The 72,089-nt window shown below is 41.1% G+C and overlaps 2 protein-coding genes and 1 long non-coding RNA gene across 7 annotated transcripts; 1 reads left to right on the top strand and 2 right to left on the bottom strand.

The window, feature by feature from the left end:
- The first annotated feature begins 23,744 nt into the window (after nucleotides 1-23,744).
- LOC131239798 (F-box/LRR-repeat protein 4) lies at nucleotides 23,745-29,932 on the top strand. Of its 2 annotated transcripts, none has more exons than XM_058237669.1 (2): nucleotides 23,745-25,341; nucleotides 29,574-29,932. In XM_058237669.1, the coding sequence occupies exon 1, from the start codon at nucleotides 23,845-23,847 to the stop codon at nucleotides 25,288-25,290; it is 1,446 nt and encodes a 481-aa protein (XP_058093652.1). In that variant the 5' UTR covers nucleotides 23,745-23,844; the 3' UTR covers nucleotides 25,291-25,341; nucleotides 29,574-29,932. The 2 variants fall into 2 exon arrangements, with proteins under 2 accessions (XP_058093652.1, XP_058093653.1); XM_058237670.1 differs by lacking the exon at nucleotides 29,574-29,932 and adding an exon at nucleotides 28,721-28,904.
- LOC131239799 (cellulose synthase-like protein G2) lies at nucleotides 25,976-54,033 on the bottom strand. 4 transcript variants are annotated; one of them, XR_009168392.1, is made up of 3 exons: nucleotides 51,184-51,303; nucleotides 50,985-51,076; nucleotides 25,976-26,400 (listed from the first exon to the last, which is right to left on the bottom strand). XR_009168392.1 is itself a non-coding variant. In XM_058237672.1 (3 exons), the coding sequence occupies exons 1-3, from the start codon at nucleotides 53,911-53,913 to the stop codon at nucleotides 26,294-26,296; spliced, it is 303 nt and encodes a 100-aa protein (XP_058093655.1). In that variant the 5' UTR covers nucleotides 53,914-54,033; the 3' UTR covers nucleotides 25,976-26,293. The 4 variants fall into 4 exon arrangements, 2 of the variants coding, with proteins under 2 accessions (XP_058093655.1, XP_058093654.1); XM_058237672.1 differs by lacking the exon at nucleotides 51,184-51,303 and adding an exon at nucleotides 53,810-54,033; XR_009168391.1 differs by lacking the exon at nucleotides 25,976-26,400 and having other exon boundaries at nucleotides 50,550-51,076.
- LOC131239800 (uncharacterized) lies at nucleotides 52,059-52,994 on the bottom strand. The gene is made up of 2 exons (XR_009168393.1): nucleotides 52,442-52,994; nucleotides 52,059-52,277 (listed from the first exon to the last, which is right to left on the bottom strand). It is a non-coding gene; the product is annotated as an uncharacterized LOC131239800 (long non-coding RNA).
- Nucleotides 54,034-72,089: the final 18,056 nt, after the last annotated feature.

Raw genomic sequence — 72,089 nt, 5'->3', positions numbered from 1 at the left:
ATTGCGAGCTGACTCCAATTGCCACAGTGAAGCACATAATTGGATTAAAGAATCGTGGAGTGCTAAAACATTAATCTTGGCCAGCTTCGCAGAGTTATTAAGAATTGTCAAAGCATCACTAAGGAAGGGCCATTGCTCAGAGTCTTGGAACATACACGCCACAACAGAGAGGGCGTTCTTGACCAGGACGAGCTTATACGGAGGAACCTTCTCTAAGGAAAGTAGGTTCGACACCATTGCTATCAAATTGGAGCCCATAGAACAACTCAAGGACGGAACGACTATGAGAAAACAAGGAAAATAACAATATGAGAAAGGTGAAATAAGAAAATGCTATGGAATGCCACAAATCATAAGCTATACCTATTGCTGGGACTAAGAATGAAGGAGTCAATGAAGTCGAGGCCCTTATATGAGCTAGGATAGATGAGGGACGAGATGCCTTTGCGGCGGCAGGTGCAACGTTAAAAGATGGCTCCCTTAACACAATACTTGAATCAAGTGTTTTCGAAGTCACCGCAATAGAAGGCTTGTAATGAAAATGAATTTCATGAGCAACTATGTCACACCCCAACTCAGAAACCGAGCTCACAGAATTCTCGATCGCCGAATCCGGTGCCGACAACCTCCTTAGTACCCCATTCTCGGCTCCCAGTGCCCATATGTCAAATTTCGATCTTGAGATCCTACAAGGAGGATTTTTCAACGTATATTTATCTCGTAAGAAGCATAACCACAAGTTTACCCAAATCACAAAGGCAACATTATCATCACGTATTCACTAATATAAACAGTTGAATACAGTGCTGAAAGGAAAATACATATATCAAAAATCAAAGCTCCAGAAGCTGCATGCTCCAAGCTCAATGCTGCTGCGACCTAATGCCACTTGCACGCATCTATCATGCATAAGCTTATAGAAAGCTTAGAGGGTGGTGTAAGTGTGTACGCAAGGTAAGTGTTAAGTAAGCAATATCAGAGCAATGTGGAAACATGCTGGTAAGTTCATAAATACCATCAGCCTTATCCAGGCTATGCATTGCAAAAACATAATAAGCTAATATCATATACTGAGGAAGCAATGCAATATGCAAATCCTAACGAGTCCACGAATGCCGTTAGCCGTATTTAAGTCATGCATCAAACCTGCGCATATCGGGCGATCATGTGGGGGGTAACTCCATCTCACAAGGAGTCCCATAAACATCTAAGCCGAATGGCACATGCTTTAATCAATCATCCCTCACAACATGCATACGAATGATGTGGTCCACAGAAAGACGACGGATTTAGTCCAAATATCAAGATAGGCTCTAAACAGTGGATACATCAAACCTGATACTGCATATCATTCTGTATACGGCAAGGGGTGATATAGACTGCTTTGTCGAAGCTCACTGATTTAAAACACATCACGACAGTTAAGGAAGGAATCCAACTTATATCCATCACAACATCGGACGATGCTTCTGATGTGGGACAAAGTTCTGCCTTCACTGTGTGTACAGTAACTTGCCAGCACAGTAACCTGCTAATCACTGGTAGCTCGCCTAGGCCCTTAGGCTCAGCCCACATCAGTGTTGGCCCACGTGTGCCCACCCATGTGTGCAATAGTGACGGAGCATCACAATATCCCCCACTGAGGGCAAAGCTGAATCTAAGTATAATAAGTGAGCTTCCTTACCCTCTCTATCGCACAATAAACTAGACTTCCCTATGGGGCTCAATATATACACAAGGTGGGCTCTAAGGTGTGGGTAATTCTACAAGGCATGGTGTAAGGCACCATCATCAATGGGCGCCCAACGGTTTGGGTAGCCCAATGGGTATCACTAACATTAAGGTGGGCCCAACGATTTGGGATAGCCCAATAAGAGAAGATGGAAATGGGCTTGATAATGGGCTTTAGGGAGGTTTGCAACGTAGACATTTAACCACCACTACACCTAGAGTATGACCCGCCATAGAATCTAACTTACAATGAGGACAGGCCTCATACAATCACAATGGGCCTCATACAATCAAACGGGCCTCATACAATCACAATGGGCCACAAACAATCTCAATGGGCCTCATACAATCACAATGGGCCTTACACAATCATAATGGGTCTTACACAAGGGTCTCATACATCACAATGGGCCTCATCACATGGGCCTTGTATACATCACAATGGGTCACATCCCATGAGCCACATATACATCACAATGAGCCTCTCACATGAGCCTAATATACATCACAATGGGCCGCATCTCATGGGCCCCATATACATCACATTGTGCCTTACACATGGGCTTCATATACATCACATTGGGCCTCACACAAGGGCTTCACATACATCACATTGGTCCTCACTCATGAGCCTCAAATACATCACAATGGGCCTCATATCTCGGCCTCAAATACATCTCAATGGGCCCCACCATCTAGGCCTCAATTACATCACAATGGGCCGACACAGCAAGTGGGCCTGCATATATAATAAGGTGGGCCCTGAGCATATGGTAAGTGGGCCCTGCATCCAGCAAGTGGGTCCTGTGTCCACCAATAAATGAATGGATGGCACGGATATGGGACACATACATCAGGGTGAGTCTCACCATCCACATTGGACGGCGGAGATGCAACACATACATCAATCAGGGCCTCATGGACGGATGGGGTAGATAAAGTACATACATCATGGCGCATCCAGCACCGCCCCACGCTGTACGGTGCAGACAACACATACATCATGCTAGGTCACACACGTGTGGGTACATCACATACATCACCGTCCAGGGCCCACCATCCAAGGTCTTGACGGTGTGGATATCACACGTACAACATGGTGGCCATGGACAGACAGGGTGGATATAACGCATATATCATGTGGGCTTCTCCAGCTGGAGATGGACGGCATAGATAAAACACAAATATCAAGGTGGGCACCATCCCCCACACGTGCAGGGTGGGTCCCACTTCAAATTTACATCTATCTCATTCTTTGTGTAATGCCATAAAATGATCTCTACAAATGGTTGGATGGTATGGATATAACACATACCTCATGATCAGACCCACAAAACTTGCTGACAGCTAGACAGCTGCGTGGGACCCACCGTCCGGATGGATGGTTGAAATATATTACATATATCACAGTGGTACACGACCACGTCCAGACAGCGAGACGATCTGGATTAAACATGCATATCATAGGTGGGGTCCATGACCACGTCCAGACCAGCTGAACGCTGTGCACATAGCACATATATGGTGGGTCCCACCGTCCCAAATAGTGGACGGTGGATGATGAGGTGCATACGTCAAGTGGGTCCACACGACCATGATTTGGACAGGGTGGGTGAAACCCAAACATCAAGTGGGATCCCCACATCTACATGGTTGGATGGAGTGGATACAACACCTCATCAAGGTGGGCCCCACCCCCACATGTGCAACACATGTGGGGTGGGTCCCACGTTAGAAATGGATGGACGGTGTGAGAGTAAAACACATACATCATAGGTAGGCTCCACCGTTCAGACCCCTGGATGGTGGATGGCATGGATTAAAACATATATATCATAGGTGGGTCCACCCATGTGGGACCCACCATGTCACACCCCAAACTCAGAAACTGGACTCACAGGAATTCCAATCACCGAATCCGGTGCTGACAGCCTCCGTAGTACCCCATTTTCGGCTCCTAGCATCCATACGCCTGGTTCCGATCCTGGGATCCTATAAGGAGGATTTTTCAACGTACATTTGTCTCATATGAAGCATAACCACAGGTATACCCCAATCATAAAGGCAATATCATCATCACATATCCACTAATATAAACATTTGAATACAATGCTGAAAGGGAAATACATATATCAAAAATCAAGCTCTAGAAGACGGCTACATGCTCCAAGCTCCACGCTGCTGCAACCTAAAATCACCTACACGCATCTATCGTGCATAAGCTTATAGAAAGCTTAGAGGGTGGTGTAAGTGTGTGCACAAGGTAAGTGCCAAGTATTTAACATAACGCCATAATCATACAATATCGAAAATACTAGTAAGATCATGAATCATACGATATCACAGTAAAGCGGAAATACTGACAAGTCCATGAGTCAAACAATATTAGAGTACGCAATACAGATCAGCTATGTAAATAAGGAGTTATAAAGAGCCAAATATCAGATGCCGAGAATGCAATGCAATATACAATTCCTGATGAGTTCACGAATACTGTCAACGGTAGCCAGACCAAATAAATGCAGAAACACAGTAACCCAAAATGTCATATGCTGTGAATGTAATGCAATATGTGGCGCGAATGGAATGACCATGCTGAAGTGTGAAGTCGGGATGATAGTATGCAATATCGCAGGCTATGGGGTCCATCACAAGGGACTTCTATCCAAACCAGTCCCATATATAAATTTGGATAGTCAGACTCAATGTGGCAAACTCCTAATCTCAGGTTAGTCGTGCGCCCCAACCGAAATCCTGACTATTGCAAAGGTATACGTAACAAATAGTTGCACACCACCAACCCGACTGGATAGTGAATGAATGAATGAGTATGTAACTCCTACTCAATAAGTCTACTTATCAGTACGGTTCCTCTTTAAGATCATCATCGGGGTCTAGTACACTCTACATGCAAATTGCAACCACTGACGCGCGACCATGCAAGTGGAAGAGACCTCATTATCTGCCTAGCCAGTAGTCATCCAATATCTACCCAGCACGTCAATAGCGGACCCATTCACGAGCTGGTCAAACTCAACATAGTTATGCCCCCTACCGTCGGGCGAGTAAGGCCACACCCCCTTCCAACTGACTACGACACAGTGGGAGATGCAGCCTCCTGGTATTCAGCACTCAGGAGCTCATGTATCCACTCGGTCTAGACATTGGGGCGTCTCCTGGCCCAGAGGTTTAAGGATTTTCACCCAGGGCCATCTATGGCAGCCCGATGCTAATAACATATTTTCAGTGTCCCATCTGGTCATCTATGATATGCCTGTGGAGGTTACGGCCCTGATGTTGCTAGGGCGTACAATAATCACATCACACAATGCAATATGCATGAGTCATACAATCCAGTCATGCATCAATCCTGCACATACCGTGCGCTCATATGAAATAACTTTTGCCTATTAGGGAGTCTCATAATAACCTTTCCAATGACATATGCAATGGTCAACCACATCTTATAACAAACATGCAGATGATGCGTATGGGCATGTATCATGATGCTATACTATCACATACTCATAATCTGTATCAAAACCGGCATGCATAATCGATCTCAACAATGTGGACATTTAACCAGCATTGCCCTCAAGGAATGACCCGCATAAAGCTTAACATATAGTGGACCCATGGCCTCACACAAGGACCTAATATATAACACCATAGGTCTTACTTAAGGGTCACATATACACAACAGGTGAGCCCTGCTCATGGGCCTCAAATACATGATATGTGGGCCCTACACATGGGTCTCGAATACATCAAATGCGTCATGCATCATGGGCCTAATACATATCACAATGTCCTTGCCCATAGGCCACGAACACACCACAATGGGCCTTGCCCATGGGCCATGAATACATCACAGTAGGCTTCAACTACGGGTCGCATATACATCATATAGGTCTCGACAATCAGAATCGACACTTGGAATTGGCCTCGATACTCGGCCTCGACAATCGGAGTCAGCCTATACAATCGACCTCGACAATCGAAATAGGCCTTGTCCATCGGAATCGGCCTATACAATCGGCCTCGACAATCGGAATTAATCGATAGTCAGAATCAGCAAATCGGTCACGACAATCAGGATCGGCAATCAGCCATGACAATTGGAATAGATCGATAATCAGAATCGACAAATCGGTCACGTCAATTGGAATCGGCAATCGACCACGACAATCAGGATCGATCGATAATCAGAATTGACAAATCGGCCATGTCAATCGGAATCGACAATCGGTTATGACAATTGGAATTAATCGATAATCAGAATCGGTAAATTGGTCACGTCAATCGAAATTAGCAATCAACCGCGACAATCAGGATCGATCGATAATCAGAATCGACAAATCAATCATGTCAATCAGAATCGGCAATTGGCCACGACAATCGGGATCGATCGATAATCAGAATCGGTAAATCGGTCACGTCAATTTGAATCGGCAATCGACCACGACAATCGGGATCAATCGTTACTCAGAATCAGTAAATCGGTCACGTCAATCAGAATCAGTAATCAGTCACGACAATCGGAATCGATAGATAATCAGAATCTGAAAATCGGTCACATCAATCGGAATCGGCAATCGGTCATGACAATCAAAATCGATCGATAATCAGAATTGATAAATGGTTCACGTCAATCGAAATCGACAATCAGCCGCGACAATCGGGATCGATCGATAATCAGAATCGACAAATCGGTCACGTCAATCGGAATCGGCAATTGGTCATAATAATCGAAATCGATCGATAATCAGAATCGGTAAATCGGTCACGTTAATCAGAATCAGCCTCGGCAATCGGAATCGATAATCGGCACCGATAATCATCATATAAATAAGGCGGGGTCCATAGATGAACAGCCGATCAACCATAATATAAAGATCGACCCTCGGCCGTGGTTATATCAAATCCAATAGCACGAAACCATCTGTCTATGGCAGATGGGGCCCACCTATTTGGGTTAACCCACTAAGAGAATGATGAGAATGGGCCTAACAAGGCCCATGGGAAGGTCACAATGAGGACATCTAACCATCATTGCCCGTCAATGTGGCCATTTAACCAACATTGCTCCCAAGCAGTGGCCCACATAGAGACAAACGACCTCGCACAAAGGCCCAATATACATCACAATGAGCCTCATACAAGGAATACATACACATCACTATGGGTCGCATCACATGAGCCAGAAATACATCTCAATGGGCCGCATCCATGGGCCGAAAATATATCATAGTGGGCCTTAGCACATGAGCCATAAATTCATCACATCAAGCCTTGCCCCATGGGCCTCGAATACATCACAACGGGTCTCGCCCATGGGCCTTGAATACATTACAATGGGCCACGACCCATGGGCTTTAAATACACAATAGGCAGGCCCTACAAATGAGCCTCAAATACGTCACAAGTGGGCCTTAAATATACATCACATTGGGCTTCATGAATGGGCTGCAAATACATCAAGGTGGGCCTCACAGATGGGCCACAAGATACATCAAAGTGGGCCTGATGGATGGGCCATAAAATACATTAAGTGGGCCTCAAGTGGGAGCTTAGATTACATCTAAAATCATTTTAATAGTTGCAAGTGCAACATGTGCATCACTGTACACTATCATTACATGGGGCACATGGCCCACTAATGATGATCAGTACTATCTAAACATTGTCCAGATAAATCAGCAGCATCCAAACATTTCCTATGTAAATTAGCACCATCCAAACATTGTCTATGCAAATCAGCACTGTCCAAACGTTGGAGAGCACCATCCAAACACGTCCAGCACAATCTGGACGGTGTGGATGAAACAAATACTTCATGGTGGTGTCCATGCTGGCAGACACGTGGACGACATATATATAAAACACATACATCAGAGAAGGTCCCACCTAACCACCGTCTAGATGGAAAAATTGAATAAAACACATACCTCATCTGGTGGGCCCCACCTCCACACGTGCAACACATGTGGGGTGGGTCCCACATGGACTGAAAGGATGGATAGTTTGAATGTAACACATGCATCACGTGGGACCCACAGAACCTATTGTCGTCATCACAGCAATGGGTCCCACCGCCTGGACAGTTAGGATGAACACATACTTCAAGGTGGCCTCCTCACACGTGGCAGGTGAGTGCCATAGGTACATCACAGCGGGCCCACATGAATGGACGGCTGAGTGGATGTCACGTACATCACAGTGAAACCCCACCATCCCACCTATGGATGGTGCGGATAAAGACCACGTACATTAAGGTGGGCCCACCCTACCAATGGATGGACGGTGTGGTATATCACATACCTCACGATGTTATACATCAGGTGGGTCCCACGTGGGGTCCATCAATGCATATATATATATATATATATAATATTATATATTATATTATATTAACACTATCAGAAGCTAGATATATATATACATGTATATATGTATATTATATTATATTATATTATAAACATCAACGTCCAGCCTTAGACGTTACTGATGGACGGCCTGGATTTCACATAAAACGTAGTGGCCCACATAACTTTACTGACGTCAATCTAGCCGCGATAAGGCTAGTGGAAGGATGGTCTGGATTAAACTCATAAATCATGTGGGCCCCCACGGTGTAGGTATGAAACACATACATCATGCGGTGGTCAGCATGGATGGAACACACTTCACAGTCAGCAACTTTATGATGCTCGTCTAGCAGATGAACGCGTAGATATAACACATGCTTCATGATCAAGGTGGGGTCCATGTAGGTGGGTGGTCAAATGATTTTCACCGTCCAGTGGGTATGGATGAGACATATACATCATAGATGGAGTCCACCGTCAGATGGACGGTGTTAATAAAACCCATACATCATGGTTGGCCCTACCCAGCACGTCCAGATGGACGGCTGGATGGCATGGATTTACCGATCAGGTGGGCCACATCATCTCAAAAAAAGGAAGAGAGAGAGAGAAAGAGAGAGAGAGAGATCGGTTATGGGAGGGGCCCCACCACTATGGGCCCCTCTTTACATACAGAACATACATCAAGATGGGTCCCACCACAAGTGGTCCCTTGAAACAAAATCAAGTGCTTAAGAACACTCGCCTTTGATCTCCTCTTCCTTCTTCCGCCAATGCATGATAGAGCTCCAAAGGTATGATTTTAACAGTTGGGATCAATTTTAGAGGATGGGATTGGGTGGTAAGGAGTGGGCCACACCTAGATTTGGGAGAGAGGAGCTTAAACGTTGGAGCTCTAATGGAGGATGGGAATTTGCTAGAGAATGAGAGAGAGTGATGTAAGAGAAGTGATGAGAGAGATGGATGGCGAGGTGATGGGAAAGTGGACTTTTTAGGGTTACTTTTGTACTTGGGAATGGGGAAAGTAATGGGTTGAGTGATGGGTGTACTTTTGATAAGCAAGGTGATTGATGTGATAGATTCTCTTGGAGTTTGTAGTGCCCGGCGTTTTTCCTTGAAATGAACGTAGGCCCACATCTCCTGACCCAGGTATCGGATCAGTACGCGAGTCACCATATTGGAATCGTGGCGATGGCATGGTCGCACTGGTACAAGTCTCAGGTCGAGTTGACTCAGATATGCAGGACTCAGTTTAGGATCGCGCGCAAACATTGGTTACAGGTCGTGTGTTGCCAGAATATGACCAGGAGGACTGTATGAGCATACGGAACGATACGGGCTAGGATACGAGTCTTACACACCAGCTTCTGATAAAGCTGATATTTGTGTTTTCACCTTCATCCATCTAGTGTCCTGGGCATGCAGTGGACGTACAGCCTAGATAGAATACATCAAGGTGGCCTCGCATCCCTGGTCTGGATGGACAGCTTGGATTAAAATGCTACAAGTGGGCCCCACCCACACGTGGCCCACCTGGTTTAGATCAAACTGATATCTGTGTTCTCCTTTCAATCGAGCCGGCTGCAGATTGTTACTACTCGTTACCACTGGATCTGCCCCAATCTAGGTTCATGATCTTTCCAAATGGATGATCTAAAGATGGATGGTGAGGATTATACTACATACATTAAGGTGGGGTCCACACAGGTGGCCTGTCAGCTTGAAAATCAATAAATATTTATGTTTTTCCCTTCGTTTGGGCCTTTGTGACTGGCCGGTCACACAAGCCACAATGAGACAAGGTGGGCTCAACGGTGGATAGCAGTGATGTCCCACGGTCCGAGCGGCGTGGATAAAACCCATTCATCAAGTGGGCCACAACATGGGAGGGAGAGAGAGAGAGAGAGAGAGAGAGAGAGAGAGAGAGAGAGAGAAACGTGAGGCGGGGGAGCTCTGCCACTATGAGCTCCCCTAGAACTTACAACATATATATCAAATGGGTGCCACCACATGTGAGCCTCAAATTAAAAAAAATCAAGATCTAGTGCTATGAACACCCACCGTTGGATCTTCTTCTTTAGCTCCTTAGAATCCTCGGCTCCTAAGCTATCTCTTTGATGGTGGATGATGAAGTTTGAAGGGCTAAGATGAGAGATGAGGGGGTAGGAAGTGGGCCACACTTTGCTATTCTCTCCTTAGAGCTTTTCTCTCATGAAAGCTTAGGAAATGGTAGAGAGAATGAGAGAGGAGAGGGTGTTGTAAGAGGGATGGGATGAGGGGAATGGATGTGTGTAAGGAAGGGATGGGCTTGGTTGACTTTGGGAATGGGAGAGAAATGGGTGCCACACTTTGTTGGTAAGAGAGGGATGGGTTGTACTTGACTTGTGATCGCGCAACATTTTCCTCGAAATAAACGCGGGCCCACAACTCCTAGCCTTGGTATCGCATCGGTGTGCAAGACGCAGCGTTGGAACTACAGCGAAGGCATGGTCGTAAGGGTATAAGTCTCAGGTCGAGTCAACTCGGGTTGACAGGGTGCGACTCAGTGTCGCGCGCAAATGTCGACTACAGGTCACGAGGTGCCGGAATTCAATAAGGAGGATCGTGAAAGTCTAAGGAACGGTATGGACTAGGACACGGGCCTTACAAGCTACGGTTAAGGCCTTGGAAGATGCAATTGTGGGTTCGTCTGATCGCCTCCTTAGTAGTTGGCAAAAAGACTGTCATGTCTTGATCCATCTCCACACTGTGCGGGGAAATTAACGCCTCCACTGCTTAAACTGCCGGTGTAGATAATTTTGCTTCACTCGAAGACAAGACCTCTGTGATTCGTGGAAGGATTTGGGGGTCAGGCAATAGAATGCTGATCGGAGGGACAAGGGGCATCTCACGAGGGAGAAGGGAGTAGTTAGAGTTGAAGGACATGAAGATGTTAGCTACAAGTGAATAGTTAAACTCCCCATAATCGAGAGGCCCCTCTTCTATAGGGGTGGGTGCTTAGTCAGTTGGAGTAGACACGTTCTGTGGCATCTCTTGACTAGCTATAATAGCTTCGCTCTAGCGTGACTCCTCGCCAATGTCCACCTCTCCCTCCTCCTCCAAATCATCACCCTCAGAAGAACTACTCTCCCTTGCAGAGCTATTACTGGAAGATGATTCTTCATTCTCACTCTCTTTGAATGAATCCTCTTCAGCAGGTTCTTCAACTATTATTTACTTACCCATGCGAGGGGTATCGTCTTCATTTGTACACATCCTCACTTCTGCCAAAGTAGCAATGATGCCCTGATGGTCCTCCAGCATATGGGGGTATCGGGATTGCGTTTGCAAGTGAGTTATACGAGATGAGAAACTCTGACGTGCCGACCTCATTGAAGGGGATATGATCGAAGGGTGGGGCCTACTTTCAGTATTTGCTACAATCTCCCTAGTAAGGGTATATAGCACAGTCATTGACACTTGTGTAGTTGGATCATCATTCTTCGCTGGTGGCCTCGGGGTCGTAGCCTTGTCATATTGTCCTCCTGGCCTTTTTAATTCTTCTAAGGGAATTTTATATGCGATCCAACCCTCAAAGTGTTGTTGAGTGTCAAATATTGCATATTTTTCCCTATTTATATCTTGGTTTTATGAACATGATACTGTTTAATGTTATATTTTATACATGTTTGTATTGCAAGGTGAATCTGAGAGCTTAGATTGAAAAGAATTTTAAAAGCATGGATTTAATGCTCAAGAATCACCAAGCTAAAGATTAGATCTTAGAAGACCAAGAATGAAGAATTCACATGCCAAAGATCCAAGAAAACTAAGTGAGGAATGAAGAGAATCGAAGTTTTGAAGTGAATTTTTGTGATCCTCAACTAGTCTAAGCTTCGACTAGTCATGGCTCCTGCTCAACTAGCCTAAGCTCTGGCTCGACCAAGCCTGGCTCTAACTCGACTAGTCGAAGAAACTTTGACTCGAACTTTAGTAACATAAACTTTTAAATTCGCTGGATCCTCGACCAATTGAAGACTATCCTTGACTAGTTGAGGGTTACGCAGATTTTACATGGACTGCATAAATTTGAGGCGATTTCCGGACTTTTCCAACTCAGTGCGAAAGTTGGAGTTCCCCAACTATAAATAGGAGTTCCTAAGATGTTCCTAGGCATCTTCTAGGGTTTAAGGAGTGAAACAAAAGGGTGGAGCTGCCATCTGGGAGTTTTTCTTCCTTAGTTGATGTTTTGTTTAAGAGTCTTTAGGTCAATCATGTCTATGGTTGGCTAAACCTCTTAACTAGGGCTAAGAGGTGAAGCTTGTAACGTGATTGAGATGTTTGCTTTGTTTTGATTCATGTTTTATTGAACTCTATTGAATTCTAGTTCTTTATTAAGGAATATTTTTAGTTTTTAATGGTTTGTTGTTATTACAATAGATATGCAATTGCTTTTAATATCTTCTTTTCCTGATTTGAGTTGTGAAATTAGTAAATCCCAATGTTCACCATCGTCCCTTAGGCATGGTAGGGTGATGGAGTCCTTCATAATCTTCACAATTCTCCTATGATTGGTTGTGGGATTGGTATATCCTGTTGTTTGTCATTGTCTCCTAGGCTTGGTTGGGTTATGGAATCACTTCCAATTCTCATAACTCTCATCTGTTAAGACTAGGTTCATGAGAAATTCAGAGATCTGACTGTCTCTTCTTTCTCTAACTAGATAAGTTTGGACTTTGATTCCAGTTGGATCTCTTGAATCATGCAAGGTAGCCTCCCAATTGCTAGAAGTGGATCCTTGGTACCCTAGTTACCACCTTTAAATTAATTGTTTAACCTTATTCACAATTACAATATTTCAGATTTTTATTTTAGATCTTCTACTAGTTATATTTTAGTAACTTTCAGAAACATTGAGTTTAGTCCATGTGGATTCGACCTTGGTCTCACTGAGATTATTACTACATCGCGACCCTACACTTGGGGTTGTGAATAAGTTTTTGGCATCGGTGTCGGGGACTAACAGTTGCGTTTTTCTAAATTTAATTAGTTTTAGAACTAAGTTAGGATTAGTATTAACTTTTTATTTTATTTTTAGGTTATGAATTTTTCTACTTTGTTTTTAGAAACTAACATTATTTTCTATTTTGTAAGATCCTAACATAGAACTCTCCAATCTGGTAACTTCCTTCTAACTTCTCCTCTACTTACTTTCCATATTGCTGTAGGATTTTTTTTATTCTATTTTAGGATTAGATTCAGAATTAGGGTTTCACCGTATATATGCAAGAGTGGAAACGTCAGTATGCTAAGCTAGTTCTAAAAGCTGAGAGATATTGTGAAGGGCTGTCAGATGATTATATTAGGAAATAACCTGTCTCATAATTTTTCTGAAACTATCATCGAGAACCGACTGGAATACAATGCTCCACTGGTTAAGAAGTCCTTACAAGATCATATGCGGGAGAATAATTACACTACATGGATTAAGAGAACAATACGTGATTATTAGGGTAAAAACTATTATCACCCATCAGACAAAAAGAAAACAATGCGTGATTATATTATGAGTGATAATGAGTATTAACAACCATCAAACTCTCTCAACTGTGACCCATATGAATATGATCAATGAAAACACCAATATTGGGAAGATGAACCATCAATACATCATAGTGACAATTCTCTTGAATCCTCTACCTTTGAAATCCAACTAAAAACGATTCAAGAGGATTCACTTTAGAGTTACATAGACTATCTTGCAAGCATTAAAAAAACATTAGAAGCGCTTGAATCACGCCTCAATAAGATAGTGAAAGCTAGTTTATCTCAGCCTCAACCCAATCCAGAAACACAATGCAAGGAAAGTGATCCTAACTCGCTTTTGGAGAGTACTAAAATTGAAAATGAGGAGTTGGATTGTGTTGATGAGTATATGGTTCAATTTTTTGAAGAGGCGATCTCGATGACCATCCAAAGTAAAGATCAAGAGACTTGGATATCTTTTAAATATAATTATGCCAACTCACTCCAATCACATAACACACTTGACTTCAATGAGGAGGAAGAGGCTAGTTTATTCGAGCTTCAACCCAATCTACAAACACTGTGTGAGGAAAGTGATTTCAACTCACTTGTAAATTATACTGAATTAGACAATAATGAGGAGTGGGATGACAATCATGAGTTTACAGCCCAAATTCTCCTGGAATCGATCTCAAATTTGGTTTAGGTCAATGATCAAGAGGTACAGGAAATTGTAGACCATAATGATCTACTCCACTCATCTGACATATCTGATTTAAATGTGGAGGATGATCCCCTTTCAACCGACCCTTCCAACTCTTGTGAGGTATGTTTAGACCATTTCCCTAATTTAAATTATAATATAGTTAGGGAGATGGACAAGTAGCTCGATAGGACTCTAGAATTTGAAACCATCCAGTGGAGGCCACCATCTAAGCTGTCAACCCTTGATGATACAATGCCTTCACTGAGTACTACCAATGAACAGAGTCTTCTCATCAATTCTTCACCTGCTGATCCTCAATATACCTAAGCAGGGCAAGGCAAGATACATCCAGTGATGATTTATTCTTACCAAGATGAAGAGCAAGAGAACATGCTTGCATCCACTTTCAAAGACGATAGAATCCTTGGACAGATCATCACAGACTTCAATATGGAGAACGAGCCCCTCTCAACTGACTCTCTTAACTCTCTGAAAGAATGCTTGGCACACTTTGCGGATTCAAATGATCCCATGATACAAGATCTAGTGAATACCTTACGAGACAATACCTCGATAGTTGATACTGACAAAGGGAATCAATTTTTTAAAATCTCTCCTCTTACAGATCCTGAATGTTTACCATCAGAGGAGGAGCTAATAATTGAACCGAAATCTGAAACTTTAGAATGTGTTGAGACTACACTACCTATTGAAAATTTTTTCTAAATTCCATCTACTTGTAGTCTCTAATTTACCATGTTATGCTAACATTGAAACTTTTTCTATCATAGGTGAATCATATATACTTTGGACACATCGGGAAATTAAAAAGAGACTTTATGCTGAGGTTCATAAATTTTTCTAGACATTCATGCTCCAGGGCTTCCAAGCCTATTGCAAAAAAAGTTTTTGGATGATCTTGTTGAGATATCTACTGAGAAATTTATCAAGATACTGGTTGGAGGAGGAACCTTGCTAATTAAGTAAATGTCTCTTGTTTTCATAGTTTAGGATTAGAATTTATTGCTTTCATAGGATTAGGGTAGTTTGCTTTCGGTTTGTCTAGTCTTTGTGCTAACCCATCTTCACACTGAGATCCTAAGAATAGCATAGATTCTACTTTTCAGGTACTACCTTTCTATCACTTCTCCTTGCTTCTCATTGTCTCATATGCATTGCATGCTCATATTTTTTACATCAAGGACAATGTAGATTTTAGGTTGGGGATGTGGAATAGGTAAACTAATCAGCATTTTCTTAGTTTTGAGCAAAATTTATGGAATTTTTTCAATTTTTCCAGATAAAACTTGATTGAAAATTGAAAATTTGTGTATTTAAGAATGCTTTAAGTATGATGATAAGATAAAAATCAAATTTTGAATTGTTGGAATTTGATTAACTAAGTAGCCTATCATTTACGGTTGTTACACTCAATTGATTAAGAGGAAGTTTGAATATCATGATTAATCCAAATCATGAAGACACATTCAATTTGCTTTCTATGAGTTGTGTTAGAATTTCTGATTGTTAGCATGTAAATCATTGAAAGACGTTGGAAATTGACTCTGGAGAATTTTATCCACCTTAAAAGATTTTTAAAAAAAACAGTTAAAAAACAGGAGATCGATAAAGAGGTCATGAATGATGAAAAAGAATGAAAAGAATGAAGAATGACAATGTCTCTGAAGAGAATGAAAAAAGTCTCTGAAAAGAATGTAAAGTCTGAAAAAGAATGAATAAGAGTGATCCTCGATATAAAATCAAAAACTGGAAAAAGAAGGAAAAGGGGATATGTTCGGAATCAGTACTTGAGTTTTCAACTAATCTTGATATGATGAACATGGCTAACATTATGAAATGATATTATATTTATGAGTTAATATTCATTAAGCACATTAGAAAAACTTAATATATGAACTTATGATCTTAAATAATTGATAAAGAACCTATTTGATTGATTGCTTATGTGATTCGGCTCTAGATTTTCAAAATCTCACTTTCTCATCTTGACTCTACTCATTCATATTTGATTATCCAAAAGATTGTTTTAAAAAGGCTTTGACCATTGAGAATTGAAGATTACTTCATGCATGTTTTGCTCGGGACTAGCAAAATATTGGTTGGGGAGTGTGTTGAGTGTCAAATATTGCATATTTTTCCCTACTTATATCTTGGTTTTATGAACATAATACTGCTTAATGTTATATTTTATACATGTTTGTATTGCAAGGTGAATCTGAGAGGTTAGATTGAAAATAATGTTAAAAGCATGGATTTAATGCTTAGGAATCACCAAGCCAAAGATTGGATCTTAGAAGAGTAAGAATGAAGAATTCACATGCCAAAGATCTAAGAAAACCAAGTGAGGAATGAAGAAAATTGAAGTTTTAAAGTGAATTTTGTGATCCTTGACTAGTCTAAGCTTCGACTAGTCTTGGCTCCTGCTTGACTAGCCTAAGCTCTATCTTGACTAGCCCTGGCCCTGGCTCGACTAGTTGAAGAAACTTTGACTTGAACTCCAGCAATACGAACTTTTAAATTCGCGCGATCCTTGACCAGTCGAAGGTGATCCACGACTAGTCGAAGACTGTCCTTGACTAGTCGACAATTACGTCTGTGAGCTACCTCTTGCTGAATCGTGAGAGTAATGATGGATGTGGGGAGAAAGCCCCCTCAAGGATTACTGGTTCATGACTAAGGGGTGCCCCTTGCAGGATGACTGGTTTGAAGTTGGAGGATGCACCTTCCAATACCACTGATTCCCACGACTGATCGTTGAGAGGAGACGGTGAGGGAAAACATGGAACGTTCCTTCCTTAAAGGATTACTAGCTCAGCTGTTAGGAGAGGGGTCTAGGTACCCTTTGCAAGACCAATGGTGCATTTGAGTGATCCTCCAATATAGTGTGGATAGACCGTAGAGGAGTGAAGAAACAATCGATGCTTTTCTTTTCGATGAAGTTGATGTTGGACAACTTGATGAGCTGGGGTTCGATTAATGTTGTGGTAGGAGATTTTAGAGGATGTTTATGGGAGCTGCTGGAGTAGTCCTAGGAGTTGAGATAGAGATCTTCCGAATGTCGATGAGATCTTGAATTGCATGCTTCAAGGAGAAGCATCTCTCTGTTGAGTGACATCAGCCATGGTGGAATGCGCAGTACTCATTCTCATTGTAGTTTAGTGGCAGAGGATTTGGAAGTGGTCTGGATTATAGGGGAGTGAGGGTTATATATGTATTAATGTTGCCATGATTTGGTTGTACGTTTGCGTGAGTGGAGTGAACCTCCTGAACTCCCTATTCATCTACCGGTTCTAGTGGGTGTACTAAACATTTCCCCTGGGTGGTTGTTGCTGTTGTTGTGGAGCTTGTGGTTATGGGTTTTACTACAATGGAGGTGGTGGTTGATATCTCTATTGTTAATGTTGAGGATGATATTGTTGGCGCCTTTATTAAGATGCATGCTGGGGGACGTAGATTTCCTGCGAAAGCCTTTCACAGGAAGTTCCTGCACTGGGAACTTAGGTGGGGCCCACTGTGATGTTTTTGAGAAATCCTCACTGTTCATCCATTTTGTGAGTTCATTTTAGGACATGTTGTCAAAAATGAACCGTATCCAAAGCTTAAGTGAGCCGTACTAAAGGAAAATGTGGTTAGGTAAATTCCTACCGTTGAAACCTTCCTGGGTTTAACAGTGATGTTTAGATGCCATCCATACCGTTAATAATCTCATTCCTATTGGGATGATCTGAAAACAAAAATATTAGCATGAATCAAAACTTCTATGGCCCTACAAATATTTCAACTATGGATGTTTAATTATCACGTTTTTGGCTCACTTGAGCTTTGTATACGATTCATTTTTGGTAACATGTCCTAAAATGAACTCACAAAACGGATGGATGGGGAGGATTTCTCACAAACATCACAGTGGGCGCCACCTAATTTCCTAGCGCAGGAACTTCCCATGAAAGGCTTTCGCAGGAAATCCGCGTCCCATGCTGGGTGCCTTAAGTTGTGGCAATGATGTAATTTGCTTCTGTCGGGTGATGGGTGGAACCGTTGTTGTTTCCATTCCCATATTCCACGGGCCTTCCTTCGACTTTGTTCCGTTTGACTAGAGCGGCTTAATGAGGCCATGGGGAGATTGTCCCTACGCGTATTCTTGTTTCTACTTGCTCTCCAATGCGGATGAGTTGTGCAAAGTTCTCATAGGGATGTGAGATCAGATATCCAGAGATGCCCAAATTTGTTAAATGGATGATCATGGAGATTTGATCATCATTGTCGATTGGGGTGCACATTTTAATGGTCATCGCTCGCCATCGTCCTACATATGCCGATAACGTTTCGTTGCCTTTTTGTCTTAAGGTTGCCAAGTCCCCTCTTCTGGGAGCCATGTTGAGGTTGTAAATATGTTGACAAATGCTTGCGAGAGCTACCCCTAGGTCTTGATCCAGTGACAATACAAGAAAGTGTACTAGCCTAAGGCATCGCCCTTTAGATATTTTTAAAATAGGCAGATAAGAGCTCCTTCATTCCCTATTACTGTATTCAGTTCTTGACAAAATGTCTTGAGATGTTCCGTAGGACATCTGCTGCTGTCGTATCTCTTGAATTTGGGTACATCAAAGTTCTGAGGTACTTGCGCATCTGAAAAGGGACACAAGTCCCTTAATTTTGTTAAGGGAAAATCGACCCCTTATTGTCTTTGAAGATGATTTTGTATAGTTTTGACTACTTCCGCAACTCCTCTATTTCTACGTAGCTCGTTTGAGGGACCGATGTCTCTCGTGGCCAGGCCCGTTTTGCTTCTTTGGTATAGTGATCGATTTCTTTGATCTTATGGCTCCCGTGAGGGAGAGCTTGTCGAAATGTAACCATGTTTTCGTTTATGAAAAATTAAAATTGAAAAGCACTCCCAGTCAAGGGAGGCTAAGATGATGGGAAGTGACCCGTTGTTGGGTATTCACCACATTCCGCTGGTTGAACTAGGCTTAACACTGAACCCTGTTGTAGGCATTCGCTAGTGCCATCCTTGGGCTTTTGGTCGGGGAAGCTACTTCTTGAAATTGATATGAAATCTTTGTTGCAAGATGTGCTAGAAATTAATTGGATACCCTGTTTACAGGATTGGTTTGAAATTGACCTGAAATCCTTGTTGCGGGATGTGCTGGAAATTGCCTAGAGATTTTGTTTGCAGGATTGACTCAAATCTGATTTGAAATCCCGGTTGCGAATGTGTTGGGAATTGACTAGAGGCCTCGGTTATTACGAAATTGACTGGGAATCCCAGCCGTAGGATTGTTTTGAGATGGACTCTCAGGTGTGGGAGGGTATTCAAAGAAGTGCCCCATGATCGAGTGTTGCGTTGAATGATGTTGGTGGTCCTATGCGAACTCCGATGGCTATGCTTGATTTGAACCGGAGGCTGGAAAGAGCCTGGAGCTAATTATTGTTGTCGTTGAACTGGACTAACTTGGTTGTTGGCCACGGCAGCTTGCACTTGCATGAATTGCCAGAACATGTCTTGCATTGCTTTTACACCTCGTGCCAATTCTTAGATGCAGGCCATTGGCGTGGCTTCTACCTACTGTAGCTGGGTAGGCTGAGGTTCTGCAAGATCAAGAATGTGGAAGGGTTGAACATCTTTCCTGTGGTTATCCATAGCCACTTGTGATTTGGCATGGATTATGCTGTGATAATCGAGATTTTTTTGAGGACACCTCACTCGTAGAGGCACACCTCACTTGTAAAGGCACAATTTTTTTTGTTCTTTTTAGGTTTTTTTTTTTTTTTTTTGGAATGAACGCAGATGCGCGAGAACTGACATTCTTTGAGAATTCATAAGATCTTGTTTTTCAAGTCGGGTCGTGACTAGTGTGACTAGTTCATCCCCGACAGAGTTGCTATTCCGTGGACGCTGGAGGAGGTTTTCCGCGAGATGGGAGATCGGCTCACTTTTCTACAGGTTGCCTCGCTTGAGGGCTTACGTTTGGGTGTGAGAGGGTATTATATTTGACTACAGTTGCCACTAACCAATTACTTCGAATCTACAATTGGTTAGACCTTTTAAAAACACCTAAGATTAAGAGCCGGGAGATCCTTAACCTTGAGATGACTCTTGAGTTTGCGTTCTAAAGATTTCGAGTAAGGGATCGCGGTTACAAAGAGGGAAGGTGTTAGGCGCCCGCTCTGCCCGTACATATGTATGGTCTTTACTTCAGAAGATTTAACAGTTTTTTTTAAGGAATATGATTAGTTCTCGCGTGCAAAAGATGCAATGCAATGCAATGTCAATGATGATGGGTAATCGTTTGAATTTCTAATAGGTATGATCCGATTATATTGGCGAGCCGCATAATATATGTTTGAATTGACTGAGTGTATAGTACAAAGTATGTAGACGTATGATGTATGGGATGCTTAATGCTGATAACAAATGGCGACTAACTAGTTAAGGTTTCTAGTGGGCCAATTTTGATTATATCGGCAAGATATAGAGCATATGCTCACTAGTTAAATACGAGAAAATGATGGAATGAAATGTAATGTTGATTTATATGACAGAATAATGACTAACTGACTAAGATTTCTGGTGGACTAACTCCGATTATATTGATAATCCAAAGATCATACACCTACCAGTTAGATGAAAGAAAACGATGAAATGCAATGTAGTGATGGTGTATATGAGGAGCAAGGGGGTTAAGAAGGAAATAAGTGTTGCACGATGCTAATGCTCTAATTTGATGACACTGATTGAAGCTTGAACCGTTGGATGAATGATAGTATCACAAGGCAGGATCGAGTGACTCAGATTTGAACTTAGGTGGCTCAAGAGGCTTGGAGTATTGCTAGGCTAAGCTAGACCATGGTTGGACTCTCTCACACTCTTTCTCTCCTTAGTGGAGAGATGTGATGTCTTTGAAATGTGAGTGGATCCCTTTTTGGATCTCTTAGACATAGTGGGTGTCTTTGAATCTACTAGATTCTTGAAATGAGAATGGGAGGGGACTATTTCTAGCTTCCAAATCCGGTTTTCGTGTAATTGCTGATAATCCTGGGGCAAAAAGTGGTTGAAGGGCTAGGATTGGAGATTGTCACATGGCACCATCTCATTGGTTGGATGAGGACGTAAATGGATAATTTTAGGCAAGAAAATAAGTATCGGAGGAAATACATCTCAATCGCACATTTAGGGTATGGAAAAGGGACATTCCACATGCTTGAGGGATGCCACTTTAAAGAGGTTGAGTGTCACATGGCCGGCGGCAAGATGGATGCCGCCAGTTGCCATTTAGACTCCCTGCTTCGGCAACCAACCTCCCCTAAATGTGTGGAAGCTCTACTATGAAGGATGCTCTTTTAAGGTTTTGCCTAATACTCTGATTGGGCTTACTCTTGGGCTTTGGTTTGGGCTTGATTTTGGACTTAACTAGATTAGTTAACTAGGTTGTTTAACTAGATAAATTGAGCAGGTGAATTAATTGAGTGAGGTGACTTAAGGCTATATAAGTTTAGGTTTTCATGTTAGGTAAACTGGATTGACTGAAGTACCTAGGTTGAATTGGTCGACTTTGTGGAAATTAGAATTTAGGATATTTATAAATACGTGCCATTGACCATTATGTCAAAATAGACGGAGGACTTGGATGAAACCAATTCTTCACGGTGGGCTCCACGGAGCCCCAAATGGAAATGGATTGCGACTCCCCTGCCATCAGCCACCAATGGCTGATGGTCGATGCTCTAATGGCCTCACCATGATGTATGTGTTTCTTACTGGATAATTTAATGCCATGAGACCAAAAATAGGCATATCCTAATATTAAGTGTACCACGTTAAAGGAAACGTTTGTTGAATGAACGACTATCATTAAAAACATTTTGGGTGCCAAAAAAGTTTTGAATCAAACTGATATAAGTTTTTTCCCTTCATCTAGGTCTGTATGACCTAAACAACAGGTTGGATGTCAAATAAACAGTGCAGCGGGCCTTGTGAAGATTTTAACGGTGGATACCCAATCACTATTGTTTTCCAGTGGTGTGTTCCACCTGAGATTTATATCCCTCTCATTTTGGGGATAAAGCCCTAAAATAATCTGTAAAAATGAATGAACGGCATGGATGAAACACATACATCATGGTGGGCCCACAGTGCACCGACCACCAGCCACTGGGCCAGTGGCAGGGGGAGTAGCCAATCGGTTTCCGTCCCTGTGGGGGTAGTACCCAAGCCGCACCCGGTTAGCTGCAGCTGGTTGTACCGGAGGATATAGCAAGACAGTCCATCTGGCGGTCCAAAAATGTTTGGTCGACGGCACAGACAAAGCATACGAAATATGTAATGCTATCTGTAAAACGAGAAAAATGCTATTCATCATATGCTCGTAAATAGGCAATGCTAGATGGACTGTATATGTTCTGCTTCCGTATAGATACGCCTAGATTTCAGCAGCGACGAACCAAGACTCGTCCGGCGTGCAAAGCACGCGAGGCTTCTTTTATTTATAAATGTATATAAAAACCGAGGTGAGGACACCTCTTGCGTCAGCCAATGTTGGCCGTATCTCTCAAGCTCATGCGTGTGGACACGACGAAGCAACCATCGCAGATTCCAAGCCGAAGGTGAGGAGAGCTTGTTTTGCATCCGTCGCGAGTCAGATTCGCTACCAGTGACGCATAAGTGGATCCGGTATTCTGAGATATTCAGACGTTTTAAACCGTTCATATGCTCAGTTCTACGATAGATAAGGTATCCTCCGTTAATCTTACTTCAAAAATGATTCTGTCATTTTTGTTTTGGGGTTGAATATGATCCGTTGAACTTTCTTTTTAATGTTCAATGGTTCATCTTCACGCAGTGACGGTCAGATTCATCCTATATACACAATTTCTTAGCTTAAGGAGCATGGTACAGCATTCACAAAGTGGACGGTTCGGATCATTGGAGCATCACAGCGTGTGGGCCCCGTTTCGGCGACACATATGGATTTTCCAAAGCCGCGACATGGGCAGAAGAAACTGGCAAATGAGTAGGTTCGGCGGACCCCACCCGATACTATTTTCATTCGTCTGATCTATGGTAATAGTTCAACACCGTTTTAAAAATGGGGGCAACTCATTCCAGGAACACGCTGCAAGCGCTACATGATTGAAGAAGACCATTCAAATTGTGGGCCGCACTGGTGGTAGACCATAGCCCTCACAAAACAATGATAAAAGGAATCTTAACCATCTGATTCCACCCACAATATAGAAATAACCTTCGAAAAAATCTCTAACCATCCATGTAAAATCCAAAAACCTGATGGTCAGGATGCTACCTTCAATAACAACCAGCGCTATCTGAAGGTCTGGATCAACGTACACGTACGCATGCGTAGAGAAGATGATTACAATCATGTAAGAAATAGTGGTGAACGTACACAGGAGTAAGCAGTTGTCATCGGCTCCTTCGCTCATAAATCTGTCCTTCTGTCCAACTGCATCCATTTCTCGTCAGGAAGAGAAGAAGGAGAAGAAGGAAGGTATATGGATAACCTCAATCTCCTACTCTGCGACGAACTCCTCTTGGAAATCCTACGACGACTGCCTTCCTCTTCAAACTCTACCTACTCCATCTCCCTCGTCTGCAAGCGCTGGCTCTCCCTCCATCGCTCTTCCAAGACAATCCTATCCGTCCGTCTCCCACCTAATCACAACAACAATAACAACTCAGTCTCATTTCCTTCTTTCTCTACCCTCCTCTCTCGCTACCCCTCTCTGTCCGCTCTCACCGTCATCCCCGACGCATCCTCGACCGTTGATCACGACCCCGATTCCCTCCTCCTGTCAATTATCTCCAATTGCCGCAACCTACGCCATCTCCGCTTCCTCGCGGGCCCCACCTCGCCATCGGCCCTTTGCTCCCTCGCCGCCTCATGCCGCCATCTCACCTCCCTCAGCATCTCCTCCTCCCCACCTCTCTTCTTCTTTCGCTGGGTCACCTCCTTCCCCTTCCTCAAGGAGCTCTCCGTCGTCGACGACTGCCGCAGTGGCCGACGCACTGGACCTGATGTGTATAATGGCGGTGAGGATGATGAAGATGGAGAATTTACGGAATTGCCACTGGAGAGCCTCTGCTTGTCGGGAATTAGGGCGGGCGATCTTGGGATGGGCTGGCTCTGGCGCAGCTGCACGAGGCTCCGCAGACTGCAGCTTCGCAGCTGCCAGGGCACTGGTGATGGCCCTGCTTTCGCATCGTTCGTCCGGTGCCTGCACGGGCTCCACGAGCTCGACCTCCGGACGTGCCGTAGCATTGCCGACGGTGTCCTGCTCCGCCTTGCGGAGCACTGTGCATCCCTCACATCCCTCCTCCTCTACGATGGTGGCAGCCGTGACGGCCTCCACTGGTTCATCACGCACTGCAGGCCGACCCTCCGACGGGTCGACCTCCGCCTACCCCTCGACCTCGACGACCACCATCTCTCTGCCATTGCAGAGAATTTCCGGGGCCTCTCAAGCCTCCGCCTGCAGAGCTGCTGCCTTGTCACCGGTCACGGCCTCAAGCTGCTGGGTCCTGCCTTGAGTAATGGGCTGGAGGAGCTTGTCCTTATAAATTGCGACGTTGTTGAGAGAGAGCCCGGTCTGCTGACTTCCTTGGGGCAGAACCTGCGGCAGCTCCGGAAATTGGACCTGTCTTACAATGACATGCTGCTTGACAAGGAGCTGGGGTCAATGCTTCCTTCGTGCAAGGATCTGGTAGATGTCAGGCTGAGAGGGTGTGGGGCCCTTACGGGTGCTGCTCTGGTTTCCATGCTCCAGTGCTGCAAGCTTCTGGAGAGTGTTGATATCACTCAGTGCCGTGGAATTGGGGTGGGAGCTGTGGAGATGTTTCTTCTTAAGTCATCGAGATTGAATCGGATTCTTATTGAGGAATGCAAGCTCTCCAATGCTGCGAAGGAATGTGCATTGAGGAAAGTTATCCAATTTGGTTGACCGATGAACAGAATCAACCAACTCAATGGAGCAAAACAAGGAAAAAGCTTTGTATGTATCCTACCATTCTCTCTGTAGATTCCGTGGGCTAATGATCCTGTTCTTATATGTGTAAGTTATCTCAATAATGTATAGTACCTGTGTCCATCGTGGATTTCTTTGGCCGTGAAAGAAAATCCACATCGGCAAATTTCATGATTGTTCTACTCCTATCGATTCTTCACAGAATCCAGCCTCCAAAACCTTGTCTCATCATTTCTAGTTTGCATTGGGACTTTGTTGTTAAGACTAAAAAATGTTGTGTTGACAAGCTGTCTATTCTCTATTTGAAGTTTCATGAGAAAAAAAATAAAAAAAAGCTTTTGGTTGCTGAATCATATTTGGATATCGTCAGTTGATAGATAGTATCCATTAATTACCATATCATGTACAAACAATGCTCTAAGAATATATTAGTAATCATAATAAGGTGTTGAGATGTTGACACTAACACCTGTAAATAAGAAGGATGGAGAGAGAATATAACCAAGGTCAAAATTGAGTTCTCGTTGTTCTTGATGTATACTATATATAACACGAGCAGCTTTTGGACATTTTTCCCCCCTGCAATTAGTCTCTGTACGGTGGAGACCTTTGGATATTCAAAGAGCTTGTGAAGACATTTCAAATGAATGTAGGGGTGTTTTGGAAATTAAAAAATTGTGACTGTTGTCAGTCCGATGGTTCAGATTTCACCAGCTAAATGCCTGCAGTGGCTCAGATTTTATCTGCAAGCAGAAGCAATTGTTTAATGCAAGCGGCCCACTCTTCTCTGTGTAGTCCATTCGATAATTCTACTAGGGAGCCATGCAACAAAGACTGTGTGGGGCCACCACGAGGCACGAGGGCTGTATGAAATCTACTTTGTACATCTAGTACGCCACCTTATGCTAGGACGTTAGCCTGAAAATGAGGTATATCTAAAACTTGAGTGGGCCACCACATTGGAAAAAGTGGTGGCGGGTCATCCATTGTTGAATGTGTAGCATGTAACTGCATCCTTCTGCTTCGTGCTTCTTTCCTTTTTTCTCTCCCCTCCTCTTTCCACATGCGTTGCATATGCCTTACCTCCTAAATAGATAAAGGGTGAGTTCAATTAGAAACATTCCCATTGAGAATGCTTGGGATGCGGATCAGCATCCTGGAATTGCTGATTACCAATGCCAAATCGTAGATCTTAATGCAAAAATGCGGGCCTGCTTAACTTCTCACTGTAGTTTATAAATAAGTGGTCTTATTGAAATAGTTTCACTAGTGAAACTCTGAAAAACATGATTCAAAATATTCGGTTTCAGCTTAATATTTTCTGAAGTTATATAATCTTAGTATTTTTCTAAGTCACACATGCCTCAGCCAGAATCAGGACAAAAATATGTTCTAGTACCAACCCCTTCCTCAGCTGGTCGCAATTTATCGCCATGCACTTAAATATGTCAAACTTCATTACTTGGAGGAGGATGTTTAAAATTGATACTGTAACAACACATTCCGGATTAAAAGTTGTAACTTTTAATCTTTGATTAATGTTTCGAAATTTAATTTTTGTTTATTTTTTTTATGAATTTTCTGATTTTTTATTTCTATGATTTAAACCATTTTAGTGCCTGACTCTTCCCGACTTGCTAAAATTGCATTGGCTTCAGCAATGCTACTTGGATTCATTGCCGGACAATTTGGCCACCAAAACCAATATTTTGAATGTGGTTAGTAGTCCAGCTACACAAGCATGAACATCTAGAGCATTCATGGAATACATAAAAGGGATAAGCTATACTTCAACTATTTCCAAAAATCTTAATAGAACGCTTAAAAGGGGTATACCTCACATATTTCCAAAATATTCTATGTTGGAAGATATGAACCTTCACATGGGTGTTTTTAAGTTGTAAAATTCTCATCTGGATTGGACTCCCACATAAGGAACTGATTAAGCTAATGGCACCATCTCATTACTTTCTGATGCTAATATAAACAATATTGCAGCAGGAACAAATACATATGTGAAACTTGATGCATGGTTCACACAATCAATGATTTCAAAAGTATGGATATTGTGGGTATCGCGCTTTAGTAAAAAGACTAGCAAAAATCTAAAATTGATAAATACTTACTGGAGGGGTTGTGTCACATCAACAAGTCACTTTAATTTATTATTCCCTAGATTGTGGAGCTTTTGTTACTAGTGTAAGATCATGGATGAGGACAAAAATATTGAGAAAGCATGTAGAACGTGCCTGTGTGCTTATTGTAAACTCTTTCATGTTAATTGTCTGATGAAGATGAATTCATGATGTCAAACTGGTGTGCAGCAATTCAGGCTTCTTATGTTGGGAGGACAGCTATACGTTTTATTAGCATGCAATTAGGGGTAGTCTTACTCATTTTATTTTTTCCTTAATGGCAAAAGGAAATTTTCTGAAAGAATCACCCTAAAGAAAAGGATAGATGGAAACCATATATAATGATACTCTACAAGGTTACTTAACACATAGGGCTGCCCGGGAGTCGCATTTGGGTTGGGTCCTAGAGTTGTTCCCAGACCCAAGCTGATTGGGTTTGGGTCTTGCTGGGTCTGGGTCTCCTTTTTGCCTCCAGACCTGGATCCGACTGTGTTTGGGTGCCTGTTAGGTTTTAGACTTTGAGAGGTCCTTTTCAAATATGGGCATTTACATGGTTGGCCCACCTGATTGGCATGCGTGGTGTAAACAGGTTCTCTTGCATGCATGTTATTTAGCAAACCTCATTTTCATTGGGAGAATAATTAATATATATTTAATACATGATATAAGTATTAAAGTTAACTGGATCCAACCCAGACCTAAATCAACTAGACCCATTTTTTATCCCGTGGACCTGAATCTGAGCCGATGTCTAAACAGGTCTGACAAAATTGGAGCTGGACCCATTAAAAGTGGGCCAGTTCCATTGGGTACCCGTTGACAGCCATATTAACATGATTAGCCAAATAATCCTCATCTGACATTGCTGTGGCCTGTGAGGGAAACATCTGACAACCTCTGAATCTCAATAGTCTCCAGTTAATTAAAGTCTCTGCAAAAACTTTAGGTAAATAGTCTAAATACTTTTAGGGAAATAGCCGGTCATCCAAATCTTTCAAATCATACTGTGTGCCAACACATGACCAATGTTTGAAGATGAGACATGTTATCACTCGTGAGACTTATATCCTCCATGCAAAGGAGAAGGATGTTTTGCCATAAGAGCTTTGGTATGTGAACATAATGGATATGCCTAACTATGAATTTCAGCTTTAAGAAGAAAGGAACTAATATGGTTGAACTGGATTTAAGAAGTTTATGTAATTGTTTAGATAGCTTTGTGAGGGCGTCATAATCATCGGGATGATGACAATTTTGATTTTCAAATCCAGGTTGCTGCATACACACCTTCAATCAAGATGCCGTGGAAAATGACATTCCTGAATCTTGATATCAAATTGTTGCACTTTTTAATGACCGCAAAAGAAAGAGTAATTCTGATGGTGGTAGGTTTAATGACTGGCCTGAATGCTTCTCTTAAGTCTAATGCGTGCTATTGGTTAAATCCTTTCACAACTATACATTCTTTATAACAATCAACAAACCCATCATTTTTGCCTTTCCAAAGAATAAAAAAGAAAAAGAAAAAGAAAAAAAGAAGACCATCATCATCATCATCGTCTTCTTCTTCTTTTTGTTTTTTAATAATAGTGTATACTTATTTGCTGCCTACTATGTCCATACTGGGGTGCCATGTTCGTAACAGGAGAAGGAATGAGGTCCCATACTTGATTTTTGAGAAGAGCATCATATTTGTCCTCCAATGCTGCAGACTGGAGGAGATCCTTTTTTTTTTTTTAAAAAAAAAAATAAAATTATTTTTTGAATTATTTATTTATAGTTATTATTATTATTTTTTAAATACCTCATGAGTAGCAGACAACTGGTGGGAAGTAGAATTAGAAGCCTGGTGGGGCACTCTAGGGCAAGTTATCATGCAATGAGTGAAAGAAGGCTGAGGAAGGTGTTAATCAGATGCAATGTCACTTGTAGAGTGCATGAAAACTTTTTGAGGGCCATGAACATAAATGTGGGGGTGGACCTGTTTGCTGAATGGGAGGAGGTATAATCATGATGGACCTTCTGAGGTCATCTGCTTCCTTTCTTGCAATCTGAACAAGAAAAAAGAGTGCTTATCAAAAGAGCACCTGTTTGGGTTGTGAATATTAGTTTTGTGATATTGAGGCACTGTAACACTAATGAATACGTAAAGGTTGGATCTCAGGGAGAACTTGTCAGAGATTGTGTCACTCCAGTCCAGTAAAAGGGCCTAGCCAAAAACTCTCATAAATGGTCGGCCGAATAAAATTTGATATGGGGAATGATGATCAATCACTGGAGTATGGAGCCAACTGATTTGGCAAGCTTTGAAGATATTGATGTGATGTGAGTTATTGCTTTGATCACAATATGGCAAATAGTGAAAGTGTAAGTACATTTTAAATAATGAATTCTTATTTGACACCCTTGAGGACAATGATGTTCCTTCCATGGGCTTCTTGCAGGTTGTTATGGGTCTTGTGTGTTCCGGAGAGTTCTTGTCTAGAGTAATGCATTATATTAGGGGTGGGTGGGAAAAGATTAGTTAAGGTTGCTGTCCTATTTCAATTAGTAAGGATAGTTTTCTCTATTTTCTTAATTTTTTTATCCACAATTAATTAAATGGTAAAAGTCTTATTATGAATAGAAGGGGAATTAGGATTAGGTTGGGCAAGTAGTAGGTGTTGGTCGATTCTTATGACAAATAGGTGCCACTGTCTATTTATGGGGCTATTAGAGGTAAAAACAAGGTAAGTAATGTGGTTTACTAAGAATAGCTGGTTGGTTTTTTTTTTTTTTTTTTTTTTTTTTTTTTTAAACTAGGATGTTTGCCCCTCTACTTTCTTTGTTTCTTCTTCTTCTCCCCCTCCTCCTCCTCCTCGGATTTACTTTATTTTATTTTTATCAAATTGGCTGACGTTTGAGTGGATGTGTTCCTCCTCCTCCTCCTCCTCCTCCCCTCCCCTCCCCTCCTCCTCCTCCTCCTCCTCCTTCTCCTCCTCCTTCTTCTTACTTCTTTCTCCTTCTCCTCCTCTCCTCTCCTCCTCCTCCTTCTTCCTCCTCCTTCTTCTTACTTCTTTCTCTTTCTCCTTCTCCTTCTCCTTCTCCTTCCTCCTCCTCCTCCTCCTCGGATTTACTTTATTTTATTTTTATCAATTTGGCTGACGTTTTAGTGGATGCATAGGTCGAGCAACTAACAACTCGTTCAATGTTTTGATGCTCGGAAAATTGGGTTTCCTTTAATTACCAATGTTTCTATTTAGTCGGTAGCTTAATGAAATCCAAATTATTCAGTGACATTTTTGTGTGTGGATAGCTGCATATTCTTATTGATTAATAGTTTTACAATGTGCCCTTAATAGTAGGGAGAAAAGAGTTGTGTGACTAAGAAGTCATTGAAGTTTATTGACCTCGTATGAAGACCACACAGGTAAGAGAGGAAGGTGATGTTCAGTGGGCAGCTGGTGGTAGAAAGTTTGCCAATTTTAAAAGCCGACCCCTAATTCCTGGGAGTAAGGCCAAGATGATGATGACTGTGATCATTTGTTTCTAAGTTGACGACAACGACAACGATTTGTTTCTAAATTAATTAGACTATCCTCATTAATAGAAAGAAAAGTTGCAAGTGTTTTCTTCTCTCTGTCCAAAGAAAAGAAAAAGAAAAGAAAAGCAAAGAAAAGTGGAACTACGTGACACTTCTGTAGAGTACAGAGGATCAAAGGCACGCACCCATGTAGAGTACTTGAGGGCAAGTTTACCTCAATCATTTATGGCAACTCACTATTAGAAGAGCCAACTTTTGTTTCTCAGGACTTGATCCATGCTCTGCCAGAAATTGCTGTTTCCTTTTATTTATTTTGTTCATACTATGTTTTTCTTTAAATATGTAGTACTGGAGAAGGGGAGGAAGAAATTGGGAGAGAATGAGAGGTATTGATCGATCCTCTCTCATTTTCTTTATTTGTACTAATAGGTGTATGTGCATGTGGGTCTATAACTGGGCCCACAGGTACACACCCCTGGGCCTTGTGTGTTATGGGCCTTAGTCTTAGCCTTTTTGCTGTTTTGTGTTTATTTTTATGCTTTCCTTATTTGTACATATTTGGAAGTTACTACAACAATAAGAGAGAGGGAATTTACAACCATATGAAAGATAAAAGAGGTAAAACTAACAGAAAGGACCTTCCAAAGAAAAAGAAAAAAGAAAGAAAGAAAGGACAAACACTGCATAAGGTGCTTTGCAGGAGCACTGAACTGTGCTGTGACAATTTATGTCATGCACACCATACAGTGCACTGCAGTGCCAATGTAACTACATAGATATGCTTGTTACAGAATTAAATAGTATAATGTTGAATCCAATATCTTCTTCTTCCGGGGTATGATGAGTCCAACACTCTCCAGCAGGATCAGATTCTGACACTTGTTTCCATGTCCATGCAACGTCGCCTGAGATACTATTTTACCATTAGGTTTAAACCTATCTCTAAACTGTCACCTGAGACAAAATGGAAGTTATGCTCAGATGTATCTTGAGCACTGGTGGCTGATCCTTTGTTGGATTGCGCATGGATTTGTGGAGCTAATCTCTTTCCACAATTGATATAGCATGAGCTTATTGTGGTTTAAACTGGAACTTGTTTAGGGAAGTCTTTATGAAAGGAATTATGAAAGGAGTGGCCATACCCTTTGAAAAAGGAGAAAAGAAAAAAAGAAAAGAAAAAGAAAGAGTTGCCATGGTTTTTGTTTTAATCAACACAAATAGAGATAATTTAGCAGCTACTATCTATGTTTGGGTTTTTTTGGTCATGAATTCCTGCAGAAGCAATATTAAGCCTTAACCTAGAAGTGGGGACTCGTGAGATTATAATGTTTTCCCCACAAATGGGACAAGATGTTCTGATATCACAAATTTTCAGGGAAAGCACAGTGCAGTTTTTCCTGATGTGGAGGCTTGGGCTCCAGAGATCCCAAATTTGCAGGATTTCATGCCCAAACAGACCCTTCGAAGGAGAACAAAATAAAAGGTACATCCTACATAGTATCAGTGCAAACATCCCATTTGGACAGCATCCTGAGGTTATTTTCGATATCACTTATAGAGTAGCCTGATTGATAAACGTTGTCGAGGTGTAAGATTCAAGAGTCTATCCTTTTAGAATGCTTCCACCCCTCCATTTCATCAACACATGCCATGTAAGGCATAATATTGCATTAGCCTTTGCATTTCACACCCTTGATCAAAGCATTCATTGGCAATCTACCAAAACAATAAGAAAAAAAGAAGAAGAAAAAGTTCAATCAATCCAGCCCACACCCACACACCATTTCCCTCCTCTCATTCTCTTTAGTTTGATGACTTTGGAAATAGGAAATCAATAGTAAAAGAAGCATAATATGGATGGGCATCTTTGATGAGATTTTGTTACATTTCTTTGGCTTAAATCTTTGCATTTCCCTTCATTTGCTTTCCTAATTCTTTACATGCTCTTTTTCCTTTATTATTTCATGCTCTTTTTTTAGATTGGAGCACCAACCTAGTGGGTTGCGAGGTAAACAATAACCCCTGGGGCTGGGGATGTCTACAACTATCCTAGCTGCAAATGTTGAAGCCTTGTATCATTTGGGGGTCAAATTCATTTGAGATTGATGACTTTACTGGATCTCTTTAGTTCTTGCCTTTCATTTATTTGCATTTATTTCATCACGATGAGACAAGCTGAATTTATTATCAAGGGAGTTAGAAGTGGGTACTCGGTGACTTGAGCTTGAGCCCATTCATGTGTTCTGTAATCCCCATTTCATATCTTTTCTTTAAATCATTTCCCTTTGCATAAGTAATTTAATTTCCTTTAGCAAAGAGAAACATCACTTTTGCTTTATTTAAAGAAAAGTTAATTTCATTATTTTCTCCAAGAGAAAATTGATTTCCTAAGCAAACATTCCATTATTTAAGCAAAAGTTAGTTGCATCTTTTCAGGCTAAAATCCCATTGTAAAAGTAAATTTTATTCCAGCAAAGTTGTCCATTCAAGAAGAAATAATTTTTATTCACATAAAATCATTTTTCTTAAATCAATCAAAGTCACTTGTTTAAGTAAGAATTTCATCAAAATTATTGAAATTAATTCCTTTTTTCTATCAAGTTTATTTCATTCATTCATTAAAAAAAAAACTTATTTCTTTCATCTAAGCAAAATTCGAAACATTATTTCATCCAAGATCATTATCTTTGTTTCAAGCAAAAATGATTTCCTTCTTCAATTATATTCATATGTTCATCTCTCTTAGGGCCTATTTGTTTCACCCATTAATACAATAATGTAAGGAAAATGGTAATGATTACAAATTACAATACTTGTCTCTAAAAGCTCGAACTGATAGAGTATGGAAAATTAATCCCTTTATCTCATAGCCCAGGCCCCACATCCCATGGGTTAGGACCTCGGCTGAAACCCCCCTTGTGGGCCCCACTTCACATGGGTTCCGCTTCACAGGGGCCACCCGCCTCACATGGGCCCCCACTCCGAGTGTGCCCTTGCATCCCACTGGCCACCCCACTCGAGCCCGGTGTGAAAATGGCCCTACATTACTGTCCTCTTTTAGTGTTGTTTTCTTTTATTAGAAAAGTTACTTTTCTTTCATTCGATGCTGCCTTTTCAAAATCATCTCTTTAGGGTCGTCAAATGTCTTTTTCTTTAATTCTAATGCCATACTGTTCTTTGGTTCATCATTTCTTACATCTTTATTTGCCTTCATAGTAAAGCACACACTTTACATATTTTCCCTGCATGCTACCCCATTAAATCATGCTCATATGCATAGCTGGCTGTGTTGTAGTGGCGTGTAACCTACACAATCTGGTATTTGGAGGCAACGGCATAAACACACCTGTTCTGTTGTGGAGTGATCAAACGATGTCTATGACATCAAGTTTATGCAAATTCTGGTCAGATCAGTTGTCTTGACGTTCCATTTATTTTTAGCGGCCTTTTGGACTGACCTGAAAATCACATTCTACAGTCAGTCCATGCATAGATCATTAATAACAATATTACTACTAAGTACATTAAGCAATCTGCCACTGTACTTGTTAAAACCTCCTGTTTGTCATCATTCATGATCAGAGAACTGATCATGTACTCGTTAAACCTTGCTTTTAGTTATGGGTTCTCTAGGGTTTCCTTCTAGAACTGGAGACGCTTTGGTTGACATAGCCTTAGTGACAAGACTCACCACAAGCAACATGCAGATGTGTGTTTCTGAGACTTCAAGCTCTGAATATATGCAACACCAGACTAGAAGCCACTTGAATAGACAGAAGTGCATGGAGCAAGCAGGAAATATGGGGGGGAAAACACACCTGCAGCTTGTTGTTGGGCTCTGAAACAATCCTTGAAAGGAACACAAGCCTATCATGGACCAATGATTATTTAGATGATCCTGTCTGATTGACTGTGTGAAGAAATTTCCTTGAACCTAATGGTAACTGCAGGGCATGATAGATGATGTTTACCATAATGTCACACTGGAGCAATTTGTCTTGCATGGAATGCTGTCCACATGAAAATTTTAGTTGAAGAGCTCCAAGAAAAAATTATCAAGGATGATGGATGGACTGACGCGTGTTGCTACATCACTATATGATCATTTCTTGTGTTTTCCGTGGAATTACAGAAAAGGTGTTGAGAGCTCAGAGGAGTTCCATGGAAAAGTGGTCAGGATGGGGGGACATGATTTCCTAAATAGGTCCCTGTTTTCGGCTTTCCTTAGATCAAAGATCCTTTTATGTATATCTAAAAAGAAAAGTCATTGACCACTTCGCCAACCTGGTCCAATACCTGACCCCGATGTTTGGACCAGCTGAACCAGATAGCCGAAACAGTTTCTTTTCCGAAATGTACTTCTTATCGACCAGCAAGTGCCATTTGGGTTTCAAAACACCGGGCAGAAGTATTTGGGTGAAAAGAAGCTTGGAATGCTTACAAGAGAAATGGTGGATGGTGCACGATGACAGAATTCCATGTCATTTGGTGAATCTGAAAAATGGAATTGCCTAGTAATTGTCTGTCTACATGCATTGAGGGCTACATGATCATATTATGGAATAGAAGTGACGATTAGAAAAATGTAGAACCTTAGCCCATTACTTGTTTTAGTGCTTAAATTCATTTCTTCAATTGGATGGACAGGCCTTGAAGCAAGTGCTTGAGGATATTACTTGACCTGGGATCCTCGATTCTCAGTGTTGAATTGGGCCAGTGGAAATATGTGATGGTGCAATTTTTCTGAGAGATTGAAGAAGCAATTTATGAGCGCATGCTAACGTGCGATGCACATAGTTCGTAGTATCCCCAATATTATTGAAATATCCCTGATATTATCTGTATCTCCAGCTCAACGATACCAATAATACTAGTAGTATCAGAAATTCCATATAGTAGCGATATATCGATGAATATCACCAATATTTGAAACTGTGTAAATTCTAGGTGTTTCTTGTATTGCCAAAATATCGATATCGCTAATGTATCGCCAATATTTTCAATTGTATAAATTTTAGGTGCCGCTCGTATTGCTAGTGTATCAACAATATTTCGATAATATTGCCAATATATTGATATCGTGAAAGTTCTGTTTATATATATATTGATAGATGTTTGGATGGAAAGTCGGATGGTTGGATGGATAGATGAGATGTTGGATGGATAAATGAGATGGATGGGATGGTTGGACTGATTTCTTACAACAACACATGGTTTTAGGCCCAATTAAATGGAAACTTATTATGTATGCATTGTTTTTTGCAATTTTTTGATTTTGAAATATGCAAATATGTGTATTTTAGCATTTCATAGAGTTACGTTGAAAAGTTCCACTGTTTTCCCCATGTTTCCCCAATGTTTCCCTGCATTTCTGGTTATCGACAATATTATTGGTGATATCGTTATTGTACGCGTATCCCCAACCAGTGAAACTTGTAGCGAAACCGATAGTTCAAACACTAGCCATGCATTGGTCAAATCTGTGGGCCAAAATCAGGTTTATTAAGACTCGTCCATTATTTGGCTGGCCACTCATCTGGTTTGCTGCGTGTTTCTAAGAAACATGGAAGATTACCACAAAAATGGACAACAGCCTATAGTGAACAAACATGCTTGGTATCCACTTGACAAATGGACATTCATGATCTCAGGCCAGCATATGTTCACCAAATAGTTCAAAAACCCAAAATTGACTTGACTCGATGTCCAATCGGGTGGACTCAGAGACTCGAACCAGTCTTAAATTGACTCGAATTGATAATATATAATTGAAGAGTACAAGTGGTGTGGATAAATATTTGAACTTATATATATATAAAATTTATCCTTAAAAAACAACCATTTCCTAGGAATGATGATTATAGTGTTTTGCTTTTAATGCACTGATGTTCTTTATTACTAAAAGGCCCTGATTGGGCACTGACTTGGTTTAAGTTGTATCGAGTCGGCCGAGTTGTTGAGTCGACTCGGGGAATTGTCCTGATTGGACTGAATCAATTTCGCGATGGAGTTTCTCATCGACTCGGCTTGCAATCTAGTCGATTCACCAGAGAGTCGAGTAAGCGAGTTTTAGAAATATGGTTCACCCCTGAATCCACAGCCATTAAAGTTGTGATTGCCTCCCAAGAATTGGGGACTGGTAACTTCAGTTTTGGGTGCTGCCACTTCACTATGAATAGGCAGTATCATTTTAATATGGATTTTCATAATTGAACTGAATTTTGCAATAAAATTCATTTGCGATCCAAACGTACCCTTTATTTCTTCTCTGCTGACTGGAATCCATCGAACTAGGGCATGCTATTTTATTTCGCTTATTGCCAATATAAAATATGGATATAGGGCACAAGCGGTTGGAATGGCCTTGCTCAGGATTGTAATGGTAATTTTGTTCTAGCTTTCGCTCAGTGATATGGCATAACTTCAACTTTTGTAGTGGAATTTAGAGCCTTTTTCGATGATCTCATTTAATTTTGGCTGCTAGTTACCTTCATGTTCGGGTGACTAGCAATCCAAAGGCATTGGTCAATTTGGGGAACTGATCATGCCACGTTCCTTGGGAGATCTGGTATTGGTGGCAGTGTTCTCAATCTCTGCATGAGTATGAATATCATGGTTTCTCATTCTTATTGTGAATGTTTTGTGGTGGTTGACTCTTGCGAATTCTGCTTATTCTTCTTGTTCTTGGTAATGTCTTATTTAGCTGTCTCTGAGATCTTGCACACATGATGCTCGTTTAGCTGTTTTCACTGGATGGGCATTCCTTTTTTGCGAACTTGGTTTGGGTTCTTTTTTGTTATATGCCCAGTAAGATTAGGTGGTGCAATTCATTAGCTGGCTCCCACTGTACATGGCCTGGCCTGAAAATCAGGCAGCTATGGTCAGTAGGTGGGCCACATGTATAAAAAGATGGACAGTCTGTGAAAGGGCATGCTCATACATTGGTTTGATTTCTGACCAGACCACTTGCGATCAGACTCGTTTGATGTGCCTGGGCAAGAATGTTTCATGCACGCACTTTTCGAAAAAAGAAAAAGAAAAAAAAAGAAGGAATGCTTCACACATGCTTGCAAGAGGTTTTGGGTAAAAGTGCGTACATTTCATGCCACTGAAGTGTTGTCAGTTGCCTTAAATCTAACGTGTTTTTTGAGCCGCTCGACTCAAAGTCCAGCGACCTATGTTTTTTGATGTCCGGGCCGCTCGACCAGTCGAGGGGATGGCTCGACCGGTTGAGGGGGTCCTTCGACCAGTCGAGGGCTCGGCTCAACTAGTCGAGGTTATGCAGATCCTACGCGGACTGCGTAAATTTGAGGCAGTTTCCAGACTTTTCCGAACTATGTGCATAAGTAGAGTTTCCTAAACTATAAATAGGGGTCCCTAGGGCTATTCTAAGGTATTTTAAGGCTTCCTAAAAGTAGTCTAAAGGGTTTTAGGGTTATTAAAGGGTGTAGCAAGGGTGAGATTCAAGGTTGTTTGAATCGGGTAAGTCCTCTCTCTTTGTAATTGATGCTTTCATAGTGGAATTCTGTCGCTTTGTGCCGTGGTTTTTCCCCGCAAGGGTTTTCCACGTTAAATCTGTGTGTTCTCTTGTATGTGCCTGGTGCCATTGACTTGCTATCCTAGATCTAGATCTGTGTGATTCCGCAGGCCAAAATCCCAACAAGTGGTATCAAAGCAATCGTTGGGGCACAGATCTGAATCTGAGAGATTAGTAATAATGGCAAGCACTAGGTATGATATTGAGAAGTACTCAGAGAAAAATAATTTTGAGTTATGGAAGATCAAAATGATCAGTTCCTTAATCAAGCAAGGCGAAGATGGTGTTCTTGAGGTGCGAAAGTTTACTATGATTGATGATGATTGGAATACTCTTGATAAGAAGGCTTTATCATCGATCTGTTTATGTCTCATGGATGAGGTTCTCTACAACGTCATGAGGGAGAAAACTGCGGCTAAGTTATGGGCGAAGTTAGAGGATGTCTATGCGAAAAAATCCTCTGAAAATCGCCTACACTTGAAGCGGCAGTGGTATAACTTTAAGATGGCAGTGGGTGGAGATTTGGAGGCTCACATTAGCAACTTTAATAAATTAGTTTGCAAATTGTTGGACATGGAGGAAGTGATGAAAGATGAAGAACAAGCATGTATGTTGTTGAATTCTCTTCCGGCCAGGGAATGCCAAATCGGTTACGTATCGGCCGATACGTAACGGTAACGGTACGCACCGTTACCCGATTCGGGGCCGAAACGGCCGATTCCATTTTTTGTACCCGTATCGGCCGATACGGGGCCGATACGGGCGTAACGGTCACCCGTAACGGTCAGCGCCGTAACGGTCGAAAAACGGCCATTTTTTTTTGCATTTTAAGGTCCGTTTTTGATGTTTTTTCGAAACTTCTTGCTTCCAAACTCCTTCTCACTCCTTCTACTGCTAATTTCGACCAACCTTGGCTGGATATTTGAGGAAAAAACACATTATATTGGCGGATTTTGTTGAATCAAAGCTTGGTGGGCCATTTTTCATAAATTTGTCAAAAATAGGTATTTATACTTTTTTTAATATGTTTTGCTGTTTTAATTATCTCATATGATGTGTTAATCATAGTAGAACATGTTAATATGCATTTTACAGATTTGGGGTGCCATTTAATATTTTTTTAATATTTTTTTGCCCCTTTTTTTTAAAATTCAAAAAATCAATTTTTAATGATTGTTTTGCTGTTTTAATCACTCCATATGATGTGTTAATCATAGTAGAACATGTTAATGTGCATTTTACAGATTTGGGGACCCATTTTATATTTTTTAAATATTTTTTTCTATTTACGCATGAATTTTGCCCCTTTTTTTTAAAATTCAAAAAATCAATTTTTAATGATTTTTTTGCTGTTTTAATCACTCCATATGATGTGTTAATCATAGTAGAACATGTTAATGTGCATTTTACAGATTTGGGGTCCCATTTTATATTTTTTAAATATTTTTTTCTATTTACGCATGAATTTTGCCCCTTTTTTTAAAATTCAAAAAATCAATTTTTAATGATTGTTTTGCTGTTTTAATCACTCCATATGATGTGTTAATCATAGTAGAACATGTTAATGTACATTTTACAGATTTGGGGTCCCATTTTATATTTTTTAAATATTTTTTTCTATTTACGCATGAATTTTGCCCCTTTTTTTTTTAATTCAAAAAATCAATTTTTAATGATTGTTTTGCTGTTTTAATCACTCCATATGATGTGTTAATCATAGTAGAACATGTTAATGTGCATTTTACAGATTTGGGGTGCCATTTTATATTTTTTAAATATTTTTTTCTATTTACGCATGAATTTTGCCCCTTTTTTAAAAAATTCGAAAAATCAATTTTTAATGGTTGTATTACTGTTTTAATCATGCCATATGATGTGTTAATCATAGTAGAATATGTTAATGTGCATTTTACAGATTTGGGGTGCCATTTTATAATTTTTTAATATTTTTTTCTATTTACGCATTAATTATGGCCCTTCTTTTTTAAATTTAAAAAATAATTTTTTAATGATTGTTTTACTGTTTTAATCATGCCATGTGATATGTTAATCATAGTAGAACATGTTAATGTGTATTTTACAGATTTGGGGTGTCATTTTATAATTTTTTTCTATTTTCGAATTAGTGACTCTATGTTTTTATTTGCTTATATTGGACAGGTTTTGCCTTGGAGCTTCTTAGGGTTTAGTTAGAATATAAAATCATCTTTATTAACATAGGTCATACACTTATACTCAAATCTAATTATCTAGTGTCTACCTAAGCCTAAAGAAATGTCTGGATCTGGCCAACAACAAGTAAGTGATGATATTGGATGGCAACATTGTGAGAGGGTTGGTGGTACTAGGCACCAAATGAAGTGCAAGTATTGTGATAGACTAGTGACTGGTGGAATTACCCGTCTCAAACAACATTTGGCACATCGAAAGGGTCAAGCTGCACCATGTAGTAGAGTACCGAAAGAGATAATGCTTTTAATGCAAGCTAGTCTGGATGAGTCGAAGGGTAAACGTGCTGCTGTACAAAAGAAGAAAGATGATATTTTGAATGTAGCTCGATAGGAGGTGTTTAGTCCTGAATATATGAGCATTCATGATGAAGATATTATTGATTTTGACGAAGATTCAGATCGAGAATTTACTATAGCTAGGAGAGAGAGCTTGCGTCTAGCTCGTAAAGAGGAAGAACGTCGCCGCATGTTTGGCACGCATGGGTCAGTGCGTGATACAGGGGGAGGCAGTGGGAGTGGGAGTGGGAGTGCAACTGAATGTACAACTGCTTCTGCAGGGGGTAGGTTTGGTGGGTTACGACGTGTTTGGGAGCCGACGACAGACATCTTCACGTGATGCCCCTATACGTTTAGATGAAGAAGTAAATGAGCCCAAAAGACCCTCTATTGATCCAATCCTGTTTAGGAAAGAATCAACTAAACAAAAGAAGATAAAATAAATGTGGAGTAGAACTTCCATTGAGAAATTAGGTAGAGCAGCGGCAAAGCTATTTATACATGCCAACATACCTCCTAACATGGCCAATTCTCCATATTGGCAGGTGGTAATTGATGCAGCAGAAGAAGCAGGTGAAGGAATAAAAGCTCCCACGGCTAAGGAGATTAGGGAGAAATGGACAGATGCAGAGTATACGGATGTAAAAGCATACGTGGCTATATTTAAACCTGTATGGCAAGCCAAGGGATGCACAATCATGTGTGATGCTTGGACTGGCCCAACCAGACGCAGCATGATCAACTTCATGGTGTATTGCCACTTAGAAACTACATACCACAAGTCAATTGATGCCTCAGAGGTAACAAAATATTCTACTTATATTAATGGACTAATGGATAAAGTTGTGGACGAGATTGGAGAGGAGAATATAGTGCAGATTGTGACAGATAATGAAGCATCATATAAGCATGCAGGACATATGTTGATGAATAAGAGAAAACATCTTTTTTGGTCACCATATGCTGCCCATTGTATTGATCTTATATTGGAAGATATTGGGAAGAAAAAGAATGTTAAGGAAATGGTCGAAAGGGCAAGGGAAGTGACGACGTTTATTTACAACCATAATCAAGTAGTTGCAATAATGAGAAAGTTTACGAAAGGACGAGAGTTGTTGAGGCCTGCGGCGACTAGATTCGCAACAAACTTTATAGCATTAGAGAGTTTATTCCAGCATAGAGAAGAGTTGAGTGAGATGTTCGCTTCCCGAGAATGGCTCAACACAAAACATGGGAAGAAGACATCAGGAATACCGGTCGAAGTTGTGAACACCATACGGGACAACAAATATTGGAAGAAGGTCAAGGCGATCCTAAAGGTGATGGAGCCACTAATGAGGGTACTCCGTCTTGTTGAATCGATGAAGCACCTACCATGGGCTTCCTATATGATGCCATGGATAAGGTAAAGCTTGCAATTCAACGTGATTGTAGAAGTTGGCAGACTTATTGGAAGATGATCGACAAGAGATGGACAAACCAACTCCATCACGATCTTCATGCAGCAGGTTACTACCTAAATCCTAGGTATAGATATGCCCAATCATTTGTTGCGGATGATGAAGTTCGTGTCGGGCTCAAAATGTGATAAAGAGATTAGAGCGACTTAGATATGCAAATAAAGGCATTAAATGAATTAGATACATTTGGAAATCGCCTTGGTAGCTTTGGAGATGCTCTTGCATAGCAGCAATATCTAGATTGCAACCGGCCGAATGGTGGATTAATTTCGGAGAGAGTACGAAGGCTCTCCAAAAATTGCAGTAGAAATTTTGAGCCAAACAACATCTTCCTCTAGCTGCGAAAGGAATTGGAGTTGTTTTGCGCTCATTCATTCAAAGAATAGGAATAGATTGCAGACTAGAACATTAGATAGACTTGTCTTCATGCACTACAATATAAAACTAAGAATGCGACGACATCATAGGAGCATTACAACTGCTGATGACGGAGACTACTGTCCAATAAACTTGGATAATATTTATGATGAGGATGACCCACTTCTACCTTGGTTGGAAACAAGGGAAAAACAAATTGAAGAGGATAGTGAAGAATTGGAAATTGATGACCGAAATACGCAGAGCGCAACAAGAGAGTCGTGCAGATGTGTTGGACCCGGTAAGAGGGGCAGTTTATGCCACGTACAGATACGGCTCAAGATCAACAAAGGGTACGAGCAGTGGGTAGCGTGACCGTGTCGGATGAAGACGATGACCCCCGCCCCGGTGGCCGGCACTTCGGTGTTGCTCGTGCCCTATCTGCCGTCTACAGATCACGATGTCGATGAACAGCCGACGAGGTGGTACACGAGGTCGGATTTATGAGTGTACCGAGTCACGATACAGCAGGAGGTGGGTACATCTAGTGGTGCACCGGTCCGGGAGGTCCAACATCAGCAGGCTCATGGTCTTGGTTATTATGATGGATATTCTTATGGTGAATTGAATTATGATGGTTATACTACCTGGTCCATCACATTCATGTTGGAGTAGCCCTCCGATCAATATCCATATGATTATAGATATCCGATCCAAATCCAAGTTACTCATCACAGACGCACTCTCAATCTCAAGATTCTCAACTGCAGAAGGGGCAGGTATCTATTCGACGGGCACTGGTGGATATCCTTATTCCGGGTCGAGTCGTTGCCTAGTCGGATCAGTCATCCTCTAGTTTCGTTGATCTAGTATTTCCTTCCGGCCTGGATATTATGGATATGTAGCACCTACACCTATCGGATACCTCAGACTGATGGTGACGATGACGATGATGTGGAGGTTGAGCAACCACAAAAAAGCAGATTTTCATTTTGGTGGTAACTTGTGATTGTGACTTGTGAGTATATATTTGTGTTAAGGTAAGTATTTGTTGCAGCAAACAGCTCACAACAGTCCAAGTACACACTTGACACTGCCGAACTTGTATTTAAAATAGCTCCCCTGACAACCAATCAAGTAATCCTTAATCAAGTTGCAGGGGAGTATATCGACACTACTAATTTTTATTTTTATTTTTTTTTAATATTCTTGACTTGAGGATGACAAGTTATAGACAGGAATCACAGTCACGTGCATGGTGCACCACACTGCACAGGACCACAGGTATGTTCGAGAAATTCCTCAAAAATAATTGCAAACACCTGATGTAAGATATTTTCATTTTACATTCATTCTAATATATCTATCATTGATAGTAGATAGTTAGAAAATTAAATATATGAATTTTGTAGTCAAATTCAGGTTATCTGGTTCATAAATTCATCAGACAGTCCGATACAACTTCTCACCAAAGAGTGGACCGTTACACCACCATAAACATGTTCCAATTTATAAATGAATGCATATTTGGAATGCTTAGAATATTCTGGATTTAATCCATATTTTTTCATATTTTTTTTGGCAAAAAAAAATTTTTGCGCCGTTACGCCCTCGTATCACCGTTACGCCCCCGTATCACCGTTACGCCTCCGTATCCGTATCGGTTTTGGAGGACACCGTTACGCCAACCGATACCGATACGGGATACCTTGCTTCCGGCGTCTTATGAGTCATTTAAGGACACAATGTACTCAACGAATAAAACCCTGAGTGTCGACACCATTATCTCGGCCCTTCAAGGAAAGGCTATGAGAAAGCTTAACGTCGACATGGTGATATCTTCTGAGGCACTGCTTACAAGGGGTAGGAATTCTGAACAAGGTACAGGTTCTTCAGGTTCTAGGTCCAACTCCAAGGGCAAAGGAAAGGTAAATTGCTGGAATTGTGGGAAGGAAGGACATGTGAAGAAGGATTATGAAAATCCTAAATTGAAGAGAGAAGATTCCGAGGCTTCATATAGGGAGGCCAATGCTGCCACGTCAGATGGATCGAGTGAATGCGATGGTAATGTTTTGTTTATATCTACGATCAAACGGTCATACGATGATTGTAAAGGCGAGTGGATTCTAAACACAAGGGCATCTTTTCACATGACTCCTCATCGGAGTTGGTTCACTAGTTATAGGGAGTGCGATGGTGGACAGGTATTTATGGGCAATGATATTGCTTGTAATGTTGTGGCTATTGGTACAGTGCGTATTAAGATGTTTGATAGGGTGGAGAGTACCTTGACTGATGTCAGGCACGTTCTTGATTTGAAGAAAAATCTGATTTCTCTTGGTGTACTTGAGGCAATGGGCTGCGAGTTCACAGGTATTGATAGTACTCTTAAAGTATCTAAGGGGACACGGGTAATCATGAAAGCGCAACGACTCGATAACTTGTACAGGTTGATCGGAAGCACTTCAATAGGTGGAGCTGCAGTGGATGTAGCGGATTCCACCTTTGCACGTGTGTGGCATGTTGGGCATGACCACATGAGCGGGCTGGGCAGGAAGGCTGAGACGTGTGGACAGGGATACCGAGCAGGTGGAGTAGCCACTTGTGAGAAGAATCACACGACATGATCGTAGGATATCGGTGAGGTACATGGATGACTCCAATATCGCAGGGGATTCATCTTCTATTCAGATGGTTTTAGGTAAGCCTGGTGCTGAGAAGTGAAAGGTGACTATGGGCGATGTAATGGATTCATTGTACCAAACTGACATATGGGAGCGGGTGGAGTTTCCAGTGGGCCGAAGAGCGGTTAGATGCAGGTGGATCTTCAGGAGGATAAAACATAGATACAGGGCGAGGTTGGTAGTGAAGGGTTATGCTAGAGAGAAAGGATCGGCTTCTCAGAGATATTCGCGCTGACGGTATAGTAGGTTTTTATTAGATCCGTGATTGGTGTTGGTTGACCAATGTGATCTTGAGCTGGAAGGATGGATGTGGAGTCTGCACTTCTACAAGAGAAAGTAAAGAGCAAATCTACATGAAGCAACCAGAGCGGTTCGAAGTTAAAAGGGCTGAGAAAAGACTTTGCAGAAGGTCGTGGTTCCACCTGTTGCCTAGGCAATGGCTTGATTTCTTCATAGTGGGTCAGGTATTGTATGTTGATGACATATAGATCGCCAATTATGACATGTCTGAAATCAATGTACTGAATACTCAGTTAAGTGGGACATTCAGGATGAAGGATCGGGAGGGCTGCAAGGATGGTTCTTGGCATTGAGACTGAAGGAGGAGTAGGCTTTGGTACTCACAAGAGGAATACCTTGTGTGTAGGTATTGATCAAGGATGTGATGGGCCAGGTAAAGCCGGAGAGCGTTCCCTACGCGTCTCTCCTCAAGTTTTCCTCAAAACATGTCCCAAAACAAATGAGGAAAAGCAGGATATCTCATGAGCCTTATTCGAATGCGGTTGGCAATGCATGCCATGGTCTGGATTAGATCGGTTATTTCACAGGCTATCAGTTTTGTGAGCAAGTACCCCAGGAAGCAATATTGGGTAGCGGTGAGATGGTAAGAAGACTACGTCTTTTATTTTTGGGAAGACAAGAGCAAAGGTGGTTGACATGTAAATTTAGATCCGGAAGATATGATCACCAAGGTCGTTCTTGTAGAGAAGTTTAAGTTATGTACAACTTCTCTGGGCTTGGTAATGGCGGAAAAGAAGGACGGAGTGTGCACGAGAAGTTATGATGTGATGCAGAGATAAGAGAAGAGGTTAAGAAGCTACATGGTTGAAGATTGAAGGTATGGTGGCGATTGTTGTCAGATGCCTTAAATCTGACATATTTTTTGGGCCGCTCGACTAGTCGGGGCTTGCTCGACTCAAAGTCTAGTGACCTATATTTTTTGGTGTCCGGGCTGTTTGACCAGTCGAGGGGATGGCTCGACCGGTCGAGGGGGTCTTTCGACCAGTCGAGGCCTCGGCTCGACTAGTCGAGGTTACGCAGATCCTACGTGGACTGCATAAATTTGAGGCGGTTTCCGGACTTTTCCGGACTAGGTGCGTAAGTAGAGTTTCCTAAACTATAAATAGGGGTCCCTAGGGCTATTCTAAGGTATTCTAAGGCTTCCTAAAGGTATTCTAAAGGGTTCTAGGGTTATCAAAGGGTGTAGCAAGGGTGAGATTCGAGGTTGTTCGAATCGGGTAAGTCCTCTCTCTTTGTAATTGATGCTTTCATAGTGGAATTCTGTCACTTTGTGCCGTGGTTTTTTCCCGCAAGGGTTTTCCATGTTAAATTTGTGTGTTCTCTTGTATGTGCTTGGTGCCATTGAATTGCTATCCTAGATCTAGATCTGTGTGATTCCGCAGGCCAAAATCCCAACATGAAGCACTGCAAGAGGAGTTTGGGATGTCATCAACTCATCATGCATACCTTTGTCTAAACCAAAAGTTTTAAGACTTGGTGACTTGTGCCGGTTCATCCCGCCTCGAGTTGAGGGTGATGTGTCTGAGTGACTCATGGTGTCAAACCAGGCCTGGGTGAGTCTGAGCTGCATCTATGATCTAAACACACAAATGAGGGTCCTATTTAAGCCTATGCTCATGACATGAAGTCATACATGCTGACCTAAAACAATCGGAGGTCTGTATTGGGTGGGCCATACTATGCAGATGAATTAGCCCAGAATCAACTGGTCTCTGCAGCAGGGCAGCGACGCACAGGCATATGTTGATGTCTGATGACTGTATTATTCACATACAACTTGATCCTCCACTCTACTAACAAGATAGAATTCAAAATATTTCTTTAAAAACGTAAAAGTTTATGGGTTCATAAACGGCAAATTCATAAATTGGGAGAAGGCTTAGATGATGATGGCAGCTACATGGTCCATGAAAGACTCCGGAAAAAAAAGGATTGTATATCAATATGAGGTAGTTAAAATTTATGATTTTATGCAAAAGACTTGCAAAATAAAAAATACAAAAAATCTTGTTTATGAATTTATAGTTGAAAATTCTGAATCATCAACAATGAGAACAAAGCACAAATATTGGATGTGTAAAAGTTATAAATAACGAGTGTCAAGAACAGCAAGAAGAAGAAGAAGTAAGAACAACAACAAAAACAAAGGAGCTTATCTAAATTATTCCATAGAAGATTATCTATTTAAGTTCTTTCCAAATAGAAAACAAAATAGAGAAACAACAAACCACAACAACAACAACAGAAAACAACTAGGATGTTTGAACCTGAGAGTACACTTTGTTCCTCAAGACTTAGATTCTTTGAGTCTCACTTTGTTTAATGTCGACATTATTAGTAGGTGGTGTTCGAACTGAAATTACACTTTTAAAAGATGACCAACTTTTATTTTCAGACATTGAAGATGAGTTCACATATGTTACTTGTGATAGAAGACTCAATGTTACGAGAAGGGTAGGTTGATGCTTTTGTATTCCTTATGTTGAGTTCTGTCATCGACATAGTTATCATTCTATTCTAGTTCAAAAAATTCAATCCTGAAAAGCTTATGTTAGATGGAGAAATTTCTACCCCCATTTCCTTTTAGTTTAGTTTAGCTTTAGTTTTTTCAGCTAACCTGACTCTTTTGGACACTTGCTTTGGCTAGATCCTACAAAGTCCCAACATGAGGCTCATGAGCCGCTAGAGCTACCTTTATCTAGTCAAGATACTGAAAATTGGTTAAAACTTAGGATTTGGAATGTCCGCACGAGGAGAACTGCCATGGTACTTGTGTATGGAGAAAGAAATTACAAATTTTGGAACCTAGAAAATTTCTTTAAATATCTAGAGCATATCAAAATTATCTTAGGATGCTTTCCATTGTAATCTGCCACTCTTGCTAGACCAGTCTCATGAGGGCCAAATGGCAATAGATATTTGCATCTGGTTGTCTTTGATGTCCACCTCTATTCGAGTTTTGCATCAAAGCAGGGTATATTGTGGATGCCCCATTTTAGCGTCCTAGCGAACTGATTTCGAATATCATATAGTATGTCATTTTGTCACATTTGAACACATTCAGACAATAGACGGACTCTTATACTCAAATGCTTCTATATCTCAATACATATATTAGTAGATGCATGAATGCATGAATATATACACCCATATTCCCATTTCATATACTTGTTTAGGTTTTAGATACATTCATTCAACAAAGGATGTCCCTTTGAGAGACTAAAATTACACATAAAGTCAAGCATTGCATATATCCTAGGTGTTTATGCATGTTGCAAAATCAAGTTAAAACCCCAAGGTATTTATCTTAAACTGTTAAAAACCAATAATCATTATCAAAATGCAGGGAAGGCAGCATTAGGGCGGTAGAGGTATTGAAACAGCAACAACCTAAGTATCTGCTGGCAACCCTGGCCATGATTTTTGAAAGTGGGCCCCCACCATGTCCTCTATTCTCTGAGACAAAAATGAAGGTTTGCCAGTATGCCATAATGACAACAATGCAATTTCCAATGTTTTGGCCATCATATTGAATTGGGCAAAGTCCTCCTTGTCGCCATGCATAACCTGGTGAAAATGAGACTGCTGCTGGTGAATTTTTTTTACCATAGGTGTGATCACAAGCATGTTAAACATTTAAAACATTCTAGAAATCCCTCCACATCAGTGCTAATGCTTGCCACATGGCTTTCGTTGACTTTGGACTTCTTTTCAGGCCTATTTATACCCACCTAGCCCTCCTTCCATATCTCCCTCCCTTACACATCTTTCACACATACACTCTCCCGTAAACAGTAGGTCAGTTCCTAGAGAAATAATAGAATAAATCACTACAATATTTTTTTAAAAAAAAATCATTGGCCTTGGAGAAACCATAGGAAACCCTATATTGATGGAGTATGAGGATCCAAGATGGTGAGGATGGGTTTGTAAGTTCTATTTGACTTCAGTTATAGAATAATTTAGTTTTGGTTATAATCTTCACATTCATCATGCTTCTGCTTCTATTTTTATTCATGAGCCTTTTAAATTCTAGTTTAGTTATTCCACAATTTTCATATATTTCGATTCATAGTTTTTAATAAAAAAAGGTGATATTAAATCCCCAGCCTGGGAATTCATATCTAAGATACTTACTGTTATTAGAATGAGCTACAAAATATAAGGAAAATCTAACAGTATTAGTGTATCAATTTTCTTTTATAATGCATCATACTTAAGTTGGAAAGTGCATAATGGTCCATGATCCAGACCAGTCATCAAGGTATGCAACTGGAGATGTACCATTGTTTTGAAATCAGCAGACTGACATTCCTACTCGTCCAATTTGTGGACCTTTTTCATTTTTCCACCACACACCATCAGATCTAATGAGTTTCCTCTAACATCTCAGTTCCATGGAATTAAATAGCAGTTCCGGACTCACTTGGGGACCCAAACCAGTAAGACTCTGCACATATCAGTCCGTCTGTTTCAGTTGGTTTTGGTCCGTTTTGGACTGGTGGCTCATTTCATTTTGGACCAAAACCTATGTGAGTTGACTATTTTTTAAAACCATGGTTAGATCCACAGTTTGAACTACCTCATGAATGATCAAGTCATGGCCATTAGGCCAATGATCATTTTTCTCTCGAAGCTCACATAAATAGGAAGACAGCACCAAGTAGATAACTTTACCAGGTATTAAGTAGAGGGTTTTTAATTACTAGATAAAACCACTGAGAAGTCTAACTTTCATAACTTCACCAAGTATTAAGTAGAGGGTTTTTAATTACTTAGATAAAACCACTGAGAAGTCTAACTTGCATATTGTCCATCAACATTGTCTGCAGAAGCACTAATGTCATCTAGAAGGGATTGATAATCGCCATCAATCTTTGATGGATGACACTTATTGTGTGAGAATAATAGATCCTAAAGAGACAAGAAGCAGTGAACATATCACAGATAAGATGGTGATCTGAGCTGGAATCCAGCCGGAGTCCCATCCTTATCATCATCCCTTAATACAGTGGATAGCTGTTAACCAGTATGAAGGATGTGAGAAAGATCTGTCCGAACATCTCATCGTAGCTTCCCCTTACAATTACTTTGAAGACCCATCCAATTAAGCATACCATGTTTAGAATGGCTAGAGTAATCAGAGGGACAAGCATAAGGGTTGCACCTTGGAAATCGAATATCTCCTTCTCATATCTTTCAGCTTGTTTTTTGTCAACTACTTGATTGGTCCATTGAAGTGGCCGGCCCCGTTCTTCCCTGTAACTAGCTTGATAAAATACAGTTCTCTGTTTGAAAAGTATAGACCAGTTAAACGAAAACAAGAAGAAATTTCAGTAAAGATTCTTGGATATGGTTACATTTACCTGAGGATATAATGAGATGGGAGTTCAAGAAGCACAGCTGTGGGATGGTAGCATAGCTTAGCATGGACAGGGAATAGAAGGGCTGGAATGTGAGAAATCCATTATACATACTTAGAAGGAGAGACTTGCGGGACAACCGATATTTTAGAGGGCAGAACCGAGAACAAGCGACTTGGAGTAGACCAGCTGCCCATCTCTTATTTTGAACCAAGAAGCAATGTTTTAAATATCGACGATATCTGCCGATATATCCCACGATATATCTTCTATCCTACCTGTGCAATACAAAACACATAGGTAGTACCGATATATCCCACCTATTCGATCCAACCATCATTTTCAATTTCCGATCCATGTTCTTGTTGTAAATCACATTAAACCAGTGTCAAATGGTTACAAATATATGATTCTTCATATTTTCCATGAAAAATTATGGATTTGGAACTTCGATTTCGAGATTTGGGAGAGATGGGCCAAGTCGAGGAAAATTGAGAAAAAACAAAATTTCTCAATTTCTCATAAATTAGTTGCAATCTTTGTATCCAAATACAAAATTAAACATGTATATAACCCGATTTAGTGATTCTTCTTTTGCTTTTGAATGTATTGCTTGTATTTTCATACATGTCTTCTTATGTTTATAAATTATATGAATAGACTTTGAATATACTTCCATCAGTTCAGTTGAAAAGCACATATATTAAGACCCCATACAAAGGAAGCCCCTATTATGTGCCTTTTTGTTTTTTGTAACGCTTTGATTTCTAAGTGTGTATTGATGTCTTTTTCAACAATCTCTGAAGTTTCATTCGACCAATTTCCCAATGTCCCCATGTTTCCTAACAACATCGATACATTATGCGATACAACCGATATATCCCACGCGATAACCGATATTTATCCGTATCCCAAGGTTGCGATACATTATGCGATAACGATATTTAAAATATTGCCAAGATGTCATTCAAATTGATAAGAGTTGTGCCGAAGAATGAGGGCCTTGGAGGATCAACATAGACAGATATCCACCCTCCACGGTGCATGAGGAACCCTGTCACGAAATCCTCTAGCACAGAATCATAAAGGAAGCCTATCTGCTCACCAACAAACAATTGTAGTTAGTGACACTTTTCATGAAGAAACCTCAAGAGAAGAGGAGCTTTGCCTTCATGACCTGAGCATATCCATGAAGGGCCATATGGTGGATGGAAAAATGTACAAAAAATCACATTGAGGGGAAGAACCTTAAGCTGGTCACCTGATTTGGTCTGGTTGATCATGAACATTTGGATAGTTTTGCTCTGTCGTCCATTGGAAAGCAGTGAATTGAATAGATCGATCATAGTTTGAAAACTGGAAAATAAAAATAAAATTGAACTTGCCTCCACCAGATTTTACCAAGACCAAAAGAAAACTCAATTTGGTTATGACTTGGATTAAACTTGATTGGATACGGAAAAACTTCATAAAATTCAATAAAAACTTGAAAAAACTGGATAGCTTTGCATAACTTGACATAATTTATATATTATTTATATTTTAGCATTAAATATCAGGCAGAAATGACTCGTGCAAATTTTTGATGAGCTTGTCTGAGTTTGTGTTGACTGGACTCAACTAGGTTTTGGGTCAACTAAAGTTTCATGTTTTTAAACTATGGTTAGAATTGTTTGACGAATGTGATACTTATAAAGTTCCCATCCACTATAGAGCCAATCAAATGGGTAGTTTCCTACGATGCCATGTGGGCCCCATCATGGATTGCCCAACCAATGGACACAAGCGATAACTTGAGAATGGGACCTACCTCTTTACCCCATTTTGTATCTTCCTCGTAAGTGCAAGAGGCCAAGAGTTGGCTTCTTGGAATAGTAATGCATTTGGTGCAACACTATCATCCACATTGCATTTATAGTTTTGGCGCATTGACTTAATCAGCTCATTAGAGGGACCCACACATTCTCTAAATTGATGGAGATCATGTATGGAATCCAGCCCTGCTCGTTGCAAGAAAAATCAACTAAAAAAATCAGCTAATGTGCTTCTTCGATCTTTCATTTTGGAACTTGTATAGATAGCATGGGCTTTTGTACACGACTGACATTTTCTGGAAGAGTAGCCTAGTGTAGTTGCGTATAATGCTTCCCTTCTCATGTAAAATCTAGTTCCAGACAAAGGTGGTCCTTTGATCTCATCGCAACCTTTCCACCAAATCTAGACATGATTTCCACAATATAACAAAGCTGTTAAAGAAAAGAAAATCACTCTCCAGCTGCATTGGGTGCAAGTGTGGAATGAGTTACTGTTCGTCACTGATTCATATACCTTGAAAACCTCTCTCAGTTAGGAATCATAGATATCATTGCTGCTGATGTTGTGAAAGGTTTGAGGGAATTGAACATAAGACAGAGAGGGAGAAATGTGAGGATTGAGGTGGAAATACATGGCTTCTTGAGCGAAAGTTGGGTCGTTCAAGTACATGTCTCAATCTAAGAACAATAGGTATGGGGAATTGCTAAGTATGCATGATACCTGTAGCTGTGACATTGGAAAGTGGGAGAGAGAGTAGTCAATTTTTGTTAGAGATAAAGATAGAGATAGTGATAGAAACAGGGTGTGTACATACAGGACATTCAGGGCGCCGGCTTTGAAGTGGTGAGGATAGGAACGTTTCTTTTCATGAGAAACATATACAAGCATTGGCATCTTAGCTTGTTCCTTGTCTACCATTCCTATTCCCTTGTTGCATATACTCTAAAGTCACATCAAACAAGTGTTGGATCATAAAGCCTTTTGTTGTAATAATAAATAAAGCAAAGGAAGATGAATCTGAAAATTTTCTTTGTATTCTATTTCTTCACCATACCCAAAAAGAACATATTCACACCCTCACATAGAGATTTCAGTTACACCCATCTTTTGTGCAAATACATGCATCTTCTTATGTTCCTAAGTATTACTTTAGCTATATAGTTCCAAGCGAAATCCTTCATATTTTCAATGAGACATATACTATCTCCAGAACACAACTTAATATAAGCAACGAGTCCCATGAGTCTGATGCACCACTTGCAATGCAAGTCACGCTTCCTAGTCATGCGTGAACAACTCGCAATGCAAGCTGCGTATCCTGGACATGCATGCATGCACGTAAAGTACAATTCGATAACAATCTCATGGAATGAACGAAATTAATAAATCAAAGAGGGAAAGTGACATTGTGTTGGACACCAACATTGAAAATTCCATTCAATTCATATGATATCACCATCCCAAAATCTATACCATGTAGGCTGGTGGAGGTTTTTGCAAGAATTTTGTTTGAATAGTAAACTTGGATGACCATACAAGGGACTGAAGGAAAATTCTTGTAATCTATCACAACCCAAGGCCTGTTTTGTGTTACGCAGATTTTCATTGTCATTAAATCTGCAAGAGGCTGTTGCACTTTTTGGAAAGTTGCTCCCTTCGCATTTTTGCAAGAAGCATGCCAGCAAGATGGAGAATTGGTACGCTTCTTGCACATGTGTAAATGTGTGCCACATATTCAAAATCTGAACCATTCATCAGACTAGGCGTCATGAGAAATGGCTGCTAGTGAAATTTTTAGGTATGTTCACTGCTTACATGGGTTACAATCTTTAATTGAATATTTATGTTGATTCATTTTCTACAGCTGATGACACTAGTCAGCATCTGTTAACAGTGTTACCTGAACACTTTTACGTTCTAGGATTTTACTGTGCTGACAAGTGGGGATACTTGGACACGACAAACACAACATGATACTTCAAAATCTGTGGGAACAAAGTGTCCTAGTGATGTCATTGGAAAGTGCTGCATGTTTGACACTTTACATGGGTGTCCAAACATTTTTTCTGCACAGAGCTTTCGTTTCATCTTGATTTTTTTTAATGTAAAATTATTTTGTCTAGCCAAAAATAAATCTTGGATGACTTTTTTCTTTATACCTATTTTTCTAGGTAATCTATTATTGACAAATTCTTCCCAACTTGTTTCATTGGATGCCTCTTGTTCCTGGCTAGTTCCCTTCATTTCAGAATTGGAAGTTGTTTCTATTTTCACATTTCTCACTCTTAGCTCTCGATCTTGCATTCATTCTCTTGTTCTTGAAGATTAACTGTAAAAATATCTCTCTAGATTCTTGTTCATTTTCCATCATAGGTACCATGACCAGTGTTCGAGTTGTCGGCGTCGCTACAAGTTTCGCTGGCCGGAGATAAAGATATAATATCGTTATCGCCGATAATATCGCCGATAACCGGAAATGCAGGAAAAAAGGGGGAAACATGGAGAAAATGGTGGAATTTTTCAATGAAACTTCAGGACATGCCTAAACATATATATTTACATATTTAGGAATAAAAAATTTACAAAAAGAATATATTAAATTAAAAGTTTTCATTTAATGGGGGCCAAAAAGCATGCGCTCACCCAATCAGCAAAATATCATTTTTGGAGCTTTCTATTTTTTGCCCAAAAATAGAAGTTGAGTAGAAATTTAAAGAAATTATCCCCATTCAACTGAACCAGGGCCTACCTGGATGTTATTTTCTGATACAATGATTTCTTTCTAGCAAAAGTGTCACAATTGTACAAAATTGGTTACGTGCCAAAGGTGGACCACACCATGATGATCAATTGGAATGAAAATTAGATCAAACCAACTTTTGGCTGGCACACATGTACACTAAGTATTCCATCGGCTGCCCATTGATTTTGAAGTTGTGGCCCACCCAAAAATCGGTTCATCTTGATCATCATGGTTTGTCCCACCATTTTCATGGATCTGATATACTATCAAAGACATGTTTACAGTAAAAAAAGAGGCGAGATGTTCATTGGATGGCCCCAAAAAGTTTTATGGGCCCCAAAAAGTTTTAAATGGTCAATGTTCATTCAACACTGTTTCCTGTAATGTGGTCCACTTAAGATTGGGATATACCTCATTTTTGGTCTCATACCGTAAAATTATCTATAAAAATAGATGAATGGCATGGATGAAACATATACATCATGGTGGGACCCACAGTGCAATGGCTGGTGGCAGGGGAATAGCCAATCCGTTTCCGATCCGCGCGGACGCGGCTTAGATACTGACAGGTTGAGTAGCGGTCGGCTACTGAGGTGACGTCACCATGTTCTGTAGGCCCCACTACGATGTATGTGTTGTATCCACACCGTCCATCCATTTTGAGATATCATTTTAGGCCATGAGCGAAAGGATGAGGTAGATAAAAATCTGCACTGGACCCCACCACAGAAAACAGTTCAAGAGTGATTCCTTCAATTGAAACTATCCTAAGGCTGGCCATAACGTTATTTGAAATCCAACCCGTTCAAAAGTTAAAAATGACACGAAAGAAGGGAAAACGCGAATATTAGCTTGATCCAAAACTTACGTGGCCCTCCAAATATTTTTCAACGGTAGACATTCAATTCAACTATTTCTTATGGTGTGGTCCATTTGAACATTGGATATGCCTCAAATTTTTTTATATAAAGGCCTGAAATTATCTTTTAACGTGTATGGACGGAGTGGATAAAATAAATAAATCATGGTGGGCCTTACATGCGGTGGCCGGGCTACCTTTATACACGCGCAGATTGTTTTCCGCGTAATGCGTTTATATATGCTAACTGCGTTCGTACGTAACGGGTGCGAACTTTTTGGTGGGCCATCATACATGATGGGAGTATAAAATCTGAACGGTCCACGTGATCCAGAACCCCATGAAACCTGTATGGCCCAACTTTTACTTTGATCCAAAACTTTGGTGGGCCATGAAAGAAGAAAATTGTTTCATCTATTGATTTGCATTTCTCTTTTCTATAACCTACCAGAGTTTTAGATCGGTATGAAATTTGCCCCTACGAGGTTTCATGTGATTCCGCATCACATGGACCGTCTGGATTACACTCCAATGACACGTGTACAAAGGTGCGCATGTGCGTAGGTGCGCATGCCTCATTAGGCTGGTAAGAAAAGAAAAGAAAAAAAAAACCCGATATCTATTACGAGTTTTTCTTTACAAAAAGAAAAAAAAAAACCTCAAAATTTCGTGGAAGAGAAATCTCCGCTGAAGAAATGAGATATTTGAAAGAGGGTTGATGCAGAAAGGGGATTTTCAAACCTAAAAATCCGAACGAAATGGCACTGAGTGCTGTTGATCGATGCGTTCTTTCGAGCTCCAACTTCCGATCCGATCAACAAGTAGGCGATCTTCTCGATTCCGATATTTTTTCCGAAAGAGGGGTTTTCTTATTTTCGATATTTTTTTCGATTTTTTCAAAGAGGGGTTTTCTCACGGATTTATGGGTTGTTGGCCACAGTTTTCCCGTGATAGGGATCGTGGTTGGTAGCTACAGTGCGAAAATCTGGATATTATCGGCGATAATCCAGGATTTTCGCCGATATCTCCGATTTTTCACCGATATCTGCGATATTTCGCCGATAATCCAAAGAGAAATGAAATAAGGGGGTTTCGGTATCGCAAGATTAGCGATACCGATATTATCGGCGATATTTCGATAATATCGCCGACAACTTGAACACTGACCATGACCAATATAAAAAACAAGTAAATTTGGTACAAGAATTATGCTCATTAAGTGGCCCACACCTGTGTGTTAATGTTAAGGGTCAAATATTGCATATTAAACTCTAGTTATTACCTGATTTTATGAACAAGATAATGTTTAACGTCCTATTTTGATCATGTTTGTGTTGTAAGGTAAATTTAAAAGCTTGGACTGAAAAATAGTGCTAAAGGTATGAATTTGATGCTCAAGAATCATCAAGGCAAGGGACGGATCTTAGAGGACCGAGATTGAAGAATTCACACGCCAGAGATCCAAGAAAATCAAGTGATTAATGATAAATAGGCCTGAGAATCGTCCTATATGCAAGATCATAGGGTTCCCACCATCCGTTTGGCTCAAAACTTTATATCCGGCCTGAGGATTATAAAGTAACCGTACACGTAAAATTTCAGCCATTGGATCTTTGTGGAAGTGGCCCAACGGAAAAGATCAACCATAAATTACTAATTTGGGGCCGACCTGGTATCTGGATATGCCTCAATTTTGGACTCAACCCTTTAAGTTAGATGGGAAGGCAGATGGACGGTGTGGATTTATCATAAATATCATTGTGGGGCCCACATGAGTGCTGCACGTGCACTACAGCAAGTGCACTCACTGTGCATCGAGCCAACCAAAACGGTTAGCGACCACTGATCCGTCCGGATTTGGAAATCTGAATTTTCACCCGCGTGACAGACGATAGAGGCTTGCGGGCGAAGCTCGGTGGGCCACTATCATCATACAATTCGATGATTCACACCGTTCATTGAATTTAGAGGGCTAAACCGACCATACCCTGATCTGCGGCCCGATTTTCTCATACGTTGCATGTACATGAAGTCTCAAACACATGACGGACGGCAGAAGCACAGATTCAGTGGGCCGCATCAATGACAATTCAAAACCATCCCTTCTGCACTAAAACCTCACTGCAAACCCAATGGACGGAATGGATTTCTCCACCTGCATTGATCATGGGCCCACCAACCACAGTGCAAGAAGCATTGCGCAGGCTCTATTTCGCAAACAGACTTGCGGACGGTCCTTGTGGGCCACTCACAAGACCCTTCAGGATGATCCGGTCCATCCATCTTGATCAGGATGAAAAACCAACCAGACGGTGGTCCTTTTTACCATCTGTGTCAACAGGGATGGAAATCCATCTGCACTGCAAATCCCACACACTCCGTTTGTGCGATTCGCGTTATGGTCGGGTGTCGGTGATTGTGGATCATTGTGTCCCCCTGTCTTGAAGGTGATAGAAAATCTATACCGTCTATCCTGTAGGGATGGAAAATTCAATCAAGATCTGGAAGTTGTTTCGCCGATGGCAAGGAAAGTGGGGAGTTGGGTGCGCTGTCTTCTTGACTATGTAAACAAACTTACACAGAGGAGTTTCTTGGCTGTGTAAATAGACTTACGCAGAGAAGTTTCGAGATTTCCACTCCAGCCGACTTCAGCTGACCAACCTACATCATGGCTATAAAAGGAGAGAAAAGAGAGGTGAAAAGGCATCATCCGGTGTGGAGCAAAGGAAGAGGAGAGGGAGAGAGATCACGTGGAGCAGCCGTTTCCAAAAGAGTTTTTTTTTTTCTTTTCTTTTCTTTTTTTCTTCCCTGTTTTTCTTCTTGTTTATTTATGTTTTTCTAAGAGATTTTAGTCTAATCATGTCTATGATTGGCTAAACCTCTTAGCTAGGGCTAAGAGGTGAAGTTTGTAGTGTAATGGGATCCTTTTTATTGCTTTGATTCATGTTTAAATTGAACTACCTTTGCTTCTAGTTTGATTATAAGGAATGCTTTTAGTTTTTAATGGTTTGTTGTAACTTAAATTACAATGGATCTGCTATAGCTTTGAGCATGTTCTTTTCATTATAGAGATTATGAACTTGGGAACCCTGTTGTTTACCATCGTCTCATGGACATGGTTGGATGATGGAATCCTTCTCAACGTTCATAATTCTCTTAGATTGGTTGTGGATTAGTTAAATTTTTTTGTTTGCTTTGTCTCATGGGCATGGTTTTGTGATGGAATCAATTCTAGTTCTAATACCTCTCGTCTATTGAAAACTAGATCAAAGGAAGTTCGTAGTTGACTTTTAATGACATATCTTCCAATTAGATATAGGATTCTAATTCCAGTTGTGTTTGTGAATCAAGCATAGATCTCCCTGATCTCTACAAGTGGATCCTTGGAAACCTTAATTTCCCACCTTTGAATTTTATAAGTTTTAGTTAATTAGTTCACAATTATTTTCTTAAAATTTTCAGATTTAGATCACATCTTCTTCTAGTTCTGGTTCTAATTACTTTCATAATACGTATAAGGATTAGTCCTTGTGGATTCGATCTCGGTCTTACCGAGGTTATTACTATATCGCGACCCTACACTTGGGGTTGTGCACAATTAAGACTGATGATTGGAATTGATTCTGAAAGTGTGACCTGCTCAATGACTACACTAGCCTTCTTCTTTGTACGTGACTTTGATGGTGGAGCACATCTTTTGTGGGAACCAAAAGCCATATATATGCGACATGTTGGTAGGAAAGATGGGGTTGTATGTGAAGTTCAGTTGTACACAGTGTTATGCTACATGCCACGGTTTTACTGGATATGAGAAGTTTGCTAAATAATTGAATATGCTTTACTTAATTTCTTCATCTTCTGAATTAAATTCTTTTCTTACCTCCCCAAGATGGTCTACTGATCCCTTGGAAATAGAGAATTTAAGTTAGGTTTTTAGAGCTGATGAAAAGGACCCTTTCATTTGCCTTACAGAACATGAGTTTGGATCTTGACTTTCTTAGATTACCGTTGTCCTTTGGACTGTACTTTGACAGTTCTCTTTCACCTGCTTAAGCATTTTCTTATTTTCTCTGCTTGTCTCTAGTTGAAAGGTAGGTCTTTTCCTACATAAGATGGGTGGGTGAGCTAGATAAGCACTTCAAATGTGAAGCTTTGATGAAAACAGTATTATCAGCAATTTTGGGCTAAGAAAATAATCATTATTTTATTTGGCAGAACACAAACACAATTAAGTCTATTTACAGTGATCATGAGCCATAACACAATGCAAAAGGCATGGATACAGCATGGGCTGGCCCTAGCCCAAAATTCAGGCCGAATTGTGCCATTTGTCATTTTTTCAGTCCGTTTGTTTTAAAACTGTTACCAACATGAATGAGGATCTGATTTTTGGGCGAGGGCATTTTCATTGTGTTCCCTACTGTAGGAGTTGTCCAGATCTTCAACAATAGCCACATCTGGCTACGCAAGCGAGTAGCCTGAGCACTCAAGGGATGCATATTAATCTATAATTAGCTTGTAGTTGTCATGTAGAGTAAAAAAAACCAACAAATTCCACTCTTTTCGTACTTTTCATTTTTATTTGCAAAACTACTCTTTAAACTAAAATTTTAAGTATTTTTGCGCCATTACATGCCTCAATTGATGAAGGATGATCGTTACCAATCCTATCCCTCAAGCTTCCCAAATCCACATCGTTACCTATGGAATCCTTGAAGGCTCAACACAGTGTTTGTGGACCAGCTGTTCAAAGGAAGACTAGGGAGACGTCAATGCAATGATTGAGGAAATGCTGTCCTTAACTATCTATTGGTGACTAATTGAGTGGGCTACATTTATTTGGAAACGGATTGGCTACTTCCCCTGCCACCAGTCCGGTGGCTGGTGGTCGGTGCTCTGTGGCCCCCACCTCTATGTAACAACATGCGTGTGGTGATATCTAACTAAGATACTTTGAATGGCTTAGGAAAGCTCGTGGAAAAATCTTCAGTGACCACTAGGGGTGTACACGAACCGAGATAGCTCGGTTAGCTCGCTCGACTCGATTCAACTCGGTTTGAAGCTGAGTCCGAGCCAAGTCGAGCTGATTTTTTGAGCTCGAAAATGAGTTCGAGCCAAGTTCGAGCAGGCCCCAACTCGACTCGACTTGGATCGAACCAGTTCGGTAACTCGGTTACTTTGCCATTGATGTTGCTCACCAACTGTTTGATAAAATGACTCAACGAAATGTGGCTGGTGGCAAGGAAGGTATGTACATGAAACAAATACCCTTTTTCTCTTTGTTTTTCTTGATTTTTATGTTGCTTAGAAGGTATTTGATAAAATACTTATAAAACCATTGCCTCTGTTTATAAAACAGTGGGATTTTGAAGTTGTAGTTCAAGTGTTTGTGGAAATGCCTCAATGGGGAACCTGGCTCGATCTTGGCTTGAACTCGTCCCAAGCTGCTGAACCGAGCCGAGCTGGCTAGTCAGGCTCGAGGACTGAGCCGAGCCGAGTTCGAGCAGAGGTCAGCCAACGGCTGAGCCGAGTCGAGCTGAGGCCAGCTCCACTCGGTTCGACTCAATGTACACCCCTAGTGACCACCACTTTCATGAATTGACATAAAAATATGAGAGCGAGGATACATGTAGTCGGACGCGGATTGCGTCCTACCCCTCGCCCGGACAGTAATCCATCAAGGCAAGGCTCTGTGGGGGCCACAGTGATGTAAGTGTTTTATCCACGCCATTAATCATTTTTCTCATATCATTTTAAGGTATGATCCAAAACATTAAGTAGTTTCACAGCTCCAATGGACCACACCAAAGGAAGTTGTAGTGATAATGACACTCACCGTTGAAACCTTTCCAAGGGCCACTGTGATCTTCTTTTTACCATATAAACTATTCATAAGGTCGTGTAGACGTGGATGAAGTGAAAAAACAAATATCAGCTTCATCCAAAACTTCTCTAGCTCCCAAGAAGTTTTTAATGGTGGACGTTCAATCCCCAATTTGTGGTCCGCTTAAGCCTTGTGCCTGCCTTGGTTCATACCTTAAAATGATCTAAGAAAAACGATTAACGGCATGGATAAAACACTTACATCACTGTGGCCCCCACATAGCCCTGCCTGGATGGAATACCGTCCAGGTGGGGTAGGACGCAATCCGCGTCCACATGTAGCCTTGGTCCCTGGATGGGAAGCGGATTGGCTAGTGTACCATGTAGCTGGTGTATTGGAGTCAGCAAGTTATATGGGTCCAATCATAAGTATGTGATATATCCAAACCATTCATCAATTTGAAAGCTCCTAGTAAGGCTTGAGCCAAAAAAAGACAAATCTAAAGATAAAGTGGACCACAGTGAAAAAAGAAGTGGGGGATTGTACGTCTACCATTCAAATTCTTCTGGGATTACAGAAGTTTCGAATCAATATGGAATTTGTTTTTCCTCTTAATCCGGGTATTTTTGACCTTACGAACAGTGGTTGAAAATAAATATTATGGTGGGCCCTAGGATTTTTTTAACTGTGAAAATCATTACCCCCTGCTATTTCTGGTGTGGTTCATTTGAGCTTTGGATATGATTCATTTATTGTCTCATGCTCGAAAATGATCTCTAAAAATTGATGAATGGTGTAGATACAATAAATAAATCATGGTGGGGTTCAGGTAACTTTGATCTTCTTTAAACCGTTCTTAGCCGATCCGCTTCCGTTCTCAGCACGGTGTTTCTAGACCAGCTGTTCCAAAAAAATCAGGGGACGTTAATACAATGAGTGGGTAAATGCTGTCCTTGACTATTCTATCAGTGACTAACTGAGTGGGCTACGTTTACCGTAGGACTGAGGCATCTACATAGTGGGACCTACTGATTGATTTCTTGGATTCTGCACCACTCTGTGCATGTGGTGGTACTCGTGGGACGCGGATTGCCTACTGACAGCGTCGGTGGGCAGTGGCCACTGAGAGTGATATATGGGCCCACCATGATATATATATGGTATCCAAGCCATTCATCCATTTTTTTAATGACTATTTTATAGCATAATTTCAAAATGAGGCAGATCCGAATCACACGTAGACTACGTCACAGGAAAGAGTGGCGATTGAACGCTCACCATTAAAAGCTTCTTAAGGGTCAGAGAAGTTCTGTATTAAGCCGATATTTGTTTTTTCTCTTCATCCAGGTGTGGGTGGCCTAATAAAAAAGTTGGATGACAAAGACACATTATAGCGAGCCTTGGGAAGTTTTTAATGGTGGGCATTTAGTCACCATTATTTTCTCCTGGTGTGGTCCATTAGAGATTTTGATCTCCCTCAATTTTAGATTCATTCTCTCTAATGATCTGAAAAAATAGATATCCATTGGTGTGGCTCACCTGAATAACAGATCTTCCTTATATTTTCTCCCTAGACTTACAAGGAGAATTCACGTCAAATGATCGGAGTGGATCTTGGGTACATGATATGGTGGGCCATATCAAAAATCAAGGTAACCTCTCTCCTACCGTTCAACTTCTCGGTATTCCGAGAGAAAAGGTGCCTGTTCCCAAAAAAAAAGTGGGAGTACATTGGGTGCAGCCGGTCCTCATGCAGTACCGTGCATCCCCGATCCTCTACATATGCAAGATAAGACCCTCTCGCTCTGCACGTCAATGACCGCCTTGCCGAAGGGCTCGGACCATCCGATGTCGGACGACTCCTAAGGTCGCTCGAATAAGATGGCAGATGACGACAGTAATAGTGAAGATCCAGTATCCCACGATTGGCGTGATACTTGTTTAACGGGAAAGATCATGATTGCGAGGATCGTGCCGAGATCTTCGGACACAACCAGGGAGATCTACAGGTATAAATATGGGTCGTTTCTACAGGAGCAGGTATGCAACATCTCACAACCTCACCCTATTCTACTTGACTTAGACCCAGCTTCCTCAAAATTATCTCGCCCCTATTTATCATTCTGTATAATACATTTCAATGTGTAACAATTTTCTATCGGATGCCCTACTAGATAGTGATAATGACAGAAGTCTCTTTCTTTTGTTTTTGATGATTCTTCAAGGTGCTTCGACGGAGGCAGTTCGATTGTCTCGACCTTCAACAGCTGATTCATCATGGGGAGTATGTCCTCTTTCTCAAACACAAAACCCTCATGAGAATTCAGCGATCTAAGTCTTTTGTCATAAAATCTCCCTCTGGGACGATTCGACTCTTCTCTCCTTTCTGTTCTTTTGCCTTTCATTTCTCTTGTATTAGTGCCTTTCTTCTCGTAATCGACTACATTTGTAATCAAATTTTGAGGCCCTCTTTTGGCTATTTCGTAGTTGAATACTAGCATCTTCCTAGTCATCAGCTCTAGAGCATGTGCCTTTGTGGCTAGATCACGGAAGGTCCTAATATCAGCACTACTGAGATCGAACGCGATTCCTGTCTCCATGGAATTCAGGCACATCTTCACTTGCTCTTTCTCTTCTGGCAATTGCCTGTAAGAAGCTCCCAACGTCCTCCATCTGTCTATAAATTTTTCTACAGGCTCTCCTTCCCTTTGTCGTACCGATGCTAATTCCATGATACTGACGTCGCGTTCCAACAAGAAGAAACTTGACATGAACGCATCTTGCATTTGCTCCGAAGTCCTCATCCATCCCGATGCTAAACTTGAGTATCATCTGAACGCTTTGCCTGTCAGAGAAGATCTGAACAGTCGAAGACAATATTGGGGCATTGTAGAGAAGTTCCCCATGTTGGTGATAAAGTGCATCAGATGTTCTTCCAGTGATCCGTCACCATTGAATTTCTAGAAATTGGGGTGTTTGAAATTGTTCGGGAAGGGAATATCTTCTACCTCCTTTGGGTATGACGTCTGGTATCTGAACCTTCCAGTATTCTCACGCTCCCTTTCCGTCCTGACAGCTTCTTTGATGACTTGTCGCACTTCTTCTTGAGTCATCGCTCTTGCTGTAGGGACAAAGTCGAGTGATCCCGCCCTCGGCGGTTGCAATCCCTCAGGCTGCTATTCTCTTTCGTTGTCGATCATCGGAGGAGTTGTCATTCAAGCTACATTATGCGCGAGAGTTGCTAGGGCCTCTCGGAGACTTCTGCACTCTTCCATTAACATCTTCTGTGCCTGAGCCATTTTACCCATACGATCTTTTGTGGTTGGCGATGGTCCTTAATTTGTTCCGGCCATATAGACAGCGGCCTCTCTGTTCCCTGACGAAGATGTGGTCGAGGCTGAATGAGAATGCATCGATGCAAAGGGGGTCACTGAAAGAGGAGTCTCATCTGATTTCCTTGTGTTTCTTGGGTAGCTAGTTGACTGAGATGACTCGAAGACTGGCGAGCCTGTCAACAAAGACTTGCCTTTTTGTTCCTTTGTCCACCGAGCGCCTCTAGTAGGCAGAGTAGGAAAATCGCGTATCGCCGAAGGGACAGTGGCTTTCTCAGGGTATATTGCCGGTGGGGCAAGTTCGAGGTATTTCCTAGCTGCGTTTCCCGTTATCGGTCCCCTAATTCTTTTCGATGGTGAGCTTGTCTCGGCAGTAGTGGCATTCCGTGTTCTCGTTCTCCTACGGGTAATAATGATTTAGTCATTCCTTTCTTCTTGTGTCACCGGCGAGGTGGTTATGACTGCAACAGCTGTTCATGGTTCCCTTTGTTTGACTGATACAGGTTCCTCTTTGCGACACTTATTTTGTTGGCTGGCATATTCAATGACAAACCCCGTTGCCGTGAAGTAGAAAATAGTCTTTTTCTAAGTAATCGCCATTGATTGATTGTAGTTTTTCTGAATCTGTGTCAGTTGTGGAAGGAAGATATGAATCAGTACTTGAATAATGTTATGCTCTACTTTAGAGATGAAAGGAAGGATGTTCCCGTTGAGAGTCGCCATTAACAGTGGTGAAAATTCTTAGTATAATCCTTAAGTTAGTATTGAATAAAACAAATTCCCCAACAGAGTCGCCATTTTGTTTCGACAAGAAACAAATGCATTTGATTTGTGGGAATTAATTCACTCAATAATTAACAAAAGAAAAATAAAGAGAATAATTACGATTTTATTCATTCTGAATTCATTTACATCCTTTATCTCCTTTGATTCCAAAGTAGAACATTTACATAAACACAATACAAGTATTAGATTGCATTATGATTTTCAATGTAATGATATTGATGTGCTGGCATAGCGTATATCTTGATTGATCTCATACTCCAAGTTAGGGCTTTTCGTTAATCTTTGATTGATAATCAATGAATCCCTAACACGAGTGGAGTCATCCCATGCTCACGAGGGAAATCAATAAACTACCAGGAGGGTTATGAGTACATAGCCACTGTACATTAATGGCGTTGTGCATACACAGTCGTTGTGTGCACCTGCTTGTTGTGCACTGGCACTCATTGTGCGCTGGCATGGTTGTGTGCCCCACAAGCCTTGTTCCGCACAACAGGTGCGGACAATACCTGTGTTCTTCTAAAGTCTAAATCTCTCTCCTCTACTTGAATCTTGCTCTAATGAATCATAAAGAGGAGTGATGGGGTATATATAACCTTTCGCACGTGTGAATCACTTCAACATGCTCATTGTGCGCTCATCCTCTTTGTGCAGACCATCCTTGTGCGCACCTCCATTGTGCGGACCTCTTTGTGCGGACCACCTTGTGCGCATCACCTTGTGCGGGCCACCTTGTGCAGATCTCCCTTGTGCGGACCACCTTGTGTGGACCAGCCTGGTGTGGCGCACAACCCTTGATTGTAGCCTTCTATTTGTGTGGCGCACAACCTCCTTTCAGAAAGAACCTCTTCTTTCATTTTTCTCAGATTTCTTTTTATGCCTCAACATGTTTGAACAACTGCCTCATGGAGTTCATGTTGTTGTTCAGCATTTCAACATATTGTTCGAAGGAGTTCAACCAACCTCCTTTGACACAGGACCGCTAACCTTACCTCCCGGGGCCAGAATCAGCCTGATGTTGGGAAGTGGAACCCTGATGACAATCAGGCTGCTCCGGGGGCGGCGTTAGGTCAGGCGCAATCGGGGAGACCTGGGTTTTCTTCTTCCCTCTGGCCATTGTAGTCTCTCTGGTAATGTAGGAAATGGCTCTGATTTCGTTTCCCACAGATGGCGCCAAACTGTTGATGCAATTTTTCGACACACCCTCCTTAGTCCCTCGATCACCCGCACCGAAAAAGGAAAGAGGACAAAGGAGACCCTGGCTAATATAGGGGATCCTCCGATGCCTAAGTCAGGAATTTGGGCCTTTTGTAGGAGATAATCTTTAAGGAAAAGAGTCATCAGTCATATCCAAGATTGAGTGTGTATACCTTTCACTAGTTAAGGTGCTCCCCTATTTATAAGAGGGAAGATCACACTATAGGAAGATCTTCCCATTTAGGACTCTTGATACATTGGAGATCTTCCCGTACGGATCTCCAGACTTGTTAGGGATCTTCATGGGATTATGGACGTCCAAGATCCTTGGGATCTGATCTTATCTCTCGAATATCTCGGGAGAGATCTTTGGGCCATTTAAGAGATCCTCGGGCTGTTCGTTCGGGGCAAGGTCAGTCACTGATTGGAGATCGATGGACCCTTTTGATCCTTTAGGCAAAGTCGGGCAGCGAGGGTGTGCGATGCCCTGGAGGTAGGTAATACCGATCCTTTCGACAAATCAACATTCACCTGAGATATTCGATACATCAGCATTCACCTGAGTTGAACTTTGATGGCTACCGACCTTGTCAGAGACTATGCCGACGTATGGACGAGCTATAGCCGACCTATGGCAAGGTCGACCTATAGCTGACCTGTAGCCGACTTGTAGTTGTGCCGGCCTATTCAATAGGTCGGCCATTTGTTGTGTGGGCCTATGGCTATACCGACATACTTCATGGTCGACCCTTCTTTACCAATAGATACCTCATAAGTAGTTTAGATCATGCTAGTCGCAGAGTTGGCTCCCTTCACAGGTAGTTTTATTTTTTCCCTAACACTTACATATTTCTTGTTAATATATGCAACATCTGTAATTTCTGAGTACTGCATATGAAGCATCACATGCCCGTAAAAAAATTGGCTGAAGTTTTCTAGACTATCTATTTCCATTATTAGGCCTACCTACTGAGTGGGGTATATTTATTTTTGGGCAAAGGCATCTAAACAGTGGGCTGGCTTGATGCTTTTCTTGGATTTTGCACCTCTATGTATTAACATGCGTGTGATGGATGGCTTAGGAAAGCTCATGGAAAAATCTTCCTTGACCACCCCTTTGATGAATTGACAAAAAAAAATAAAATTGTGAGAGGGAGGATACACGTAGCCCTAGATGTGGAAAATAATGGTACTCTTTTTCTATGTTCTCAACGTGGTGTTTGTAGACCAGCAGTTCAAAGGAAGACTAGGGAGACGTCAATGCAATGAGGGAGGAACTGCTGTCCTTAACCATCTGTCAGCGACTAATTAAGGGCTACTTTCCCTGCCACCAGTCCGGTGGCTGGTGGTCGGTGCTCTGTGGCCCCCCGTCGATGTAACAACATGCGTGCGGTGACATCTAACTAGCCACCGCTTTCCTATACTTTGAATGGCTTAGGAAAGCTCGTGGAGTAATCTTCATTGACAACCCCTTTCATGAATTGACATAAAAAATTGGGAGCGAGGATACATGCAGCCCTGGATGGGAAGCGGATTGGCTGGTGTACCACACACCAGTTATGTAGCTGATGTATTGACGTCAGTAAGTTCTGTGGGTCCAATTATAAGGTATGTGTTATATCCAAACTGTTCATTCATTTGGCGGACTCATAGTAAGGCTAGCTAAAAAATATGACAAATATAAAAATAGAATGGACCACACTGAAAAAAGTAGGGAATTGCACGTCTACCATTAAAACTCTTCTAGGATCACATAAGCTTCGCATCAATATGAAATTTGTTTTATCTCTTAATCTGGGTATTTTTGACCTTATGAACAGAGTAATTGGAAAATAAATACTATGGTTGGCTGAAAATCATTATCCCACTGCTATTTTTGGTGTGGTTCATTTGTACGTTGGATATGATTCATTTCATGTCTCATGCTTTAAAATGATCTCTAAAAGTTGATGAACGGTGTGGATACAATAAATAAATCGTTGTGGGGTTTATGTAACTTTGATCTCCTTTAAACCGTTCCTTGCCGATCCGCTTCCGTTCTCAGCACGGTGTTTCTAGACCAGCTGTTCGTCAATACAATGAGTGAGTAAATGCTGTCATTGGCTATTCTATCAGTGACTAACTGAGTGGGCTACATTTATCGTAGGACTGAGGCATCTACACGGTGGGACCTACTGATTGATTTCTTGGATTCTGCACCACTCCGTGCATGTGGTGGTATTCGTGGGACGCGGATTGCATACTGACAGCGCCAGTGGGCAGGTGGCTACTGACAGTGATACATGGGCCCAACCATAATATATGTATCATATCCAAGCCATTCATCCAATTTTTTTAAAGACTATTTTATAGCATAGTTTCAAAATGAGGCAGATCCAAATCACACGTAGACTTCGTCACAGGAAAGAGTGGCGATTGAACACTCACCGTTAAAAGATTCTTAACGGTCACATAAGTTTTGGATCAGGCCGATATTTGTTTTTTCTCTTCATCCAGGTGTCGGTGGCCTAATAAACAAGTTGGATGACTAATAAACATGATAGCGAGCCCTGAGAAGTTTTTAATGGTGGGTATTTAATCCCCATTATTTTCTTCTAGTGTGGTTCATTAGAGATTTTTATCTCCCTCAATTTTAGATTCATTCTCTATAATGATCTGAAAAAATAGATATCCATTAGTGTGGCTCACCTGAATTACAAATCTGCCTTATATTTTCTCTATACCTACAATTAGATTTCATGTCTAATGGACGGAGTGGATCTTGGGTACATGATACAGTGGGCCATATCAAAAATCAAGGTAACTTTTCTCTCCTACCCTTCAGCTTCTTCGCATTCCGAGAGAAAAGGTGCCTGTTCCCAAAAAAGAGTGAGAGTACATTGGGTGCAGCCTGTCCTCATGCAGTACCGTGCATCTAGGATCCTAGGCCTACCTTGATAAAGGTATCGTACATTCATTTTTTACATTAATATTTTTAGCTCATGATAGGACAGGATTCGAAAAATGAAATAGATACATATTTTAAGTGGACCATACCACATAAATAGTGGTGATTGGCCATTAAAGACTTTTTTGTGGTCCAAAAGTTTTGGATTAAGATGAAATTTATTTTTATTTTTATTTTCCTTCGTTAAGGTCTTTGTGACCTTATCAGTAAGTTGGGTGGCAAGTAAAAAAATTACGGTGAGCCCTAGGAAATTTTAATGGTAAAAGTTCAATTTTCACTATTTTCTATTTTGTGGGGACCACTTGAGATTTATAATTGCTTAGTTTTTGGAGCAATGCTCCAAAATGAGCTGAAAAAACCAATGGACCACATGGATATACAATACATATATTAAGGTGGGCGGCATGGTTAGGGATGAACTATGTTGCATAAGCAACAGATTGCACTTAATCCACTCTTTATATTTTTCCTAACATTGCTCTTTTTTTCTTATAAGGAACCCCGAAGAAGCTTAATGGTTAGGGGTGTACACGAATCGAGCTAGCTCGGTTAGCTCACTTGACTCGACTCGAAAAAGCTCGAATCGACTTGGTTTGAAGCCGAGTTCGAGCCGAATCGAGCTGATTTTTTTAGTTCGAAAAAGAGTTCGAGCAAAGTTTGAGCTGGCCCCAGCTCGACTCAACTTGGATCGAACCCAGCTCGAATCGAACTCGGATCAAAGCAGTTCAGTGACTTGGTTACTTTGATATTGATGTTGCTCACCAAGTGTTTGATGAAATGACTCAACGAAGTGTGGCTGGTGGCAAGGAAGGTATGTACATGAAACAAATACCCATTTTTTCTTGGTTTTTGTGTTGCTCAGAAGGTGTTTGATAAAATACCTGTAAAACCATTACTGCTGTTTTACAAACAATGTGATTTTGAAGGTGCAGTCCAAGTGTTTGTGGAAATGCTGCAAAGGCGAACTCGGCTCGAACTCGACCGAACTGGCCCAAGCTGCTGACCGAACCGAGCCTTCCTGGCCAGTCAAGCTCGAGGACTGAGCCGAGTCGACTTGAGGCCAGCTCGACTCAGTTCGACTCGATGTACACCCCTATTAATGGTGGAAGATGAATGTCTAACCATATTTTTATTAGGCCCACCATGATGTCTTGATGTGCATGTGATAACCAATACGACCATCAGATGTGTGATCTTATTCTACATCTAGAGACAAAATATCAAACTGGATTTTGATTTAGGTAGGACACACCAATAGAACAATAGAGGGAGAGACATCTACCTTTGATTTTTACGCCTAACTTTTGATGTGACATCTAATGGTTGGAATGGATTTCACTTACTCATGATCGTGCATCCTGTAAAAATCAAAGGTAGATGTCTCTCCCTCTATTGTTCTATTGGTG

This window comes from Magnolia sinica, chromosome 3 (genome assembly GCF_029962835.1).
Source record: "Magnolia sinica isolate HGM2019 chromosome 3, MsV1, whole genome shotgun sequence".
Lineage (NCBI taxonomy): Eukaryota > Viridiplantae > Streptophyta > Magnoliopsida > Magnoliales > Magnoliaceae > Magnolia > Magnolia sinica.
The sequence above is the reverse complement of the archived record's forward strand: the minus strand, read 5'-3'. Positions and strand labels throughout refer to the sequence as shown.

Coding starts and splice junctions, on each gene's coding strand:
- LOC131239798 (XM_058237669.1), top strand. CDS start 23,845: ATGGATAACCTCAATCTCCTACTCTGCGACGAACTCCTCTTGGAAATC.
- LOC131239799 (XM_058237671.1), bottom strand. CDS start 53,913: ATGGTAGACAAGGAACAAGCTAAGATGCCAATGCTTGTATATGTTTCT. Junction 51,077..53,809: donor GCCGGCGCCCTGAATGTCCT/GTATGTACACAC, acceptor AGCTAGTTACAG/GGAAGAACGGGGCCGGCCAC.